At 35.4% G+C, this 72,089-nt stretch overlaps 1 protein-coding gene across 2 annotated transcripts; it reads left to right on the top strand.

The window, feature by feature from the left end:
* The first annotated feature begins 35,494 nt into the window (after positions 1-35,494).
* Positions 35,495-58,906, top strand: LOC145669617 (uncharacterized). Of its 2 annotated transcripts, none has more exons than XM_081737849.1 (2): positions 35,495-36,034; positions 57,816-58,906. In XM_081737849.1, the coding sequence occupies exons 1-2, from the start codon at positions 35,682-35,684 to the stop codon at positions 58,657-58,659; spliced, it is 1,197 nt and encodes a 398-aa protein (XP_081593975.1). In that variant the 5' UTR covers positions 35,495-35,681; the 3' UTR covers positions 58,660-58,906. The 2 variants fall into 2 exon arrangements, with proteins under 2 accessions (XP_081593975.1, XP_081593976.1); XM_081737850.1 differs by lacking the exon at positions 57,816-58,906 and adding an exon at positions 45,363-45,484.
* The last annotated feature ends 13,183 nt before the right edge of the window (positions 58,907-72,089 follow it).

Raw genomic sequence — 72,089 nt, 5'->3', positions numbered from 1 at the left:
AGTTACCTCGTTCATTAGATAGGTATCTCATTTAGAGGATGTGCCACCTAACGCTGCAACCTCAAATAGTTTCGAAATGAAAAATATAAAAAATCCAGCTGCGCATAATTGTACACATGTCAACTTTTTTTTCTTTTTTTTAAGCAAGGAATCCTGCAAACTTTGAAATTTCAAATGACAAGTCAAATGATACCTCGTTTAATACATCTTGGAAATGTAACAACGGCTATAGAAAGCATTGCGACATGGGCCACAATTTTCAGAATGGCTGCCAAAATGTATGTCATCCTAATAAATAGTGCCTAACTTTGCGATCTCAAACAGTTTCAAAATGAAAACAAATAACAAATCACGTTGGTCATAAATGTACGTTTATAAAAATATTGTGAACTGCAAGTACCCACAGGGTGCCTATCATGGGACCCCGGAGGCCAACTTGAAAATTTCAAATAGCAACATACAGTAGGTCGAGTGCTACCTTGTTCGGTAGATCATAAAACATGCAACAGCGGCTGTAGAAAACATTTGCGATATAGGATACCGTTTTCAAAGTGGCCGCAAGAATTATTCACGGGCGGTTAGGAAAACACATTGTGGCGGCCATACTGAAAATGGTGCCTCATAACCCAAATATTTCCTACAGCCGCTGTTGCATGTTCCAAGATCTATCGAAGAAAGTAGAAGTCGAGGTAGATCGTCATTTGAAATACTTAAGTTGACCGCCGGCACCCTATGATAGGCGCCCTGGGGACACTTGTTGTTCACAGATTACTTCGTACCTTGTCATGAGTACATTTCTGCTCAAGGTTTGTCAAGTTTCTTTTCAGTTTGAAAATATTTGAGGTCGCAGAGTTAGGCACGGGTTAATAGAATGACAAAATTTTGACAGAAATTTTGAAAATTGTGGCCCATATTGCAAATGTTTCCTACAGCCGTTGTTGCGTGTCCCAAGATATATTAAACGAGGAACCATTCGACTTATCTTCTCGTTTGAAATTTCCAAGTTGGGCCCCATGATGGGGTCCTGGATACCCGTGCTTTTAACAAAAAAATTCGGCTCCTCACATGGATACAATTCTGCGCAGCTGGATTTGTGATATTTTTTTTTCAGTTCGAAACTATTTGAGGTCCCAGTGTTAGGTGGGACACCCTGTCCATGCAATATACTTATCTGATTTTTTGAACGAACTAACTTCCGTAATTTTCAACGAATAGAACCAAATTTGGCACAAAAATCGACTGTATACATATCTTGGACGAGTTCATTAGACAGATAGATCGGACCAAAATTTCTAGAATGGGAGTCTTTTGCACTTTTAAAAAATCATATTTTCCACAATTTTTAACCCATTGCAACTAAAGTTTCTGAAAATATGAGTGCTAACCATACATTATTTGTGTGTGAAAATAAGAAATGTTTAAAAGAATAAAAGATGACGGCCGGTTGAACTTCTTTAAAAATTCGTAATTTCCACAATTAACAACCGATCAGAAACAAACTTACTTCAAAAATGGGTATTTATAATATCTCAGTTGTAAAATACTCCTTTTTGAACTAAATTTCTTTCTGATCGGTTACTAATAGGAGAAACTGCGATGTTTTCAAAAGTTCAACTGGACACTATTTTTACTTTTTTGATAGATCTTTCTGATTTTCACACACAACTAAAACATGATAAACACATATTTTGACCAACTTTAGTTCCGATCGGTTAAAATTGTGTAAATTGTGAATCGTTGGAAACCTCAAATGGCGGCCATTTTGAAATTTTTCATCAAATCGCTGCACCTAACGAACTCATCCAAGATATTTATACAACCAATCTTTGTGACAAATTTGGATCCAATCTGCTGAAAATTGCTTTAAAACAACGTAACATTATCGCTACCGACAATGTCGTTTATTGCTGAAACAGACTATTTCATATTTTAAGGCTACTAAATTTTCTCATATCATTACTTTTACACCTAGGTTTGCTTACACACAATCTTCTGAACAGTAAATATCGCATAGGGCTACGTGAATATCCCCAAACCTAATCTTCCATCTCCAAATACAATACAACTGTCAGTTCTCACTTTGCAACACTGCTCTCTTCCGCATTGAAAAAAATTATTGAAAATGTACAGAACTCCCACCAGCGAAGGTCGGTCTCGCTTTTCTTGTTCCTTCTGGTGGCCCAGGCTAGAAGTGGGTGATGAAATGCGAAAATGAGTTTCATTAATTGACGCCCTTCTAACATGAAATGATTTAAATATATTTCATCAACCGCTTCTCCTTACTTATTAGTATCATTGAATTTACTTCAGTGAAATGAAAGGCGTTAACACAAGTCGACTAGGGCCACTGCATCAAATTTACGAGAAGTATCGAGATAATCTAATATCCTACCTATTGTTATTCTTGTAATGGTCAACCTCTCCAGGGATCTCTTTTTACATTTCCCAGTCCAATTGTACAAGACCGCTACTTCGTCAGTAAAAACTCTTCTAAATATGTTTCTCACGATGTGGCCGAGATTTCTCAAACCAAAAGTGCCAGGGTACGTTTCCTGAAACAGAATCATAAAAATAAGAAAAGAAATTAAAACTTGCTTCACGTTGTATGTAAAGCAATCACAATATACCTCTAGTGGGTCTATGGCCTCACGTCAATTGCAATAACTAGGGGTGGATTTCTATAACACTACTTTAGCACTGAATAGGATGAGGATTGTTTAAAAGTCCAATTTTTTGTTGCAAAGACATCATTTAAGGAAAGCGACGTTTCAGCCGTCGCTTGAAAGCCCAGGTAATCTAGTTACTGTTTGGAGGTGCGTGTAGTCGGTAACTAAGATGCAATTTTTCATAATGAACTGTTTACTAATCAAATAACTCCGTATTTTTGAAAATATAAAACATTATTCACGGAGAATAACTGTTCACAGATGAACAAAGGATGATTTCGATCCCATTCTTGCGTACCGGTACAATCATATTGATGTACGGCTCGTGCATTCAATTGGAAAGCACACAGCACACGAATCGGTTGATCTCCCACGTTTAGGGTAGTTTGACACACGGGATTGCCCATTGGCAACTGCTCTAAAGCTCTAATACTTTGTGGGAACTACTTATGAACAGGGAGTGCTCAAAGAACATCTCACACACACATCGCCGTTGTACTTAAGGTCGAAGTTGTAACGTAAGAGACGACAGTGTGCTTCATGTTGAATATTTTGAACCATGAATATGTGAACGTGATAGAGTTTTGAATATGAAGGAAAAAGCCTTCTCTAGGCATTCCATCCGGTTGAATATTACCAGGGTTTGTTCTTCGTTAAGTGGACCATTGATTTATTTTTTTTAAAAAAAAAAAAGTTTCTAACCCAACTTACCGAGCAACATCTTTGTTATCTGAACGTATAATTGTTTAGAAGCAGGGCTGCCACAAATAAACTACAATAATGTGAACTACTTTGAGGGTACGAGTTTACATAACTTGGTACTTCAGTGTTTTTAAAGAAGGATGTTAAAAATTAAAATGTATTGCCTTGGGCGAAATTAGAAAGTTGACGTGTTTTTAAGACGCGTAAACAATAAATACTGGGATTCGGTAAACTTAATTCAACAATTCACGAACGTAGCACAACGAAAGGTTAAAGTCCTAGACACGTTTACACATTAAATTCATCTCTAGATATTATTTTTAATTTGCCAAATTCTCCGTTATTCTAATGGGATTTTATGTTAATAAAAGAAATTTGAGGCCCTATCCCCTTGGTTTCAAATCTTTTAGGTCCTTCCCCCCCGATTTACTTTCACTGATTCTTAAATTCATACTACTAATTAGTTAAATGAACTCCTCTTCAATATTTCAAACGTACTGAATTGACCTCTTTTCATTGGGGGGGGGGCTCCTTTCGCCGGTAGGATCCCTTGAAGAGTCTACATTCGATTTTTATTCTTTCTTTTTAATCAACTTTGGGTTAACAGGGGACAAGGACGGGTGTAAGATAAAAATGAATGGCAGTTTAGTTGCAGGTCTGTTTCTGCCTACTGCACTGTTACCTTACATGAATAGGTCTTATTACGACTTCTTCCCAATATCTAACACGCCCTTTCCTTCCCCTGTGTTCATCCACAGTTGCCTAAAATCCAAAAAATAAATTTTGACTCTGGATTCTATAAGCTCCCCTCCCAAGGAAAAACTAGAAATATCTTCCTACATAAAGAATATACGATATTCCGGAATGAATAAAGTATCTAAAATTGGCAAGATGTTCATTAAAGTAGACAGCTTGAATGATATTTAATTTGTCTCCTTAATTCAATTTTTAAATATTGATGCACGGAAACAAAATTAGCGTAAAAATGCAAATATACTATTATTTAGAACACAAGCTTACCAGGGTCGTTGCATTATCACGTACTTGAAGCCATTCTTCCAAGTTTAACACGTCTTCTACTGATGTACATGGAATTGTGCAGCTTTCCGGTAAGTTCACTTTTGCAGGCGATGTAGAATATGCCGTTTTTAATTGGTCCTTCAGTAAACAAACATCATTGCTTAAACCTATTAGCATATTTTTCATTTCTGCAAGGTGCCTTGCAACTACTGCAAAACCTAGAATGAAAACAAAGTGGGAGAAAATTAATACTCAAATTTTTGTATAATTACTCTCAAATATTATGTTCTAGTTGTGTTTAAGCATGACGTGTATGAATTTTTGGATGAAAGAAAATAGTTGTTAGAAAAGGTAGGCGTTGGGAAGGGACGGTAGGCCGAATCGCCAGAATACCATAAACACACCATTTGCCGTTTAAATTGGGAATAAGTGACCTAAGTATATCTAGGGTTGTTGTATTTTAAAATAAAAAGAAAAAATAGTAAATAAATAAAATAAACCTGAAGTACAAAAGAAATAAGTAATTTTTAATTTACTCTCACTCACATCTTGGTAAATACTTGATTTTTACTGAAACCCTTGACATTAAGTTACGTCCACAATCATGTGAATATGTTGGCTCTACGTCCAACCCCAGAAAATGTTTCCTTAAACAAAGGTACTGAGAAGTTAATAACATATATTTTAACATTGTAAATATTTAATGTAAAATAACATGTAGTACAGTATTCATATATGTTAAAATTGTACTACGTCACTTTGTACTACACGACTATTCTCTAAAAGTCGAAAGTAGTAGAAAAAAATGATAACTACGGGAAGTTTTATTTCTCCAGATATTTAAGTGATTTTTATTATCCTCCAGTGTTTATATACTTATCAAGTGTGTCTCTTTGTTTTAATTACAATATTACATTCTTGTAATACCTACCAACTAAGTGAGCCTATATTCAGATCAAGCTGAAAAGAAAACACGAAAATGCATACCTAATGTAGATACGTGTTAATTTGCTTGAACTGGCATGTACCACAACTACTTTTAACAATTAAAACTTTAGAAGGGATTTTTCGAACAGAGCTACGTCTTTCATCAGGCATGAAGCAAAAGAAACTCAGGGAAAACAAAATGAAGATTAAAGGAAACGGACTATTTACATGGAGTCACCAGCGTGTCATTGTGCCAGCCAATATAGTTGAGTTTGTATCCAGACTTCTAGAAGAGTAAATGCATCCTTATTCTGCGCATTCTTTAATATTAGACAACAAACCATAGTGGGCGGTTTCAGGGTTTCAGAATTACAAAATATCTTCTAATGCCTTTGTAATTCTTAAACCTCATATCATTCACTCATGGTTGGTTGTCTGATGTTAGATCATGTGCAGAATAAGATGGATATGCTCTTTTAGAGGCGTGGGTACAGAATTGCAATTTCATTGCCATGAATAATGGGAATGCTTTGTAATTCAGCTTCTGTTCAGGCAAAATAAAATGGTGGAGAAACGTAAGAACAAATCTGTCACTTCATGAACTGTTACTTCATTGAAGTTCTGAGGGTGGTTGGAATCAAAAGTTATTCATTCGGTCCCGCGTTGTATAACTGCGATGGTTAAAACGAACGTATAACTCCAAACTTTCATATCATGTAAGCAACACGAAAAAAATAAAATTTTGGCAAAAATGCAATATTAAAATCAATCAAAGTAACTTACTGTACGAGCATTCCGAAACTGTGGACGACTGTGGATAGGTCGAGTTCGAAATTATTCTTGATGTTCCGCCTTCTAACAGCTGATTGTCAGGTGATGTATTTCCATCTGAACTTGGTCGACCTTCTGTAACTTCTGCTGAGAAAAAAAAAGTAAATAAAAAAAAATAAACTCAAATTAAAACTTTCGCAGATTATTCAAAATATTATCATATTCACCGTCATACATTAAAAAATACGCTTTTTGGAACAAGGCCGCAAAGAACAGGTAGATTCTTTTAACATTTCAAACGACCTCTACTTTTAAAGCAGTTTGTTGAATCATGCCGATTTTCACATTCAACTCAGATATCGTAAATATCTAATTTTTTGTAGGGACTTTGGTCCCAATCAGTTCTAACAAGTACGCGTGGCAGCCATTTTTTAAAAGAATTATTCTAAATTTCAAACTCAACCAACATATTGTACTGCAACTATCAATTTTTGGGCAAAATTTGGTTCCGAAACGTTCGTAATTGCGGCACTCATGTTCTTTTAGACAATTAAATGCCAACTATTTTGGACTTTTTTTGATGGATCATTGTGGTTATCTTGGTCAACTCACATATTACAAACACCCCAGCCAAATTTGGTTCTGTTCGGGTAATAATGGTGGAAATTAGTATTTTTTTCTTTTGTTTGAATGGCCGCCATTTTGAAATTTGCCATCCGATCATTCTGGCTAATGAACTTATCCGGATTAAAAGTGTTGGACACAAAGTATGAGTATACTAATTATATTATTTTACAAACCGATTTTTGAGCCAAGTTTGGTTTTAACCCGTTTCAAAATTGTGGTAGCTATGTCGTCTACAAGCAAAGTTTTCGTGTCCAGAAGTGATCAGAAAAACTGTCTAGAAATTTTCCGGAATTTCAGACCTGAGGGTCTCTGCAATAGGTATATTCCTGAAGAAATCTGCCTATTGGCATACAATGAATAATGTTTAATTTCAGCAGCTTTAAATTTCAGTTCCACTCTGCTTTTCTATAGTTGTATCTACGTTAACGCAGTTTGAAATGACACGAAGATTCGTTTCGTCAATGTATGCATATAGGGAAACAAACTCAATTTTAACAATAATAAAGTGTGGACTCTGCACGGAACGACTCTGAGTGAACTTGTATACCACTTTGGAATATTATTCACTAAAAACAAACATATATGACGAAAGCAATTTTATTTATTTCCAAAAATACCTTACTTGACAAGATGCAATTTGTAACAAGACCTTCCTCGGACGCACTGACTTGTCACGTAAGGGTGTGCGTTTTTTAAGTAGCATTGCTTTGGTCTTTTTTTTTGTGCCAATACTCTGTATGGTGCAGATATTTATTTTAAAGAGTGAAAACTATGTGACAGGACCGGGGATAAACCCTGGTACATTTTAGATGCCCTTACAATGCACTTCCAACTGCACAAATCAGTCACGCTGCACAGGTAAAAAAGGAAAGACTTATCGTCAAAATCGAATATTTGATCACAAACGGCAGGAAACTGCACCCTGTCTGCAACTTTGCTCAACTCTAACTAGTATGAAGGTTATTCTAACAGTAGACCTCGCGATAAATCTGTAAAAATGTTATTCGGATTCATTTTTCGAGTAATCCTTTGCACCCTCCACCCCCACCCCCAACCAGCAGCGTGGAATCTCCAAAGTATGTTTGCACATTTATAAGGCTCTTATAACGAAGATCATGATTGATGTTCTGCTCGAAGGCAGGTCTTTGACCCAAAGGTCCCTGGAAGAGTCCATTAAATTAGTTTTAAATTATTTTTTCTTGCTTTTCTACATTTTTGCCCTTTAAGGGGGTTCCACCCCTCCCCTTCTTTGATTTAGCCCCCCTCCCGTCCACACAGATAGCCTGGAATCTCCAAAGTATGTGTGCACATTTATAAGATTGTTCTAACAGAAGACAGTGCACTAAATTTGTGTTTAATAAAAAAATATTGTTTTTCATACATTTTTGTCCTTTCAGACAAGGGTTTCACCCCACTGTCAGATTTACTTCCCCAACGAGCCTGACCTGTACTTCGAACAATAAACAATCTGTCAAAATTTCATTCGAATCAGTTTATGCATTCGGCAGAACACACAGACAAACAACACAATGGCCGGCACTAATTAAGAGACTATAAAGAATACACACCTGCATCACATGAAGCTGGTTCTGATGGTAATGAACGAGGCGGTGAAGGTAAACTTAGTGATGAATTCCTGCAATTCGTCCGACATTGCCCTCTTACATTGCCCTCTCACTATCATCACCATCATCACTAATTAATCTACTCGGACGTTTTTTCTTCCTCTGAGGTCGCCCTGTAATTTCGTTATCAGTGTCTAGATTCGATTCATCCTGGGCTTGTACCAGCTTTCTTCTTGCCTTGAGTAGGTCATCTGAAAAATAAATCTGAGTCACTTTATGTAAAAACACCCAAAACGGTATGAAGACGGTAATGAAATTCAGAGGTGTGAAAAACGTTTGAAATACTTTCAAGTGTTTCGTTATCAGAACAAATATAATACTACAGTGTTCATATTTTTCAAGAGCTGGGGTCCTAATTCAGGTGTCGATCGCTACCGAATTTGGATATTCGACGTCTTTAAAAGGTCTTGTGCTGATATTTATGAAAAAATCAATAACGATAAGGTGTTCTTCGCAAGAATACTTTACTCAGGAAAATAATTTAAGACAATAATATAAAAATATATTTTAAGTATAGAAAAGGAGCATAAGCGTTTTAGAAAGTTAAGATTAGACTTTTCTTAACTTCTCAATAAACACACACACCATTCTTAAAAATATCCAGAAATTATGTTAATCCTACCCCCGGGAGATTTTGAATACACGGAGGGTGAAAGTAGCAAAAATACTGGTAAACCACGATGAACATGATCAGAGATATGTTTTGGGGGAAATATTCCTTCTAAACAACCCCTGAAATCACCACTGATTTGACCAACCTCTGTTTTACTGAAAGGCTAAAGGGGGAGTTTGCGCCCAAAGCATCATCATATCTGATTGCGGCAATGTGTGAACTAGTGGCCATTAAGAGAAAGCAAACACGACAGAAGATAATACATTTGGCTTAAAAATAAAATGTTGCTATAACATTTTAGCAACACCGTGCGTGATTAATATGGTTGAGGTGTTGGCGTATACTATATCGTATGAAGAGCAAATTACCCTATTTCTACGTTTAAGACCGTATCTCTGGCAACACTAATACACTAGCTGTTAGCAAATAACAAACAAGAGATAAAATTCAGGTATAAATGAACGCTTTCTGTGTGGGAGGGGGGAAGAGGGGACGAAAAAGCAATCCCTTTGTGCACGCTTTCCTTTCACCTCACAAGTACAACTTTGCAATAACTTATCAGATAAAAAAAGTTGTTTGACCAGTTTGGCTGCAAGAAGGAATCATTGGAGAGGTGAGGGAACCGAACTGTCCATCACTACTTTTGATAATACCCGAAACTTCGATAATACTCGAAATGTCGATAATACCCGAAACTTCGATAATACTCGAAATGTCGATAATACCGGACACTTCGATAATACTCGAAATTCCGATAATACCCGAAACTTCGATAATACTCGAAATTTCGATAATTCCCGAAACTTCGATAATACTCGAAATTTCGATAATACCCGAAACTTCGATAATACTCGAAATTTCGATAATACCCGAAACTTCGATAATACTCGAAATTTCGATAATACTCGAAATTTCGATAATACTCGAAATTTCGATAATACCCGAAACTTCGATAATACTCGAAATTTCGATAATACCCGAAACTTCGATAATACTCGAAATTTCGATAATACCCGAAACTTCGATAATTTCAAATACTCGAAAGGTTTCGAGTAACCGATGACAACTCGATAAATTTTCAGTCCCGAAGTTCGATAGGTCCTCAGCCTTATCGAACACCCCTACTTTACAGATGGTATTTTTTCTTTTTTATTTAACTATATACGTGTACAACATAGGTGAGACTAATTCGTACAAATGTGGAATCTTTCCTTTTTTTCTTCTATATTACAAATGAAAAACATTCTTTTTATTTATTCTACAAAGTTGTTGTCACTTGCCCCTCAGGCGAATTTTGGGACACTGGGAACGTCTAAAATATTTGAGAAGACATAGTCCTTTTATTTAAAATGGTACAGTCCGCAGCAAAAATCCTGCAACATGAACATGTAAGTTTATTCTGAAACTACACCTAACAGCGCAGGGAATAAATATAACGTCTAAGTGGCACGAATCACTCCAGGAGAAAATTCGGCGTCTTTTCCTACACATTTATTTTGGAGCAAAAGACTTCGTCGTTTCACAATAAACTTACATGCTCATGTTGCAGGTTTTTTGCTGCGGACTGTACAATCAAACTGGTCAAGAGTAAATTTAAGAGCGACTGGTACATTTAGGGGGAAATATTGTATATTTCGAGAACAGAATTGTATTTTTGGGGAATGATAAATTTCGTAGCAGAATGACAGTCTCGTAGCGAGAAACTCATCAACCCATGTTACTAAAAATGGTTGGCCCAATATTGATTTTTATTTGACATCCCCAATTATCAACCGTTGAAACGATGGTTGGGCATGTCCGCTTTGCGTTTGTTGGGCCAACGCACCATTTCTCAATGTTGCTCCCACGAAGAAAACAACAGTTTTTCAACAATTTTCCAACCGTTGATGTCGCGTCAACCATTTGTTCAACCACGTTTCACCCGTTAATGTTTATGTCAACGTTGGGCCAACAAAAGACCAACTAGAAAAGAAAAGTTGAACTTTATTTATAACCTTTAGATATCAATGCTTACGCTGATATAGGAGGGACAAGAATGTGAGAAGGTAGCGCGGCTCTGGATTTGCACAACTCAGCATCCGGGTATTCCCTAGGTGGGACTGAGGAAACCCAGAGAAAGCCCTGCCGGAGAAAAGTTCGTGGTTACGCTCGACCTAGCCGAATGCCACTTGGCAAGCAGGCTTGCTACCCGTACACCACTGGCTGCGTCACTATTGTCTAGTCCTGCACAAGGTACAATGCCGTCATTCTCCTGTTGCGACGAAGGGAGCTACCATCCTCGGCAGTTTGTAAAAAAAAATTAAAAAAACGCCAGTCATATTTCACACATGACTGGTGAAAGGACTTCAAGGACCAGAAGAAAATCAAAGAGGTATATTTGAGCGGACAGTTTGTATTCAAAAATTTGAAGGAAAAAAAACATATACACATACACACAATGTAATTTATATATGGTGTCAAATTATCGTACAATTAGTATTTATAACATGTTAAACAAACCTTTAAAAGCTATAGTTATGCTTTGAAGGCCATTACGCTTATTCGGATAACCAATGAAAACATTTGTTTCTTTCATTGATAACCATTTACATTTTCGTTTTAGTGATAACTATACACATTTTGCTTATTACTCAGATGTCCTATAACTATAATGTTTTACGATAATTGTAAAGGAAATAACTTTACTACAAATAACGGTGTGATATTTTGTATGACATTTTACAAAATTTTAAAAGATTATACGGATATCGCAATATGGATGGTCTTATTTTTATTTTTTAAATTCTCAAATGCGAGAAAGGTTTCCTGATAAGTATTGAAACAACGTGAAAACAATTCGTGCAAACAAGGAATAAAAAGAGTCTTATTTGAAAAATAATTTTATATTACACTCAGAGAAACTACCTGTATAGATACATGAAACGTTCCACAATTATGCAAGAGGGCACAGAACTCTGCTATGGCATATCAAGAAAATATTAAATACTTTTTATTTCTTATTAAATACTGGTACGATTTAGACAAGAATGATACATCACAAAACTGAAAAAAAAATGCATTGAAGGCATTAATACTATGCCAAAAATTTCCGAAATCCGGTTTTCTAAAAAATCCGTACTTAGATGAAACAAGCAGTCTGGTTTTCAAGATTCTGATTTTTGTTTTAAGCCGCATAGTGCTCTTGAACTCACCGTCACAGCCAAATGGAAGGGGGGACCGGAGAAACCATGTTTTAGTCGGGTATTATGGCGCGGGCCATCTAGCCAATGGCATCATTGCATTCACCTTCCGGCTTCTGCTACGCAAGGCCATTCACATGAAACAAGTTACCTGACAATGTATTTCGGGACGCCCGACGCATCCGTGTATCCCATCAGTGATATATCCAACATACGGAAAGTAGAAGCAGATGCGATCGAAATACAAAATAGAAAATTTCCGCGTTTTGCTTAAATCAGCGACAGAGCTTTTGACAGTGTTGGCGGCCACTTGTTTCATGCGGGTTGCCATGAGTAGCAGAAGACGGAAGGCGTCAACAATGATGTCATTGGCCAGGTGACGCGCTCCAATATTTCCTGTTCAGTAAAATGGCTTGTCCCTATCCGACTGCGGCGGTTTAAGCTAAAGAGCAACAAGCCCACAACACGCGGATTAAAGTTGGACCAAAACTTTGAGCAGTGTTTACGAACTGAAAGTTTTTTTTTTTTTTAATATCATTTCTTATGTCTATTTATTCAATTGGTCGCGTGGGGAATTGCCGTACTTTACAAAAGCTGGTTTTCCATTGCTTTAACACAAAGACACACTCACACACATACACAAAAAAACTGGAGCTTGGTTAAACACATTAACTCGACGTGTTGACTCTTGACCGTGGGAGAAAAAAAACTCGATTATTTTCTAAACATTCGTTGTTTTTCAAAATTAAGATTTTTTCGACATTCGAAATTTTCTATTTTATTTTCCGGAATCTAGAAAGTAAAATTTCCGAAATTTCCCATCCCTAATTAATACTGTAGTACAGGCTTGGATCAAAATATGTCACCTGTATGCTTGATACGAAAGTGTCCCAAAATTCACGCAAAAAAGTAATTGTTACATTTTGACTTGAGCTGAAAATGAGCCTTATCGCCGATTACACTTTGATGGCTTTGTTAATCAACAAAATAGTTGCATTTGTAGTTCAGAAAATCGAATTTACGCCTATGGAATGCCAACAAGCGTAGTACTTCAAGGAAAATGAACGCTATATGAACGAAAGTCGGCCAGATTCATTTAAAATGGTCATGGGAAATTTCAACAGTGTGCGCATGTGGAGGCTATTTACTCGATGTGTTGTTCCATGCATAACCGTAGACTGTATAGTTTATGAATGCATGAATAAATAAATACAATCAAGTTTTAAGTATAAAAATGTATTTTATGTCAAAATCAATTCTTGCGTGAAGTTTAGGACACTCATTATTAGCGTCCTTTGTAAAACAATTCAGTGGTCTTCTCTGCTCACAATTTTTTCTCTGTTGGAATACCGTTAAAACCAGATTCTGAAAAACAGACAGCAGCTGTATAGCTCCACAACCAAATGTGTCTCATCGAGGTGAGAAGCCTTAGTCGTGATTTCGCAACGAAAACAAAAGCGCTTTTTTTAAAAAAACACAGAAAATGGCATTTCGCAACGTTATTAATTTTGGTGCTAAGAATAAAGTTCAGATCCATTTAAGAAAATTACTTGGACAAAGTTTTTCGATTACTTCACACATTCTCCGGCTGTCATAAAGAAAGTGCAGGTCTTCCACCTGAGCTTCCCTTATGAGAGTAATAGAAGATAGTTGTGGAAAACAACCGAAAAATTTTGCCCATGTAACTTTTTTAAGTGGATCTGAACGTTGGGTTAGCACCAAAATTAATGACGTTGCGAAACTAGTGTTTATGTTACTGATTTTCCCATATAGTTCTATACAGTTCTAAAAAAAATCCAGTATATTTTCAGGGTTTGCAACTCAGTACACACCAGCTATTTTTCAACTCTTCAAATGTTAACTGAATTCACTTTCGAGATCATACATCAACAGCACTTTGCAGCCACTTTATATATCAGAAAATTAGATTTTTAATTTTTAAACTTGGATGTGTATCTTTGCTCTAACTAACTTTCTCTCCTGAAATACAATAAAACCTATCTAAGGAACATTAATCAACATGCGCGGCATCGCATGCCCATGCAAGCGCACCAAGAAATGTACAGCTACTAAATCACGTTATACACGAACCAGAGTTTATCGTGAAATCGTTGATTTCGAGGTCCGATAGAAAGTAATCGATGTTAAAGACGGGAAAGTGAGCTTATGAAGTTTGGGTGATATGATAGTTATGCACAAATGTGCAAAATTGCATGTTCGTAGCATAAACCATGTCTGAGTTGTGGACCACTGAAAATCAGATTTTTTTCGCCCACTCACGTACTCATTGACTAACTGACTCTCATTGTTTAGGGTCCTCCCAGTTAGCTCGAGAGTTGACGTTTGCACAAAGGTTCTTTATAACGTCCCGAGTATTGAAAAAATTATGAAATATGAGGTAGGTCGTATCACAATTTTTAGTAAACTTTCTGCAAACATTTTTGCACTAACATGTGAAAAGTATTTTCGTGAGCTTTAACCAACTAACCGTACTACGAAGTGTATGGGGTTACATATATTACAAGGACATTACATTAAAACACGGTCAGATCCGACCAAAAACATCGGAGATACCAAAACTTCAGCTAAGTTCGTCAGGCCCAGAATATTGATAAGACGGAGGATGGATGAGCAAAGCTCCTTGGCGACAACATGTGATAGAAAATTTTGAAGTTGGCGCGAGGTCTCACACCATCGTCAACCCTAAAACTCGAATACCATCAATCTTGCCACCTCTCGGCAAATTCCTAACTTTCTCTAACAGGTTGCCAAGAAACTTTCGCAATCACAATATACCTCTAGTGGGTCTATGGCCTCACGTCAATTGCAATAACTAGGGGTGGATTTCTATAACACTACTTTAGCACTGAATAGGATGAGGATTGTTTAAAAGTCCAATTTTTTGTTGCAAAGACATCATTTAAGGAAAGCGACGTTTCAGCCGTCGCTTGAAAGCCCAGGTAATCTAGTTACTGTTTGGAGGTGCGTGTAGTCGGTAACTAAGATGCAATTTTTCATAATGAACTGTTTACTAATCAAATAACTCCGTATTTTTGAAAATATAAAACATTATTCACGGAGAATAACTGTTCACAGATGAACAAAGGATGATTTCGATCCCATTCTTGCGTACCGGTACAATCATATTGATGTACGGCTCGTGCATTCAATTTGAAAGCACACAGCACACGAATCGGTTGATCTCCCACGTTTAGGGTAGTTTGACACACGGGATTGCCCATTGGCAACTGCTCTAAAGCTCTAATACTTTGTGGGAACTACTTATGAACAGGGAGTGCTCAAAGAACATCTCACACACACATTGCCGTTGTACTTAAGGTCGAAGTTGTAACGTAAGAGACGACAGTGTGCTTCATGTTGAATATTTTGAACCATGAATATGTGAGCGTTATAGAGTTTTGAATATGAAGGAAAAAGTCTTCTCTAGGCATTCCATCCGGTTGAATATTACCAGGGTTTGTTCTTCGTTAAGTGGACCATTGATTTAGTTTTTTTTTTTAAAAAAAGTTTCTAACCCAACTTACCGAGCAACATCTTTGTTATCTGAACGTATAATTGTTTAGAAGCAGGGCTGCCACAAATAAACTACAATAATGTGAACTACTTTGAGGGTACGAGTTTACATAACTTGGTACTTCAGTGTTTTTAAAGAAGGATGTTAAAAATTAAAATGTATTGCCTTGGGCGAAATTAGAAAGTTGACGTGTTTTTAAGACGCGTAAACAATAAATACTGGGATTCGGTAAACTTAATTCAACAATTCACGAACGTAGCACAACGAAAGGTTAAAGTCCTAGACACGTTTACACATTAAATTCATCTCTAGATATTATTTTTAATTTGCCAAATTCTCCGTTATTCTAATGGGATTTTATGTTACTAAAAGAAATTTGAGGCCCTATCCCCTTGGTTTCAAATCTTTTAGGTCCTTCCCCCCGATTTACTTTCACTGATTCTTAAATTCATACTACTAATTAGTTAAATGAACTCCTCTTCAATATTTCAAACGTACTGAATTGGCCTCTTTTTTCATTGGGGGGGCTCTTTTCGCCGGTAGGATCCCTTGAAGAGTCTACATTCGATTTTTATTCTTTCTTTTTAATCAACTTTGGGTTAACAGGGGACAAAGACGGGTGTAAGATAAAAATGAATGGCAGTTTAGTTGCAGGTCTGTTTCTGCCTACTGCACTGTTACCTTACATGAATAGGTCTTATTACGACTTCTTCCCAATATCTAACACGCCCTTTCCTTCCCCTGTGTTCATCCACAGTTGCCTAAAATCCAAAAAATAAATTTTGACTCTGGATTCTATAAGCTCCCCTCCCAAGGAAAAACTAGAAATATCTTCCTACATAAAGAATATACGATATTCCGGAATGAATAAAGTATCTAAAATTGGCAAGATGTTCATTAAAGTAGACAGCTTGAATGATATTTAATTTGTCTCCTTAATTCAATTTTTAAATATTGATGCACGGAAACAAAATTAGCGTAAAAATGCAAATATACTATTATTTAGAACACAAGCTTACCAGCGTCGTTGCATTATCACGTACTTGAAGCCATTCTTCCAAGTTTAACACGTCTTCTACTGATGTACATGGAATTGTGCAGCTTTCCGGTAAGTTCACTTTTGCAGGCGATGTAGAATATGCCGTTTTTAATTGGTCCTTCAGTAAACAAACATCATTGCTTAAACCTATTAGCATATTTTTCATTTCTGCAAGGTGCCTTGCAACTACTGCAAAACCTAGAATGAAAACAAAGTGGGAGAAAATTAATACTCAACTTTTGTAATAATTACTCTCAAATATTATGTTCTTGTTGTGTTTAAGCATGACGTGTATGAATTTTTGGATGAAAGAAAATAGTTGTTAGAAAAGGTAGGCGTTGGGAAGGGACGGTAGGCCGAATCGCCAGAATACCATAAACACACCATTTGCCGTTTAAATTGGGAATAAGTGACCTAAGTATATCTAGGGTTGTTGTATTTTAAAATAAAAAGAAAAAATAGTAAATAAATAAAATAAACCTGAAGTACAAAAGAAATAAGTAATTTTTAATTTACTCTCACTCACATCTTGGTAAATACTTGATTTTTACTGAAACCCTTGACATTAAGTTACGTCCACAATCATGTGAATATGTTGGCTCTACGTCCAACCCCAGAAAATGTTTCCTTAAACAAAGGTACTGAGAAGTTAATAACATATATTTTAACATTGTAAATATTTAATGTAAAATAACATGTAGTACAGTATTCAAATATGTTAAAATTGTACTACGTCACTTTGTACTACACGACTATTCTCTAAAAGTCGAAAGTAGTAGAAAAAAATGATAACTACGGGAAGTTTTATTTCTCCAGATATTTAAGTGATTTTTATTATCCTCCAGTGTTTATATACTTATCAAGTGTGTCTCTTTGTTTTAATTACAATATTACATTCTTGTAATACCTACCAACTAAGTGAGCCTATATTCAGATCAAGCTGAAAAGAAAACACGAAAATGCATACCTAATGTAGATACGTGTTAATTTGCTTGAACTGGCATGTACCACAACTACTTTTAACAATTAAAACTTTAGAAGGGATTTTTCGAACAGAGCTACGTCTTTCATCAGGCATGAAGCAAAAGAAACTCAGGGAAAACAAAATGAAGATTAAAGGAAACGGACTATTTACATGGAGTCACCAGCGTGTCATTGTGCCAGCCAATATAGTTGAGTTTGTATCCAGACTTCTAGAAGAGTAAATGCATCCTTATTCTGCGCATTCTTTAATATTAGACAACAAACCATAGTGGGCGGTTTCAGGGTTTCAGAATTACAAAATATCTTCTAATGCCTTTGTAATTCTTAAACCTCATATCATTCACTCATGGTTGGTTGTCTGATGTTAGATCATGTGCAGAATAAGATGGATATGCTCTTTTAGAGGCGTGGGTACAGAATTGCAATTTCATTGCCATGAATAATGGGAATGCTTTGTAATTCAGCTTCTGTTCAGGCAAAATAAAATGGTGGAGAAACGTAAGAACAAATCTGTCACTTCATGAACTGTTACTTCATTGAAGTTCTGAGGGTGGTTGGAATCAAAAGTTATTCATTCGGTCCCGCGTTGTATAGCTGCGATGGTTAAAACGAACGTATAACTCCAAACTTTCATATCATGTAAGCAACACGAAAAAAATAAGATTTTGGCAAAAATGCAATATTAAAATCAATCAAAGTAACTTACTGTACGAGCATTCCGAAACTGTGGACGACTGTGGATAGGTCGAGTTCGAAATTATTCTTGATGTTCCGCCTTCTAACAGCTGATTGTCAGGTGATGTATTTCCATCTGAACTTGGTCGACCTTCTGTAACTTCTGCTGAGAAAAAAAAAGTAAATAAAAAAAAATAAACTCAAATGAAAACTTTCGCAGATTATTCAAAATATTATCATATTCACCGTCATACATTAAAAAATACGCTTTTTGGAACAAGGCCGCAAAGAACAGGTAGATTCTTTTAACATTTCAAACGACCTCTACTTTCAAAGCAGTTTGTTGAATCATGCCGATTTTCACATTCAACTCAGATATCGTAAATATCTAATTTTTTGTAGGGACTTTGGTCCCAATCAGTTCTAACAAGTACGCGTGGCAGCCATTTTTTAAAAGAATTATTCTAAATTTCAAACTCAACCAACATATTGTACTGCAACTATCAATTTTTGGGCAAAATTTGGTTCCGAAACGTTCGTAATTGCGGCACTCATGTTCTTTTAGACAATTAAATGCCAACTATTTTGGACTTTTTTTGATGGATCATTGTGGTTATCTTGGTCAACTCACATATTACAAACACCCCAGCCAAATTTGGTTCTGTTCGGGTAATAATGGTGGAAATTAGTATTTTTTTCTTTTGTTTGAATGGCCGCCATTTTGAAATTTGCCATCCGATCATTCTGGCTAATGAACTTATCCGGATTAAAAGTGTTGGACACAAAGTATGAGTATACTAATTATATTATTTTACAAACCGATTTTTGAGCCAAGTTTGGTTTTAACCCGTTTCAAAATTGTGGTAGCTATGTCGTCTACAAGCAAAGTTTTCGTGTCCAGAAGTGATCAGAAAAACTGTCTAGAAATTTTCCGGAATTTCAGACCTGAGGGTCTCTGCAATAGGTATATTCCTGAAGAAATCTGCCTATTGGCATACAATGAATAATGTTTAATTTCAGCAGCTTTAAATTTCAGTTCCACTCTGCTTTTCTATAGTTGTATCTACGTTAACGCAGTTTGAAATGACACGAAGATTCGTTTCGTCAATGTATGCATATAGGGAAACAAACTCAATTTTAACAATAATAAAGTGTGGACTCTGCACGGAACGAGTCTGAGTGAACTTGTATACCACTTTGGAATATTATTCACTAAAAACAAACATATATGACGAAAGCAATTTTATTTATTTCCAAAAATACCTTACTTGACAAGATGCAATTTGTAACAAGACCTTCCTCAGACGCACTGACTTGTCACGTAAGGGTGTGCGTTTTTTAAGTAGCATTGCTTTGGTCTTTTTTTTTGTGCCAATACTCTGTATGGTGCAGATATTTATTTTAAAGAGTGAAAACTATGTGACAGGACCGGGGATAAACCCTGGTACATTTTAGATGCCCTTACAATGCACTTCCAACTGCACAAATCAGTCACGCTGCACAGGTAAAAAAGGAAAGACTTATCGTCAAAATCGAATATTTGATCACAAACGGCAGGAAACTGCACCCTGTCTGCAACTTTGCTCAACTCTAACTAGTATGAAGGTTATTCTAACAGTAGACCTCGCGATAAATCTGTAAAAATGTTATTCGGATTCATTTTTCGAGTAATCCTTTGCACCCTCCACCCCCACCCCCAACCAGCAGCGTGGAATCTCCAAAGTATGTTTGCACATTTATAAGGCTCTTATAACGAAGATCATGATTGATGTTCTGCTCGAAGGCAGGTCTTTGACCCAAAGGTCCCTGGAAGAGTCCATTAAATTAGTTTTAAATTATTTTTTCTTGCTTTTCTACATTTTTGCCCTTTAAGGGGGTTCCACCCCTCCCCTTCTTTGATTTAGCCCCCCTCCCGTCCACACAGATAGCCTGGAATCTCCAAAGTATGTGTGCACATTTATAAGATTGTTCTAACAGAAGACAGTGCACTAAATTTGTGTTTAATAAAAAATATTGTTTTTCATACATTTTTGTCCTTTCAGACAAGGGTTTCACCCCACTGTCAGATTTACTTCCCCAACGAGCCTGACCTGTACTTCGAACAATAAACAATCTGTCAAAATTTCATTCAAATCAGTTTATGCATTCGGCAGAACACACAGACAAACAACACAATGGCCGGCACTAATTAAGAGACTATAAAGAATACACACCTGCATCACATGAAGCTGGTTCTGATGGTAATGAACGAGGCGGTGAAGGTAAACTTAGTGATGAATTCCTGCAATTCGTCCGACATTGCCCTCTTACATAAAATTCATCCTCACTATCATCACCATCATCACTAATTAATCTACTCGGACGTTTTTTCTTCCTCTGAGGTCGCCCTGTAATTTCGTTATCAGTGTCTAGATTCGATTCATCCTGGGCTTGTACCAGCTTTCTTCTTGCCTTGAGTAGGTCATCTGAAAAATAAATCTGAGTCACTTTATGTAAAAACACCCAAAACGGTATGAAGACGGTAATGAAATTCAGAGGTGTGAAAAACGTTTGAAATACTTTCAAGTGTTTCGTTATCAGAACAAATATAATACTACAGTGTTTATATTTTCAGAGCTGGGGTCTAAATTCAGGTGTCGATCGCTACCGAATTTGGATATTCGACGTCTTTAAAAGGTTAGATTAAGTTTGATAACAAGCTGGAGCTTCTCTGTATAACAATAAAGCAATTTTACGTGTGAAGAAAAAATAAAGTAAACATTGGGCACAAATTGACACCTTGAAATGGTTTTGTTGAATGTTTGAAATCAGCCAGTAGTCCGCACACCCTCTGTGGAGCACTGGCTTTTGGTTATATTTGCTGCTTTTCCCAAATGTTGGTGTCCATGACGAGTACATTAACAGTTGTCATGGGCGCAAGCTTTGAAAAACTCTCATTTGCGCTCAAGTTTACACATAACCTGCGAGCACTACAGTGCGCTTAAAGCTTAAACATGGCCGAAATGTGGCATCGGTCAAATCGCTTCATTTTTAGAAATGTTGTAGACAATGACGAGTACATTAAAAGTCTCTGGCGCAAGCTCTGAAAACTCATATGTGCTCGCTAGATCGCGCTCGAGTTTACATGTGGCTGAAGTGTAAATCACTTGATTTTCACATATGTTGTAGCGATCGACACCTGGAACCTCTGAAAACTCATATACGCGCACTAGAGGGCGCTGATGTTTGTGTAAACTTCAGTTGGAATAAGATTGTTTTCACATATGTTGTAGAGGTTGTCGAGTTTAAAAATAATTTAACAAGAAAGCCAACCTGGCCGACGAAGGCTAATAAAAAACAAGCGATTTGACCTTAACCATATTTCGGCCATATGTAAACTTGAGGCGCTGTAGCGCGCGCATATGAGTTTTCCAGAGCTTGCGCCCATATCAACTTTTGATGTACTCGTCATAGGCTACAACGTATGTGAAAATCAGACAATTTAAGCGGAAGCCACTGCTCCATAAGGGGTGTGCACTTTTGTGGAAGCACCAGAAAACCTAAAACACATTAGTTGTATACGAGACTAGTGCAGCCATCTAACATTGCGGCTGTTCCTTCACTCACATCTTGCTTTGTACTTTTCCTTTCTATCGACTATCTAGTGTCCCGTTTTAAAACAAGTCCATGAGTTTCTGCAGCCGTAGACTCTTTTTGAAAAAAAAAATCAATGTTCTTTCACAATCATCGTGTATGGGGAAAGGTTCGCCGAAGGTTGGTATCACTCAGACAGGTTAATATTGTGAGCGATACCATCCTTAAGCGAGACTTCCCCTCCCCCACATACACGGTGATTGTGAATTTAAGGCTTTGTTCATGAGGAAGAACATTGACACTTTTCAAACAGAGTTTACGGCTGCAGAAAGTCGTGGACGTTTTCAAACGGGACACCAGAAACTTCGATAGAAAGAAAAAGTAAAAAAGCAAAGAAGGCAACAATTCATATATATAACGTAAAGAAGAAACACACAGTAACGTAAGTTTCCAAGACATACAAGGAGACAACTCGACGAGACTTGTAATATTTACATTTTGTTCGCTCATCGTGACTAAACGAATTTCAATTCAAAACGATTAATTGAAACCGGTATAATTCCCTATTACATTCGACTGGGAACTAATTAGAATCGAAAAGTAGCCTACTTAATGTGACTTATAGGAATATGCTTTTACTCTAAGTATTAGCTGAGTGAATATACATTCACTTTTCCATCCAGGAAGAGATTTCAACTCCATGACACTTTAAAGAATTGTATCCGTTACGATTTTTTCTACTTTGTGGAAATCGCTTCACTTATATCTTGAATATCTGTAGTAATCACAGAGTGTTGAAAGAGTTTTATTGTTAAATGTATAGAAGGCATTCCATACGAATTCACCAGAGGCATGTTGCTCCATAGACACAGATTTGGCTGATATTTATATTACTGAAAGCTAGTGTTATATAGGTAACAGAAATGCAATATGAAATTATTCTAACATATACTGCAGAAGATACAGGGTGTTAAAAAAGTAATGAATCTTCCCAAATTGGTCGTTTCTGAAACACACCCAAGAACATGAAAAGAAGCACATCTCAAAAACTGTTTGTACAATTATAATGATTTGGGTTTTATTTGAAAGCGAATGATCTGTTTAAACCAATCCCAAAAATCCCAGAAAAATCTTCAGCATTATACAAAAAATAGTACCCTAAAATACATCCGAAGAGGGAACTTTTTTAATGGTGAATCCCACGTGGTAGAACAAAATAATTTAGCACATCACATTATAAAGACATACACAATAACATATCAAGGAATTAAAAAGGTATTATTTCTGACAATGAAATTATTATAATTTTACTGTACCCTTACGTGGTTGCAGTCTGGAGCACAAGATTTGTCCATATTTCAGCAAAGACCAATTTTTTCTCGTCTCTCTGGAACTAATATATCGAGTATACCATGAAAGGCTCGGTGCAATAAGGAGCTAACCCTCAAAAAGTTGTTTCCGAGATAATAGCTTTTGAAAGTTTGAAAAAATCCATAAATCGGAATTATTATTTTTATGTTGTGCAGTTCATTCGAAAAGCTTCACTAAAGTTTCTAGTTTATATAAAGACATACAATTATGTACAATTAAAATGAAAAGAGGTTGAATTTGTTCTTTTTGTAATTCAATATTACTCATTGTTGGTTAGCTCCTTATTGCATCAGAATTTTAGGAGTCAGTTCTGTGGGATAACAACTAACATAAATGCACAAGAATTATATTGTGAACAAAAAATATACATAATAATGAAAAATCAAACTGAAGTATGTAAGGAAAACTAAATACTTTACAAGTTTAATGAATATGTAAGTCAGTCACAATGCTCTTAGCGCTGACATGAAATAGTGGCATATTATTGCAGGTCACAAATTACATTGAATTCAACCAAGGTTGACCCTTCTTATGCATCAATCATCAAGTCCATCCAACATTTCTACACACTCTTCTCCAGCTACTTCCGTCGGAACAAGGCTACGATAAAAATTATGGTATATTGGGGGGATCCATTCCAACAGAGACATTAGATCAGAGTATTTCCGGATATCTATAGGAATTCCTTCCTGGTACTTGCATGGCAAATCGTTGAGGTTCACTGCTGGCTGTGGGCGGCCTCGTTTCTTTAGGTTGCACGTAGTCCATACAGGTGCTTCCTTCTGGTACGAATAGCTTACATGCAAAACATAGGGAGTAGCTGATTCCATCTTAAACACGGCTGCATCTGAAAACTTGAGAGGCTGTTTGGTGTCTGTGGTTATTTTCTTGGAAATTGATGACACAAGTGGTGTGAAATCCTTGAAGTCGGTTTGCTGCATGCGAGTTACATGAAATTTCTTCTTTCTGTTGGCACTGCTGATTACATGTGCCCACTCATCTGTTGTATACACAATGGGGTGATGCCTACGTGCGTACAGTTCTATGCGGCCAAAATCACGATCGCATGGCAGTTGTGTGTGGCCTACGACTGGAAAATGATGAAAAATTTTCTTAAATCGTCCACACCGAAGCAGTGCTTCATATAAGGCAATCAAGGTCCAATTCTTATTTTGCCCTTTGCAATTGTCACTAATAATATGAAGTTCTTCACTTTGCACGTTATTTCCCATAATGTATTTAAGTATGCAACTAGAAATTTCAGAGGAACCGCGTTTAGCTATATTTTCACTCCAGAGAAACATAAAGCCAATGTCCGAGCCACAATCATGAACTGCGAAATTATAACTCCAGAGTTTTCTCTTGTAGAAAGCAGGACCAACCGTTAATTTTGGAGTTGGGAGGGTCTTTTGTAAATCAACGCAGATTACATGATATTTCGTAGGATCTGAAGAAGCAAGCTGTGAGAGATAGGTGAGTTTCTCCTTAGCGGCTTCTGCCCTAGCTAGGTGTAGCGCTCTACTGGCTTCTAACTGTTTGGCTTCGTTTTCGTCATGTACAGATTTAGCATGATCCAAATTTATTTTATTCGATTCGCAAAAGGAACAAGTGTCTGACTTAGGTAATTTAAACCCTATACAAAATTCCTCACAAAAAAGCCTTCGGAATCTGTCAGAACTAATGGACGTTGTCTGCTGAGATGCACACCACGGAATATACTTTGTCTCATATAGAGAATTTATCGTGAGATCGCAGTCCAGGTACTGCTTGTTCGCGTTTTGGCTCCGGCTGTAGTGACTGGCATATTTGGTATGGATGTTATAAACTTCCTTGCAGATTCCAAACTGGCTTCTGTAAAAGCATTTGGCCGGTTGTGATGCCTACCCCTTCCATCACTTTTGGTTGTGATGTTTCCACCCTTGATTTGTTCCTGAAGTAGCTGTATTCGTTTTCTGCTGCGGTGAAGTCCATGAACTGCAAGAAAGGCCTTCTTGCACACACTAACATCTACACCATTAATTTTCAAATTATAAGAAAACGTGAATGATCTCCTCGAAGATTGTCCTTTTGTGTAGGAACGTTTCGTATTCTGAATTCTCATATTTTGCATGAGGTAGGTGTTTTGTGTTGCATAATCAGCCAAGTCCCAGAATGAATAAAAAATAAACTCTATGTCCCCTTTAATTTTTTTCCAGCAATTTTTTGGACATTTACATGGTTCACCCACTTTCCTGGCTGAAACAACATCCTTCGAATGACTGGAGGTATATTGCTCCCCTTTATTTCTTCTTCTCTTACGCTTCACTCTCTCCCAGTTATCCCTCTCACATCGTCTCTTTCTGGCTGGAGGACGTTTGATTGGAGATCCCTCTGTCGTCCTTGTGATGTGAAGGTCATTCTGAAAAGGATAAGAGTACGATTTTAATAAATACACACTAGGTTCTTTACAACAGGAAATTAGAAATACCTAATGAAAATATTCTGGCCATAGTGCTATTGAATCTACTGTATTTCTAAACCGATATGACGTCTCAACCCCACTGCTATTCTGCGTGCGCGAAATTTAGCAAAAATCCTAGTCAGTAACAAAAATTATTTCCATTTGATGAAAATTGTTTCGTAAATAACTTCAGAATGTAAGGGAAATTTGAATACATTTTTAGCAAATTGAAAAGACTGTAATTTTCTGTACATTCCAGCCACACTAGCATTATTCCCAAAATAATTTTACGAAATGGAAAGAACTTTTGTCACTGACTGTACAATCCACTCGAAAATCATAAATATTCGAAACAAATTCATTATTGAAAATGACAAAACAATTCTGATCATTTATCGTGACACAGTGTTGTCACACTTGGTGCAATTGTACCAAATTCAGCACTTTGTCATTCAACGGCCCATTTTCATCCCCTTTTGTGAAAAAGTTGGTACAATTGTACCCAATTGTACCCAATGTAACAAATACTTCTCACATTTTCAAAAATGTCAATAAGACTTTTCCTACATTTTACAGTACTCATACTGTGTGTTGGACTCTTAAAAAATGCTGTTGGACATTCATTCTTTGACGTTGCATCGCTTAACGCTAGAAACTATACCAGGAAATAAATGACGATACATTGGCGCATCCGAGCCCCGTATGAACTAGACGAGAAAGTAACAGTGTTGTGGAAATATATTCTTAAAATAATAATAATAATAATAACACACAAATACGTTGAACCAAGTGTTGAATATTCTGAAGAAAACCAGCCTATGCTCAAATAGGTCTATAATTTATGCGTCGTTGCAAAGATTTTACACCAAACGAAAATAGCACGAAAAATATATTGACATAATTCCTGCCTTACCGCGGTAAGTTGTTTCTAATTACGCCATATTGACGTATATAAAGATACCCGAACATTTCTCCGTTTTATAGATCTGTATCGACGCGTTGATTTGGACCCTTGAAAGAGGGGGGGGAGGTCTAGAAATTTACTTATTTTAGTTTCGTGTTACAGAGTCATGTATTACACTGGAATAAATTCAACCCTTTTTGTTTCAATTTGGTACTATTTTTCAGCTCCCTTCAGACCTAGGACTGTGGCAACACTGTCCTGACATGATTGCTTTATTACCTTTCTCATTTCATAGCATTTACAGCACTGTTCTTGACGCTACATTGTCAGGATTTGTCATAGTCAGAGAAAAATGTACATGTGTAATGTCGCTTTCTTTGTGGTTAATTATTTCAGCAATATGGCGCTAACCAACATTCATTATATTAGCAGCTGTTGTCATCAGAAAAAGTTCAAGATTTTTCTGTACCAACTCGCTAGAGTCCTGACGAATGCATAGGGAATTGATTTGCGTATTAAGATGCACGTAAAAACTCACACTTAAAGACCGTTTTTTACAAGCCTATATCTGAGGCAATAAGGTGTTAACCAACATTTTAACAAAATAACAAAAATAAAACTCGTTTCTTACCTCAGAGTCGGTGCTGTTGTTGCTTGACACTCCAAACACATACTCTGGGTCATCAAAGCTGTTTTCACCGAGTAGGGGGCCATCTTCTTCATCAGAAACACTAATATGTGCGGAGGTGCTCTGCATAACATTCTCGATAACTGACATTTTCCTGTGGCTTAACACCTTGTTGCACACAACTTTCCGCTTGTACGTTTCTTCTCAAGAAGGATATCACGTGATTGCGCGCGATGACGACACAGCACAAGCACCATCTGTTGATGAATGAAGCAGACCTTCATGCCTAATGTAGTACACTGTTTATCTCAATTTTGACAAAAGTGAGGGTTAGCTCCTTATTGCACCGAGCCCTTATAATCTTATATGTGGGTGGCTTGCGGCATCAACTTGACTTTTTGATGGCATTTACATACACAGGCTTGGACTACCATTACAAATCACACACACACAAAAAAAAAAAAATAAAATAAAAATAATAACTTTTCTACCTCACCATTTCCAAATTTCATTAAATTTGGATATAATAAGTACTTGATGAGAGAAGAGTATTTCCAAAATAACAGCTGCCACTAACGTGCAGTTTTCATGTTGCAGAGTTGCCAAACTTGAAATGTTAAGTAAATTTTAACATGCAAGACCGAAGAAAACCTTGCATAACTTTGGTTATAGGTACGGCACAAACAACGCGTAGGGCTTATTTTAAAGCCAAAACATTACTCTTTCATAAAAAGTAAACATAATGATATTAAACAGGATTTTGTTATTCATGCTATGTAACATAATATTTGACCTTGAATATTTCAAAAGGTACTTTTTAACTTTATAACACATACCTGGGGTGCGGACGGACCCCAGGCTTCGTTTTTGCCCTATATTTTCACGGTTTGATATACATTTTTCTTGACGGCTCATGATATCTTGTTTTAGGATTTTGTGAATTTACTCATAATATTTAACCCGTGGTTTGATTCCGCATTTAGAAAATTTAAGAACAGTTGTTAGAGAGATTATCTTTTTATTTTTTTATCTGTTATGTTTTGTGTATGTTATTGTGTATGTCTACATAATGTGATGTACTAAATTATTTTGTTCTACCACCCGGGATTCACCATTAGAAAAGGTCTCACTTCGGATGTAATTTGGGGCAATATTTTTAGTACACTGCTCAATATTTTTCTCGGATTTTTGGGATTTGACATGCGAAAACTCCATTTTTAGTTTACACAGATCATTCGCTTTCAAATATGCCGTCTCCTTTAGCCTATCCGGCATATGCATTAGGGTGGTCCTTAGGTATATGGGAAAAAATAAATTTTCGAATTTCTTCCGCCGCACCCCCTATTTCTTTTCCTTTGGTAATAGAAACATCATACACAAAATTTCAGAAAAATCCATCAACGTTAACCCGTGCCGCAAAGCAGTTGATTTCTGTAAAAAGAAATCCATTTGAATTTCAACGGCACTCGATTTACTATTTGTCAATAAAAGTATAATAATTATCACAAATGTAAATAGGACAATATAAAGCTTTCCTCTGTAATTCAGAATTGACTGAGTTTCAAATACAGTCGGTTGGTTATCAGGCAACAAGCTACAAGCATCATGATCATCGTCTGTACATATAGTACTTATGGTAATGCACAGCTTTATGAACCACTGTGGAAAAGGTATTTGGATCTGTTTCTCATGTCACTTGCTTCGTTAGTAAAATTTACATGAGTTAGAAATCAGTCAGCTAATAAATACAAGTAAAAAATTTAATGATTATGGCTGATATTCCAAAAAATGGACAAAAATATATTTGAATTGTGGATCGACTTAATGATAACTTTTACTTTTTACGCAAGGTAGCTTTTCCACATCCTGGAAACAAGTTTTTATAGTCTTTCACCACTTACAAAAGGAATTGTTTCTGTTCTTCATTTTTAGTTAGAACTGCATTGTGATTTTCCATTAATTCTATGCCTTTTCTGCTGCGTCATTTGTAACATGCAGCTTATCAACTACTTTTTTCCCGAAAAGAAATTCATCATTTGTCGACCAACAAACCGGATCAAGGTCTAGAAAACCTGTAGAAATCCGAAACCTTTCGAAGAACTTCTTCGTGTTTCCTATCAGAAAATCAGCAATTTCTTTTTCTTCAATATCATCTATCTTACTAGCGTGCAGTTCAAATCGCTTCATCGTTTCATATGAACTGTCACTATTTTATTTTTTTTTCTGCTATTTTGTGTTTTGTTCATTATCGATATTCTCGTCAAAAAATAAAAGTGCTCACACTCCTCTGAGAGTACCAAAGATGTTAGGAAAACTTCAATAAAGCCACTCTCGAGACATCAGAGTTTATGAGTTTGTACGTTTGAAGGCTCTTCAAAAATTGTAAATCTTTATGTGATGAATGAGATGCACTGGAACAAGAAAATCAAGTAAACCAAGCTTTTTAGAACAGAAAAAGTGCACACTTGACGCAGTCCTTCTTCTTCCCGCTCATTTAATTTAAACTGATTACTAAAGAGAAATATTTTTAAACATCATAAGGTTTTTCCCATCCACCTTGCCTGATGTACAGCTGCAGGGAAACGAAAAGAAATACCTCCAGGAGGCGTACTTCCCGGAAAAATTACTGTAAGCCCCAAAAGTTTTTTGTAATCTTCTCTGCATTTCCAAATTTTAAACAGCAAAAACTAGCGTATCATTCTTCACATTGCAAAGAACTGAATTAACACGTCGATCAGAAATTCATGTAACATAATTGTTGTGTTGAAATCTCGGCCACTCTTTCTGGAAACTTTTAAAAATTGGCCCCTCTGGACCGGAAGAAACTGAAACACATTCTTCAAATACACACTTTAATATCAATTCAAAAATGTGATGCCTACACAGAAGATATAAAAGATCTTTTTCCAATTTTTATTCAAGAAGGATACAAGCTCCATTGATACGTCCAGTATTAGAAGAAGTTGTGTTCCAATGCCTCTGCTGTTGCGATTAATATGCGCATGGAGCTCTATCAATCAATTTATAGCGATCAAAAGCCGCAACGAGTCGTGGAGTAATGAAACATACTTTCCCTCTTCATCTCGAAGATCCTGTCACTATCTCATCAGAATCTACTCCTTTCATTGGAATTGTATTTTCTGTGCTGTGGTGAGTATCCTTGATCGGTATTCTTGCTTTAGACCAAAACAATTCTGTTTCACGAATTGCTAACCGAGCATTCTCTCTTAAAGGTAATTTCACATTCGTATGTTATAAAAGAATGCACCAAGTACTTGTCTGTTGGACAGTAACTTACAACCCAATATCTGTTCACTCATATTACCTACGAGGTAAATACCACTACGATAACTGATTTCACTAGACACCGAACACATAATGACCACTTTGTTCATTTAATCACATGTAATGATAGAAGACCCACAATGCAACTTCAATTCCCTAAAAATAACAATCATATCAAAAGATCATAAATCGTAATCAGAAAAATGAAAATAAATGTTACAAGTAGTCTAAAATTATTTTATTTACCATAACAGTTGTAATTAAAAACAAAGGGGAGAACGATTTGGTTGCAAACGGTCGTAAAAAATAATTGTTTGATATTTATTTATTATTTTCAATTTAATTTTCTTCATAAATCTGCCCCAGATTACTTTAAAGATGGAATTAAATAGAATAATCTAAATATGTAAATGTATTGCCATCTATTGAGCAACATAGGAAACTACTGTTTTCTAAATCTTATTCCTATAAAGATTAAAATGTCTTTGCGGCAGCATTTATCGTTGTCATAACGAACTCAAATTTACAGAAAACACTTTTCTCATTAAAAGGAAAAAGATTAAGGGGTGCGGTCTCAGATATACACTACTTGAGAAATAAGGACCACCCTAATATGCATGGGACGTAAAACTGGAAGTTTTTCGCTTTCAAATAAAACCAAAATCATTATATAATTGTCCAAATATAGTTTTTGAGATGTGCTTCTGTTCCTGTTCTTCAGAAACGACCAATTTGGGAAAATTCATCACTTTTTGAACACCCTGTATTTTCTGCAGTATCTGTTAGTATAATTTCATATTGCATTTGTGTTACCTATATAACACTAGTTTTCAGTAAAATTAATATCAGCGAAATCTGTGACTATGAAGCAACATGCCTCTGGTAAATTCGTATGAAATGTCTCCTATACATTAATCAATAAAACTCTTTCGGTGATAAAGAAAATAGCAAACACGCACGAACAGAACCCGGTAATGGGCTATTACGTTTCATTCTCTACAAATTTGAATATCAACTGAACATTAAACTTCGGGCACAGGGCCGACTCGACACAAGATCAGCTAAGAAGATTATCACGTTAATATTATCTCATTAAACAAACTAACATTTTTTCAATAACATCTACATTTTGTTATTCCATATTGCTGACAAAGATAATGAAAACAAACCTGTGTGATAAAAAACCTCTTTATGGTGTGTAGAGGTCAATCTTTCGTAGGCGTACTATTCTCCGCTAAGAGTTTATTATATTTAAACATTAACGTGCGAGGTGGCCAATACGTCTCTCATTTCCTGGGAGTCACCAAAGACTCACGTACGATCCCGACAAATCCGCCACTGTCTTCTTTAAACTCAACAACATGATACGACAATTCCATTTTCCCCTGAAACAATCAAATACGGTAATGATTGTCATTATCATTCGAGTAAATTTGAAATCACTTTCGATCAATTTATGATCAGTTCGAAGGGAGAGAGTTTGGGGTAAATTAAAAGGGTAACAGGGTAAATTAATGTTAGATTTATGATTATAAAAAGTTAGTGATTCCAAACGTTATCATTGGGCTGGAATAGCACTGAATCGTAATTCAACTGTCAGTGAATTGTGACAAAAATTTAAACGAATTTATCGAGAAATAAGATAAACAGATGAAAGTGAATCACGATATAGCCGTGAATAAGTACCTAAATGGCCGAATCTTGCATATCGTGCGATATTTCAATATTAAATTTCGTGCTTACGTATGTGGGAAGAGAGACTGAGCAGTTGTACAAATCATGAAGATAAGTAGGAAATAGTGAAACAACCAGACCTTAACCTAACCTATCCTAACATAACTTTGAAAGAAGGAAATGACAAAATATGTAAAGAAAATAACACAATTGTCGTCGTAAAAACTGGTCCCCAACTTGTGCACAATGGCTGCCGCTTCCCTCATACAGTGTTACTTATGGTACAAATCAATGTTATTTTGGTTACTAATAATGATAAGATCAGAAAACCCAAAGAACAAACCTCAAAAAGGCACCTTAAAAAAGCGTGCCATATACGCGGTACCGATACTTCCAAACAGTGTTGTTTGGTTATTACTTATGTCCATAATCTTACAAAGATCAATAATTTCATTGTGGAAGGAAAGGAACGTGTTAAAAGTGCACAAACACGTCCGTCACCTTGCCGCGTCTCCGCCCTCTAAGGACCCACCCTTATAAGACACTTACTTAACCATCTTCTCTCGTTCACAGAATTGGTTGTGGTAATCAAATATATGCTGATCATTTTAGCTGGCAACTCCAATCGCTGAAAAGCCTCACGCCAGCTAGCGTTGTACAAGGGTGAGAAGAGGCTAATGTAAACTAACACCAATTAGGTAGTTACTGACGCTTGTACGGTTGTGGACATAATTAATAACCAAATAGCGTTATTTAGGATTAGCGGGACTGTGTATAGCGCGCTCGTAACATGGGGTACCTCCTCCCAGCCTTTTTGAGGTTTGTTCTTTGGGTTTTCTGTTTTCACATTTATTAGCAACTAAAATAACACTGATTTATATCATAAGCTACATATATGAGAGAAGTGGCTAATGTAAAATATTACAAGAATTGCTCCTTCCCTCATACAGCATTGCTATGGTACAAATCATCGTTATTTTGTTGCTAATAATGTCCACAATGCTAAAAAGGCGGTGAAGAGGGTGTGTGTTTGAGTACAAGGACACATAAACGTTTTTGGCAATGTGACCTTGCAGTCAAAACTCCACACACTATATCTCCTTTTTGAACTCTGGACGTTACTAGCAACGAAATAACGATAATTTGCACAATAGCTAACGCTTTCTTTTGCGCGCAAGGACACATTGCCGAAATTATGTGTGCCCTTGTACTCATATGCCCGCACACTGCATACCACCCTTTTTAGCACCATGCACATCACTGCAATGAAATAACGATGATTTGCATCATAGCCGACGATGTGCGACAGGAGCTAATCTGACCTATTATCGCATCTTTTTAGGATACCGTACTCAATAAAGCAAACCTGTTTCGAAATTACTTGGTACAATCGCGTTAATGGCGCATATCGTGCGCAGCTCACGGTTGAGTTTTGCAAGTTTTATTGACATCATGTGTGTTTATTTTACCACTTCTGAAACAAACTCACATAAATTTAACGAACCTATAAGGAAGAGGGACCAGCTAACGCAACGCTTCCCACATTGCTTTACCCGTTTTTAAATTTACGTACACCTATTATGGGCAATCATATATCAATAGAATTACCTGCCGTTTTGTTTATAATCCTAGCGAGCACAGCACTGGAATTTATGTACGCCGAAAGTTTTGATTGCGTAATGAACTACAACCACTTATTATATATAGGTTAGGCATGCTACTGAACATATCTACAACGACATATAATTATAAAAATGCATGAAAACTTACGGAAATCCAGCAAACGGAATCCACTGCTTGGCGGATGTCTGGCGGTTCACCTGATGCACTCTGGGTAGGAACGACTCCTGGCTCCTACCTTCCACAGTATGAACTAGACGTGAAAATCTGGTAATTTCAACATGAAAAATATATCTAAATTACGTAATTCTGTTTTCTTCTGTTTTAATATTTGTTTTACTTTCCATTAATATATATATATATATATATATATATATATATATATATATATATATATATATATATATATATATATATATATATATGCACCTAAAAATCAACAATGGCCCACTGTTGGAAAAAGGTTGGTTGAATTCAACTATTATTCCAATGTAAAATGATGTTGGGCCAACACTGGGACTTGGTTGGTTGCTACTAACGGCGTAAAGAATACTGGACCATCGTTGCTTTTGTCACCAAAGATCAATGCAACCATATTTTAACGTTGTCCCAGCCATTTTGGTTACATGGAATATGACCATCCGACACCAATCGAATTTAAACACCGTTTGCGGCTTTTGCTTATGGGGAAAAATATAAATGAAATCCCTCTTTCAAATGAAGTTCGTATTGCGCAAGAAGATGATGGAGATTTCTTGACATCGAAATTATTAGAAGGAATTCTACCAGATATGACACAACCCTTGGCAATGATTGAAGGCGAAACCGAAATCGAAAATATCTTTGTATGAGATGACAGAACACCTACCGAATCGCCGGCTATTGAACAACAAACAGATTGCTCAGTGGAATGGTTTCGATTTCTTGCTGGATACATCGCTCATCAAGGAAGAAAATACGACACATCAATGGGTACACTATCTAGAGATGTACTTTATTCCATACCCGGTACAGCATCTGAACGGAGCTCCTCCGTGGCTAAGCGGTTAGCGTACGCGCCTTTGGCGTGGGAGACCCGGGTTCGATTCCCCGCGGGAGCTCAGGTGGGTCGGACTCCACGTTAATCAGTAGGTCCACGTCTCATATAGCCTCGCTGCTGAACGGGACGTTAAACCCCAAATCAACAACAGCATCTGAATGTTGGATCGAGGTTCTGTCGCGTGGTCGTCTCCTCGTTCCAGGAATGGATGTCAAAATGAAAGGTTTTGAACTAATTTTCAATGACATTAATGGTACCAGCACTATGTCCGGTGATAAAAACATTGTAAAAAGAGTAACCGCGAAAATAAGTGAAAAGTATCCTGATGTGAATGAACATTTAATTAACATACATGTAAGAAAAGAAAATTTCGACTAGGCATGCCTCAGCCACAGTGAGGCCTACAACAAACAACTAAGCAGAAAAATGCACGTAGGTTTATTATTTAAAATTATTTATTATTGTATATTTCCTGTGCAAACCTTGTCTTGTGTTGCTTGTGGCAGTACGCTTCCCTTGTTTGCTCCTCTACACTTTCTCGCCATCCTGCAGTGACGTCATTTCACCAGCCAATCAGCGTCCCTTTACCGATATAACCCAACTTTATTCATTCTATTAACCTTGAATCACTTTACGAAAGAAATGCGTAACTGCAGAAGAAGAAGATTGGAAAAATAATGTTACTTTTCTGAAAGTTCTCGTAAATCATTTCATTAAAACACTGGCAAACAATATAAGGGAAGTATAAGAACAGTGTTAAATTCTTATATAATTTGAATTCACAATGGCTGGTGAGGCGTATGTTAAGTTGGAATTGATGTGTAAAGAAGAAATTGTTTATGACTTACCTCAGGAAGATCCACTCGAAGGGAAAGGGTGGACATACGAACTTATGACTGACAACAAAGAGTTAATATTATCTACAACGGAAGGAGAGCAAACAATGGACAAGGGTACAGCTTTGGATGTGAAAGTGACCGTTGATATGCTGAAATCAGAATTTGCAGAATCAGATCCTGCATTAGAAAGTAATATAGAAACGCCAAGAAAAATAGTGGTTCAGGAGACTTGCGCGTCGTACTCTAATGACTCCCAACAATTAACCACAAAAAATTTAAATTCAGTTCGGCCAGAAAGGTAATATTCGATTTTTCATATACTAATTGGTTCAGATTGATAACACGGTTACATGGGTTTCGAAAATTGGTTAAAAGAAATGCTTCACAAGAAGTATTTAGGTATGGGAGGTATCTCGAACGTAAGTTAATAAATCTACAATTGGTAAATGGCCTGGCACACATACACTTGCTGTATACCAAATAATAACAAGAAATAGATTTTTTGTCAAGATATAAAGGAATATTTTCTTTTTCAAGATATAAACTACTACTCATACAAATCTTATGTAGTTTATATCTTCATAAAAAAAAATGATTCTTTTATTATTGATTAGACATTACTCACTAATTGTTGCACATATTTAAAATATAGGTGCTCGACGATATTGTTTTATTTATATAGAGACTTTTGTAAAATAAGAAATCGCGAGAATGATATTCATCCTAAAATTTTCCAAATTAAACGTGAAATGTATTATATTGGAACAAAAACTATGAACGTTTGTAATTTTACTCAGGATTTAGCTCAAATGGGTCTAGCCTCATTTCTCCGGAGGGCTTTGAATGACATTAGCAAAATACAAAATATTGAATATTTTTACCAACAATGGATGTTCATTAATTGTAGAGGTCCATACACAAATCCATTTCATAGCTGCACTAATTTCTTTCAAGGAAGTCGACTTTTTATATGATCAGCAATCATTTCTAGGGTATTGACCTCCATTTCTCAATATAGGATCACTTTTGGGGCTTACTAAACGTACATGATTTATGAATTATTGTACAAAAAACTATAACGAGCATGCGCTAGATGGCCAGTAAATAGAAGATTGCTATGTAGATTAGGGCATTACGCAGAATGTTGGTAAACGAGGATAGCGCAAAATACTGTATTTAGGATAAACTTACATGTCTTGCGAGTTTTTTATAGGTAACATTCTGAAATGCTTTCTTTGCTTGCATATTTGTGTTCCGAAGTGCCACAATACATTAGGGACGTAATTTCTTAATTATATGGATTCCTGCATTCCCAAACATTTTTCTAGTCCCGTGTCATGATTTGACACATTGAATTTTGATACTCCATTTCGTCTACAGTGGTTACTAGATACATGGGGTTAATTTGCACATCGGTCGTTAGTTTGCACGAAATATGAAAAGAGTTTCATAGTCCTCTGTCGGTACAACCATGAAGTGTAAACAAGAAGTTTCAACTACGCTGTAAGATAGAACATGTAACTGTATTTTGGCTATAATGTTGGGGTTAGCATCAGTTCTAATTACCAGGAGGGTTTGTTGTAGTAGTATGGCAAGCAGTTACTGTAAAAACAGCCTAAGTTTAAAAGAATTTCCGTCAAAGTTAAGTGAGTTGCGTAGAATACTAGTGCGTATAATTGGACTTTGATGCAATTCTTGAAACTGAAATGTGAAACGTTTCATACGTGGGGTTCCTTTCAACAACATACAAAAAAGTATGTTGAATATACGTTACTGTGCAAGGTTTGCATTCAGTATTTAAACATTTTACACTCTACACAAAACTGCATGCATTTTATTAACGTTGATATTATAATGATGTTATCGGTATCAGTATTTACTTTGAATTATCGATATTTGTAAAGGAAATTATGTATTTTCTAGTACCTATTCTGAAACCTCATTCTAATAGTTTAAAATATGTCCCACAAAAGTGCCAACTGACGAACAGAAAAAATATTTTTTTTAAACTGATTTGATTTGGTTATTCCCTTTGTCCAAGAATATGATCCGAACACTAATCAGATTAAGATTTACAGGGTTTGTAACTTTCTGGCTGAAACCCACCCAAGATTGCATGATTTTTTTTTTTTTTTTAACAGCAAGTCTGCAGACTCAAACAGTGACTTTAATCGGTTCTTACAGGTTTAGTCACTTGCTGGAACTCTTTTCTGCGTGAGTAACTTTTCGTGCCTTTGGTGTGACGTCTTATTTCAAAGATTGGTGGTAGTTCATATTTTTTCCACTGTGTCTCTGTACACTCATATGGCAGTTTGTTACTGTGACGTCACATGTTCTGTCTGCTTGTATGTGTGTGCTGTTGCTGGTGGAATGCGGTGAGCGCGTAATTGAATTTTCGTTTCAAAGAATTTGAACTTGTCGTTTATAAATAAGTTTGTATTAGATTCGGATACTAGCTCATATCGCTATTCAGCACTGTGGTTTAATTGAGTTAGAGAAAACCTGTGATGGATGTTGGTCGAACGCTGAAGATATTCCCGACGTATGGTAAAATTGGGCGTTTATTGGTTAGTCTTGTTTGTAATAATAACAAGTTTGCTCGCTTTAATAAATCGACGTCTGTGCGCAAAGGAACATTTTTCAGTAATGTGTAGTTGAGTATTGCGCATGCGTTCCTGCCATTTTACTTTTCGGGAATCAGAAACTATGAGTTCATTACTCATGAGTGTTCTGGTGTGGCGAAACGGCGAGTGCTTTTGTTTTTTAATTGATATTATTTTTATTCTTGATTTGCTTTGCATTTGACTATTTGGCAAAGTATTTGTTTTGCTGCTGGTTGTTCCATTATCTTGGTGAAATGCAATTTATTTTTCTTTGTCATGCTTCACTGATTTATAATTAGTGATGAGTGTTTTTTTCTTAATTTTTGTCCTTCTTACGTTAGCTTTATAGTAGTGGTTTGACTAAATATTTTTTTTGGATGTTTTTATGGTACTTGAGTAGGGTGTGGGTGGGGTGGTAGTCCCCCTATAGATATCAATATTGATAGTCACCACTTCACCTCGATTGATTAAGAATGGCGTTTAGTAACATTTTGGCCCATGTCTTTATGGTATAATTCTTCACATTGCATATTATTTTGACTCGGACAGTAACTATAACAGATTCAACTGATCCGGTTCCGGGAGCAAACTGGAGCATTTTGGGAATCATTCCTAAACTGCTTCCGACATCGGATCAGATAAATCGTTTCAGTCACTGTTTGAGTCAAAGTAAAGATTTGCCTAAAAATCTATTGCTAGTGATTCCTACGTGTATAAGCTGCAAGCCCAGTCCCCAAAAGTCTAGTGATTTTTTTTAAAGCTTTTTTAAATGAAGCGCCTCTCATACTACTTTTCTGGATCTGCCACTGTTCATTATTTGTTTTCTAACAAGCAATCCGTTTCAGCATCTACCTAAATAGGAAATTTACCTAAATTTAAAACACAGGAGGCTCCAGTGGTAATAATTTCCTATCTAAGCTGTATTTTGCACTGGTGCAAATTAATCCCTAGTAAAGGCTTTAACGCCTTCTCCCAGTTTTACGTTTTTTATGACTTCCGAACGTTTCACATTTGAATTTCAACTACTGCATCAAAGTTTCATTATACATGGTAGTATTCTACGGAACTAATTTAACTTGGACGGAAATTCTTATAGATGATATCTGTTAAATTTTATCATCCTTTACAGTGACTTTGCAGCCTTTATCAGCCTTTACCTCTACTAGAACAAACTTTCCCGGTAATTTGAACTGAATTAACCGCAAACATTATAGCCGAAATACAGTTAAATGTTCTATCTTACGGTGGCAGTTGAAACTTCCTCTCTACTGTTCATGGTTTTACCGACAGAGTACTGTGAATCTCTTTTCAAATTTTGTGCAAAGTAACCCCGTCTTATGGTACTTCAAAGTAGTTTTATGCAAGACATTAGTTTTGATTAAACGGTAGGTTATATATCATTATTTGGTTTACCTTAACTTGGGAAAAGGAAGTGTTAAAGATGTTATTAACTTACTTTTTCTCTTTCCCTGTCATCACGTTAGGAGGATGGAGCTCGATTCGTATATTAATTTTTAAGAGCTAGTTAATATACACTTACAACTAACATTATGGAGTAGGGTACTATAGACTTGAAAGACCCCAAAATATTAGGAAGAGTAGAGATGAGAAAATGATCAAATAGGGCCGCTATGACTATCGAATCCATAGTCTTCTAGCGCAGTAGGTGTTTCTCATTGGTATTTATTTTGTTTAATTTTTATAATAATAGTTATTATTATAATTATGATAAGGAATTAGAAATGTACCGGAAAAGACATTAAAATCACAAGATTGTTGCTCCTCTTATTTATTCTTATCAGTTTCTTTTTCAAAATTTTTTGTATGCACATTTTTTGCCTGAAGCTAGTGCTATTTCGCCTGGCGCATGGTGAAATACAAGTTTGTACAGTACTATAATATGAATTTTTACTTAATACTACCTAATACCTAATACGGAAAAAATTCGTAATGTGTATCATTTGTTTAACATAACATAAAAAATATATAGCAAAAAATATATATTAATGATCATAACCTATTGAGTAATCGTGGACAATACATAATGATTCGAGTTATGTATAAGAATGTTTATAATAATCTTTAAAACATTCAACACACGAAATCGAAAATGATGACATCAATAATCACTACAGTTTGGGAACATGTCTCAAATAAATAAAAAAAAGTAAGAAATTGTTTGTGATTCATATCTAGGCCCATTCTTTCTGTAAGGCCCTCGAAAATTTTAGTAACTTCACTTGTCTTTTTAATGTGATTTCAAATTATAACCCCTATGGTAAAAAACAGACCGGACGCCATTAATAGTTCCAAATTCTAAACATGTTACAAATAAAATGATTGGGTATAATTGTATAGCTCTTACCTAGGATAATATTGTCCGTTCCTAGATTGTAGAAAATGATAACTTATTATTTCACTCATCGGGTAGCGATAACGTAATTTGAATTGAAACACCTCCACCTTAGTTCCTCAGAGCGCGTAAATGAGAAGTCAAAATTTAGAGTAGGTAAAAAATAGAAGAAGTGGATAATTTTAGTTTCTCTTACCTACGGACATAATTGTATGTTTTATATTGTACCATATATCAACAAATGTGTTTCTCTCAGTTATTACGGATAACACAATTTCAAATTATATCGTTTGTGTTGAGAAGCGGAAAAACTATTATTATGAACCACAAGTTTGATAATATTTCGACAATATGGATTTGAAATATTTTCCCGAGTTGTTTCGGATTTGTACCTTTTATTTGCAGCTATTCTACAACCAACTTTACGGAATAAATAATTTATTTATTTTCATTTTCAGTAGTTGACTGTAACAAATTAGGAGTTTGTGCTTTCTACAATTTAGAAATTTGTAAGAATATCTTTAGGCGGAAATTACAAAGAAAGTTGTATTTTTTGTATTGTATTGTATTGTTGAAAGTTGTATTTTTATTTACAGCAATTGGAGGTTTAATTATGCAGTTGTGCTTTGAAAGTCCTCCAGAAGGAACTGTCCAATAAATATCGTTGTAAAGCACATTTACAAAGCTAGTCCCCGAGAAATATGGTTGCATATTTAAAAATTACTACTCCGGCCAGATGTGATTTATGCTTTGTAAGCCAGAATCCTGCCAGCGCGCTAATCATTTTATATATTAAGAAGGTGTTCTAGTTTCTATTACTTTTACTTTAATGTTACTTAATTATGCATCAAGGCAGACGGTGATGACAGCAATGAATGAACGGTAGAGTGAAAAAGTGGGAGGAAACGTCAGAATACCGCGAAAACCCAGGTACACGTTTTTGTTCTTCAACTAGAAAACCCGCTTGACGTAAGCTAAACGAACCAGCATAGCTTTACAACTCAGCCACCGTGTCTCCAATAAAAATAAAATAGTACCACTTTACAGCTCTCCTACAATACATATGTTATACTGATATTAATTTATTTTGCAATTAAGAATTTAACTAAAATATGATATAATTAAGATCATGCTACTCGAAACTATTGGCATAATAGATTTTGTTTCTTTTTTCCCTCTAACTTCTGCGCTGATGACGGGTAATTAATTAATGTAACAGATTGTAATATTAATTTTAAATATTTTACGTCGGGATTCGAAGTCGGGACCACGTGCACCAATGGCACGCGTTAGGAATTCGAACAACGGCGAAGGCTTTATCCACATGCACAAACTGTCCTATGACAAGAACATGATAAGACTAGTGATGGACAAAAACCCGGGAAGATACTTTTCGGGAATATTCCCGGGAAGATTCCCAAAATTGAGATTTTTTTGGGAATTTATGAACAATCACAAATAAAATGCATTCTATTTGTATATATCAGTTCAAAGTTAAAATCGTTTTTATATCACAGTATATTATTACAGTTGTCCCCAGAGGAGTCTTTAAAATGTATATTCCGAACGATGTTATGTTATTTTATTAATATTTTATTATATTTAGAGAGTACGCATAAATGGATATTTATTTACAATATGTTCTACGAAAGAAAATGTTTCAAAAATGGTATAGTAAGTCCACATACTTTCAAACCGCTAAAAAGTTTAAATTTACATGTAAATGGATTTTCTAAACTTGACTCTACTACTGATATAAACATATTAAATTTTACATGTTATAAACAAATTAGGTTGGGTAATTGCCAGAAGACACATGTCCCACAATTTTGTCAACATTTAGGCAAAAATATGTATGTTCACTATATTTGCAAGAAAAATTCTTATCTTTAGAATTTTGCATGTAATATTGCCACACGACCTTTCTTCCTGCAAATTTCTCGAAATGCCATGCTTTAAATCACATGCAAGTGAAGTCTCAATACCTCTTCAAAAATTCAAGTCAGAGACAGGAGACAGACCGACGTCTATAACTAACAGTGTTTCAGGGTTTATTAATAGTGCTATATCTCTATTTCTACGTAATTCTACATTATTTTACAAAATGTTTCCTTTTCATCATTTGTAAATTAGTACTTTGCTATTTTGGCTAATGTTTATCTTTGGTGGGCCATCATATGCGTCTACTTTTCACGATATTCTATTCTGATACGGTTGTTTTATGGCTTCATATGCTAAATTACGTTACCAACATTAAATTCAGACGGCATTGCCTAGCGAGCTTTAGCGAGTGAAGTCGGGATAGAGCCCCGCAGGGCTCTTTGTTTTCTATCTTCGTTACCAGCAATTCATTTCCTTTTCTCACATAAACCATTTTCTCTTACACTTACGGTTTGTGCAAATTCCCTACCGCCCTAAAAAATTGTGTTCGATACTTTCTTGAGTACTTGAACATTACTATCAACTCCGTTTTGTTCCGTAAATTGTCCTACGTTTTGCTAGTTTTTGGCCCCTATACTAAACAGTTACCCTACTTTTTAGTTCAAATGGAAATGGAACTTAAGAAAATCATATTATTAGTTATATAAAGTACAGTCAAATAATTTTAGATTTTTTAACGACCTAATTCTTTAAAAACTAGAAGTAAGTCATAATATATTAAAATAAAGTAATTAGTCATATTGTTCTTATAATTTGGAAGATAAAGTAAAGAAATGGAAATAAATACCTTCCCGGGATTTTGTAGGCCAGGAAGAAAACCCTGGAATATTCAGGGTCTCAAATAAGAAATTAAGAAATTGTTTGATTCATATCTAGGCCCATTCTTTCTGTAAGGCCCTCGAAAATTTTAGTCATTTCACTTGTCTTTTAAATGGTGTGATTCCAAATTATAACCCCTATGGTGAAAAGCAGAACGCACGCCATTAATAGATCCAAATTGTGAACATGTTACAAATAAAACGATTGGGTATAATTGTATACCTCTTACCTAGTATATTATTATCCCTTCCTAGATTGTAGAAAATGATAACTAATTATTTCATTCATCGGGTAGCGATAATGTGATTTAAAGTGAAAGAACTCCAACTCAGTCCCTCAAGCGCGTAAATGAGAGGTCAAAATTTAGAGTAGGTATAAAAATAGAAGAAATGGATGATTTTAGTTTCTGTTACCTACAGACATAATTGTATGTTTTGTATTGTATCATATAGCAACAAATGGGTTTCCTTCAGTTATTACGGATAAGACGATTGCAAATTATATCCTTGGTGTTGAGAAGCGGAAAAAGTATTATTACCAACCATAAGTTCGATAATATTTCAAGAAGAAGGATTGGAAATATCTTCCTGACTTCGGATTTCCTTGTTCCGGATTTGTACCTTTTACTTTCCAGCTATTCTACAACCAACTTTACGGAATAAATAATTTATTTATTTTCAGTTTTAGTAGTTAACTAACAAATTAGGAGTGTGCTTTCTACAATTTAGAAATTTGTAAGAATATCTTTAGTTGGAAACTACAAAGAAAGTTTCAACTCGTTCTATTTCAAGCGCTCTCCAATTCGATTTTTTTTTTTTTTTTTTTTTTGCGGTGCTCTGAGCCTATCGTAGAGGTATATATTTGACATACTGCTGCTCCTAGTATAAGAGGCAAGTAACTCGTGAGTATTTTTTTTTCAAATGAAGAAGGAAGCATTAATGTCCGTACTGACAAACAATGAAAGAAATTTTGATCGTAGCATTAAACTTGTTTGAAATTTGGTGATCAGAACGGCTCCTAATTTGGGGGTGGTATAATTTGAGATTGTTTCATTTCTTTTAGGCGAGTGAAATGAATTGAGGTCTTATTCGAGAATATAGACGATTGTAAGAGTAACCCAGGAACAAACTTTGGAAAATTTACCAACCATTCTATTTGAAACATATTGCGAAATTTATCAGCTATTGCCAATTATTTTGCTTCTAATTGCAGAGAATGTAATTTAAGATCAAGATACTTCTTATTATTTGAGTGAAATAAATTTTGTTACTCTGCTTTTATATTTTAGTCAAGTGAGAATGGCCCAAGATACAAGTCCCGCAGGATTTTTATTTTTTATTTAAGAAAAGCATTGGAATAGAAGATTAAGAATAGATTTATCAATACAAAATAACTATGCAAAGTATGTTTTTTGACAGAATAGAATCTTAGTACCTTTAAAAATGTGCCCAACGTCGGCTTTTTTTTTTTTTTTTTTTTTTTTAGCTTTCCTCTAAAGGGAAGTGGTCATTATGACTACTAATCGATTTCTGAGTAACGATAGTTTCAATTTTTGTTAAGGGGCAGCAGCATTTTATCAGATAATGTTCTCGCAGTGTTTTGAGAACTGTATTTTATAATGTACTTTTTGTTCTTATATATAGAACTCCTGTAGCCTGACATCATCATTATTATTTAAATTCATTTCAGAACGATGTTAAGTCAAATTTCATTTTGCGTTAATGAGATGTACTCATAAAATGCGAGGGAAGCGTTATTTATTTATTTATTTATAGATTAGCCCTGTACAGTGCAGATTAGGAATATAATTGTAAATACGAAATTATTAAGTACATCCCGCCTTTCGAACAAAATATTTTAATAGCATAGAAAACTACACTGTCTAAGCTGAATTTCATTCTGGATTGCAGGTTTACATTAGGAAAGCACGATCATGGCTATGAATCCAAGGTTTTATGAGAGAAAGATATAAACTGCTTTAAGAAAAACTATTGTCCACTTTATTATATTTCTTACACGGGGAATATAGTCCATGATCCAATCGAAAGTGCAGGAACGTAAGAGTACAAGGAACCAAGAGTGACGAGAAGGTTATGGTGCTAATTGTTTATAGTTTACTTGTGTATCAGCTTTTTGATATATTTTGTGTTTCCACGTATATTTTCCTTTCTTTAATTTGAACCTTTTCTCAATTTTTAAAAGTTTTTTTTCACACTATTTTCGATTGAATTCCACCAAGATATGAGTTTTCTACCATTTTGTCAGTACTTGTGTGTATTGATAGCTTTTATCATACTTCATACTGCCTTTTTGGACAGTTCCATATTTTTTCACTTAAAGATGTAAACGCTGAGCTATTCCATATAAAATCAGGAAGTTTACGAGTGAAGCCTCAAAATTTAGAGTTAAATTTTACATTTCAAGTAGTATTACCAGTTGGCGAAAAAGTGGAAGGCTAAGATTTTTTCGAAGTCACTTTTGAAATTAAAGGTTCTCAAAATACTGATAATTTACCAGCAAAATATTTCACGCTTGACATTTGTTTGATTAGCACTTGCAGAGAGCTCAAAGCTCATAGGATACTAGCAAGTAGCAACATAGCACTTGCAACATAGATATTTTCTATTTTGTACGCAAGTAGTATGAGAATCGTCAAAGTAATTTAAATTATATTTTTATTACTTGTTTATGATAATGAACAATTTGTTAATCAACTAATTTATATTTTAACTGAGTGTGACGTGAAAAGTCACGAAATATCAAAACTGTATGCAAGGTGGCAATAATATCATGATAGGACAGCACATGATTTGGGTACTACTTTCGTAGTGTCATCATTAGCACAGCTGCGGAACTATTTCCAAACAAGCAAACGGAGTGAAATGATTAGAATATACCCAGTCAGAAATGTCCAGTATATACTGTATTCGCATCAATAGTAATTGTATTTAAGCGCAGAACTAAACTTTAACAAACTTGAACCCAGAAACTTAATGAAACGACATAATGATCTTACCTTCCTCCAGACACTATTATGTTTGGACCTTGAATTTACCATGAAACCATTGCCTTCAGGAGTCTTAGAAGCACACAAATCTTGAGAGATAAGGTTGGTAGCTACTCTTTACATCTCTTATACGGTACAGCCTCTATACACTATTCATACAGTATACGGTACAGCTTCTACACAATATTCATCTTAGCTTCTTCTTTCAAAAAAAAAAAAAAAAAATCGCAGCGAAATGATAGCTATTTCTAAATAAGTTACTAGGTTTGGAAACACACCTGCTCGAAACATAGGTACCATGGTGAGTCATCAAAATTGGCAGAAGGCAATTTTATATACACATCCAGGATAACAATGCTACCAACTTGTAATGTGCAAAATATAGCTACAGAACCAAATATTTAAATGTACAAATTTTTGCATGAATTCCAAATTGAAAAGTTGAATATAATATAATTCAAAGTTAGAGTAGCCCACATAGATTGATTATTTTATATCTGTGGAATCAAACTTCAGAAAAACGATCATGTGGCATTTCACTATATTTGACCCAAAAGCCATTGATTGTAGGGAGCGTAAACCCATGGCCGATAGGTTAGTTCGGCGTTTGGTCTACCATGCAGTAACATGTTAGTTATATTTGATGTTTAATCTTCTAGTATAAAAATTACAGGATCCATGAACTGTAACAATTTCCATCGTTTCTTTGTGTAATTCTCTTCTACCTTTCCTAATTTTAATAGTCGGAATGTATTATTTCAATTTTTCCTTTTATGGTTAATTTTCCCCATGTTTGGCACTTTCTTTTGATGATTGTTTCTAGGTACATTACTAATCGGAATTTTTAGAATTAATTCTTAAATATTCACCTATTTCTTTTTAATCCAATTTTTTATTACTTGTCCTAGTCAGCTAACCATTAACATTTAAGGAGGCTGGCGTTCTAAGAAATAGTAGCTCCTTCATCCAGGTGAATTGTTTCAGTGTATGTCTTATAGCTGGACACCGACCATGACACGCAAGGATATTTCTCCAATTGGAGCAAGAAAGAATTAATATTTCGGCATCACTTAGAGAAGCACTAGATAGATAGGATAAATTTATTCACGTTGAGTTCTAAGATATGAAAATTAGTGCAAACATAATGAATATAATAATGTGCATCATGCCGAGACAGAGAAAGATGGACAGAACAACAAAATTTTAACTCTTAAGCATAGACAGTCTGGATTTCTCTCCTGCTCCATCTTTCTGTTTGGGTTTTTCTCTTCCCTTACGGAATAAATCGCTTTTAAAATCAATAGCGAACATAATTTACAATGCTTAATTCATTAAAAAACAAACTGTAGGCGAATGGAACGGAGAATATTTAGAATGAGTCTCACACACAGTCCAAATAGAGGAACAATCTAAGGCGTATATTCAAAACAGCCATATAACTGCACACTGCCATATAGTTGCCCCCGGTTCCATTTCAATTTTTAATTTTATTTACTGTTTTTAGATGTCTATGGATAAACATGTGGCTTCAGAAAGAAAACCTTGGATCTGTAGATCAAGATCAGGCAAAAGGTAATCCACAATCTTCAGAACTTACTGTTGCCTCTACATATATGTAGGATTAATCGAGGACTTGCATTGAGAAAAGCTAATCTATCCAAGATAGAAGCACTTCAAATTTGGTATTGGCGCACAATGTTGCGTATAACATGGACAGAAAAAAAATAAATGAGCAAGGACTAAGGGACGCTTATGAAGGACAACAGATCATAAAAATTATAGTAAAAAAAGAAAAAGCATGCTTGGCTACCTTATTCGGCACTCCGATTTTATCACCATGCTGATAGCGGGAAATGCAATAGGAATTCCAGGAAGACGAAGACCAAGGATATAGTATGTAGACAGTTACGAAGAAGAGACGTTATGAAATTTTAAAACTTATCTTCCATGGTAGAGAAAAATTTCATAATTTCCATGTTGTCCACCTACCTATGTTTGGGGGGAACGGGAAGAAATCTATGCTTTGAAGAGGGATCTCCCAAATTTATGATATTCACACTACTTCCTTAAGGATGATTAGAAAGTTGATTCCATAAATCTACGAAACCAGTTCTACCTCTTCAAGGAGGTGTCCTCACCGATAATCCATGCGGGAATGACATTTCGTAGCTTCGTTAGGTAATGTTCGTGCAGTGTAAATAAAACTACGAAAATAATATGCGCAAGCTCTCGCAGGAATACATCGGAACTATGTCGTGTTATTTTTAAAATAACTCGAGTTCAAATATCGCCTGGTACAAGCTATATTTAATTCTCAAAACATATTGTTTTGTTATTAATAATTTGTTTTCTGCATTTCTTGTAGATATCTTAATTTTATTTACCAGTGGTTAGTTGAAGCTAGTTTTGGTCAAATATCTTTACACTTCTATTTCTTTCTTTTGACTGCATGGGTTATTCCTGTGGCCGTGAAATCGTGTTTTTTTGTCGTTGTTAGAATCTTGTAAATATAATCGTAACGCTCATATTGATTTTCACCTTTTCCCAAGTTTTCACATCTCTCTCTCTCTCTCTCTCTCTCTCTCTCTCTCTCTCTCTCTCTGTCACTTGTTTATTCCGTTTATTCCAGCTTTGCTACGGCAAATCACGATTACTTCCGTACCTACGTTTTGTCATAAACCGAAGCTGGGGAGAACGGTAGACAAAGCGTAGATATCGTAAAAATGGAAAAGTGAGCAAATGATCAAATTAAGCTCAGATATTAAAAAACTAAAATTATCTTGCGGTGCAAATCACAAAACCTGGTTAAACTGTATAGAAAATCTAATAATACTGAATGTAATTCATACAAATTAAAAGAACATCAAAAGGTTAAAAATGCACAAGTAGCTTTTACTGTATATGTTTACGGCCGTTTCGACTTCTTTATTTCCACCTTTATCTTATTTTTTTCTTTTAATACAGATGGCCGTCTGGCACAATTGATAAATTAAGATTTCACGTACTCAAAATAATCTTCGACCGGTCAACTCCTTCAGGGGCGTTGCAGTTATAACAATATCAGACGTTCCACGTCGGATAATCCCAAGGGTCCGCTGGAGTCGTTTGCTGATAGTAATAAACGATCGTCCAAGCCGGCACAATTATTCCTTTCTTTTCAATGATTTGGAGCCAGAGTTTGTCTCACAAAACTGAAATTAGAAACGAATGTTAAGGTGCTAACACATATGTACTAGTCACTTCACTACTGATTTCTGCACAATATTAGAAAAAACTATTTTACACGAATGAGTATGCAAATATCGTACAATCACTGATAATAAACTAAAAAAAATCGGCCCTCACGCATGCAAACGGCGATTTAGCTTGCGAAGCTCAATCCGTACAAGGGGAGCACTCATAAGAGTATAATGTGTGTTTACTTTAGAACAATGCACCCCACTCGCCTTCGTGTGTGCCCTTCCGAGCGACGACCAGGCGTTCGTGCAAAGCACTCAAGGTTCTTTTAGCAAACCAAAGCTTGTATATGGTCAGCCGGGAAAATCCCGATTTTCACTCCTAGCATCGGGACCGGAATTATCGTCCTATTAGCTTTTAGTTATAGCAGTGCGTAGGTGGAGGATGATTGTCCCGAAAGTCAGATATAAAGAAACAGTCACCAGAAATGCAGCACTCACGTGATCAGTGTCCTCCTCCATATACGAGGCTTCATTAACAAAGTTTAAAATTAACATATTCCAAAACTGGTGTCGAATCTGGCGTAATATCACGACTATTTTTTTCGACTATTCGGAAGTAGTTCAAATTTACTATTATATCCAATTTTATTGCTTATTTTATTAGAGGAAGAGTGCTAAAATCTATCACGTTGCAGTTGCTTGTAATCGATTCTGCATTCAAAAAGTATGTTCATTTTTTCCGTTGAAATTCAATTCCAACTGGACATGGTTAAAATTATCCGTCTCCGGTTTCAACATTTATCGCTATAAAACGAAAATAATAACAGGTATGTAGCAGCTGTGGTTTTGTAAGTGATTAGTAATCCTGTTATTGAATTTTCATAGAGAAAAACTGTATATGCTGTCGAGCAGCTCTTCTGCGATCGGGTCAGCGTCCCAACGATATTCTGTCTTCTTCCTTAGCTTTCTGTTCAGATTAGAAGTGCTTCAAATTAAAAGTTTTTTCAACATTTATCTCTATAGAAATGAAAGAGTAACGGATAACTAGTAATAGATATTTGATAGATCTAGCGCCCAAGGAGCAGATTCCTTCTTCGATCTTGCTAATATATGGGAACATATTGTTACAGATGTACTACCTCATGTTTGGATATTGAATTCGCATAATTTTTAAGTCGATTGTGAAACGATATTCACTTGTTTAATTTTGGGTATTGTACAAAATGTTTAATAAACCCCACCAGGTTGATACTTTTAGCCATGCATAAAAAAGTTGTAGCTACGTAACAGATATTTGGCAGAAGTTACGTGAATGATTAATAAAAAATGTGCCACCTTCACACTTTCTTTTTTACTGGCATGAATTTTAACCTTTATCCTGATTTGAAATATTATTTTAGTACTAGGCACTGCTGTTATTTGTTCGTTTTCGAGCCAATATTGTATGTTTTAACCAGTACAAGATTTTACCATTCCGACATTTACGTTGGTTATTTCACACGTTCCGCTAACACCGTATCAGTTATTCATAAACAGAGATATTTTACGAATTTTGTAACTTTTTGAACTTCTTCATTATAGTTACCTTATTGTAAACATAATGTTCGGCCGGTATTGTGTATGTTGGTGATTCTACCTACCTGCACAATTGTGTAGGTCAGTGCTGAAAGAGTTAAAGATGGTTATTAACAATCAGGAAAAAGATGTTAAATTTTGAATAACTTACGTAGCGTGAGATGAAGGAAAAAAAATTTTACGTGCTACATATTTAGTTAACATTTACAATAAAAAACATCACATTCTTACACAAATAGTGAAATCGATATGTCTACGATAGGCGTGTCACGTCGCTTGCGTCACTAATATGCTTGTGAACTGTAAAACTTTTGTGAAATTTTGGTGTGTCAAAAACGAAAAGATAATATTATAGGACACGATACTCTAAGAATCGGTTATAATGATCGAAGTTGGCATGGTTTAGTGTGGGATGATACCCAGTCGAGAAGTTAAATTTATGAGTTGTGGGACTTCGGGTTTGGTTAATCACTGGGTGAATGAGTTTCGTATATTCTTGAATGTATACTAAAATTTAAAGTGGAATATATATTTTACTTTTTCAGCTATTACTGCTAAAATTACACATTGAAAACTACTATGAAAACTTCAAATGAAGGTCACGTTTCTTGCAATTGAGTTACTCTTTCGGCCTTCATTCACAATTTTGCGAACGTATGTTCAGTATGTTGTACTTTCTTGTAACCAGCGAAACAAACACCCGATCACGAGGGTGCTACCTCTGCAACAAAGTGTGCAGAAAACCAATGCTTAAGTTCAACTTTGAAATTTCACAGATAGTACAGTAAATACAACCAGAACCAAGCTTATGCTTATTTTCCCTGGTTCAGGATTTGTGCAGGAACTTGATTTTAACTCTACTTTATTGAGATGCGGACTAGTTTCAGCACGCATTTATTCGAATATAACATATTTTGACTGAAATAGTATAAACAAAATGTATACTTTCTTCGAAATGCGATGGTAAAGTCGGGAAAAGATTTTCTTGAAAATTTATTTCATATGTTAATTATTATTATTTTGTTGTTTTCACGTTGTAAGTGTTTATAAATGTCCAGTGTTCGTTACAACATTAGTCATGTAGTATTACGTAATTCTGTTCCTCCAAGTGCGTGTTTAAAGAAGGTATATTATGTATGATGCCGTTAAAGGTACGTAGATATACTTAGTGAAGAGTGTCCGTAAGTGTTCTTCCCTGAATATTGTATTGTAGTAACGCGGGAATGAAACAGGAAATATTACTGTAAATTATCGAGGAAAAAATAGTGATTCTTCGATATTTTTTTCCCAAGAAGTAGATAGATATACTTCTCCATATAAGTAAATTGCTGCATAAAAGTAGAGAAGAACGTTCGGAAATGATAAAGGCGTTATTTGAATGACAAATGATGAAAATACTTTGTTTCGGAGTAATTTTTTAAAGTCGTATACAACAAGCCTTTTTGCTGTTTTTGGCGTTGCTCTTGTTAAAATATCTAAAGAAGTCCATACGTTGATTTGAAGTTTTCAGCTTAATTTCACAACATCCCCTTGAAAACGTAGTTTTTCTACATTTTTTTATGCTAGCAAAATTGTGATCACTTGAGTGCATCAGACAAAGCCTGGTTAAGTTCTGTACATTGCATACTCATTTTATATCATATGGTAAATTTATGTATTATGAAATCTGCGCAAAATTGTCCGTTTTCATCTCGTAAGTCGTAGATAGCATGCTCACTGGTATAAAGTAAAGATTTTTCATGATAAATTTCACCTCCCAAGCATAATCCACTCATCAGATAGTCTGCTTTTAGCGTAAGATTTATAGCTTTTCTTTTATTCGTAGGGTATTCATTCTGGAGTCAGTAACGTAAGAAAAGATAAAAAGTTTTCTAAATGAGATACATCATACATGTCTGGCTAATTCCAGACATGTAAAATTTAATTTCAATCGATTCAGCCATTTCTGTAGTTAATACCAGATTAGGTTGTTGTCAATTTTTTTGTACTGAGGTATAATATGCAGATTGTTCGTCTTCTCACTCTTGAATGTTGTAACTCCGAGAACGCTGCTGCTCGCGACACTTTTTTAAAAGTAAAAAAGCTATTGTGGTAGTTGTCCTTTCTCTAACAGGAGAGACCACTTAGATTATAAGAGTTGACGTACGAATTTAATCCTCTTCCCATCTTTATGATACCCATTTCAATGAACGTAACGTAATAAAATGCCACTTAAATGTAGACGCTCAACATATTAAACAGTTTAGCTGCCTGTATTTTATAATGTGATGCATAACATATTTCTTCAATTTTTCGGTATTCAGAGTGTAGCATTTATCTTCGTACGCCCTATTTATTTTTAAAGTAAAAAACAATAACGACTAGAGTATTTCACGATGCTAATAACACTCGAGAGGCATTGTTTGCAAAAACCCTGTAATAGCAAGATTCCAAACCCAATATATATATTTCGATTTGTGCGAATGACATTACACCAGGCTATGATAAATTTAAATTCTATCTTTAGAGCACAAAGATAAAAGCACTATTAATAATCTAGGAGTAACGAAGGTTTTAATGGTTGTCCACATTATCTTAACGTGGAATTCTGGAATCGTTATATCATGTATTTCAAATAAGTAGATAAAAATTACAAGAAATTAAAAACTCTATGCTTCTCAAAAGTATTTATTTAATAAGAATGTATCAGATGTAACTACGTAGCTACATATCAATATAGTCAAAATTTTAGTATCTCAAGGTATCAGACTATAAAATTGCAACTAGAAATTTGTATACTTACGGAAATCACGTATCTTGTGCAAAATTTTAAAAGTTGTTATATCGTCACTTTGTTTCTTTGTAATCATAGCGACAGTTTTTGGTTGCTGCAATTGCAAGAAGTTCTTCCGATTTTCAAATTTTCTGACACAAAAAGTAGATATATAATTAATGTTAGTGACAACGGGTCTCTATTTTCACTTATAATAATGAAATGTTTATTCCAGATAGCACAAAATAAGTATTTTGGTATGTACCAGGTTAACTCTGATAACGTATATATCGTGACGGACATAAGTCTTTGACCAGGTAATGGCAACTGCTTTCAAACAAATGCAGCTTATGAGAATTAGGTCTTTCATATCTGTATTTTCATGTGCACAAGAAACATACTTCTGGGTCATGATCGCAGTGGTTCTTGGTGAGTGGTGGGTTGTATTGTTGTATTGTGTCATGGTGGTGGTGGGTCGCAGTGGGTGATATGCTGTTGACCCACGACTGACTTACCAACCGATTCAATAAACAACTCCAACTGTGGGACTTTCCGGAATATCCGTACAGATTTGGGAAAAGTTCCAAACAATATGTAATGGTTACATTTTAGGTTAACATATTGCTAGTCTAGCGTTTCATCTTTGAATAGAATTGCGATTTGCCGTAGCTTTTTTCTACATATTTTTTCGTGAGGAAACGTTAATGAGCAATAGAAAATACAACTTTTTCGATTCGGATCGGTTTGGGTTAACAGCTTGGGAATAAAATCCTTTAATGTCCAACGATTATGCCTGACTATGATTAAAGCAAGTGAATTATGATAGACAAATTGGTGAAATGAGAAAGTGGGAGTATCCCGAGAAAACCCCCGAGCGCGATGTCACTCTCAACCTTGTTTGCCTTGAGAACGAACCACGCACCCCACACATCAGATTGTTTATTAGACTGGGTCTCACTTTCGATTCCCGATGGGAAAGCCTTTTAAATATTAAATGTCCTCGATGTATCTGTGTTCGTGTCCAGGTCGTTATAGGTTATTGGAAACACCTGTAAAACAAGAATAACACTGGACTACACTATGTTATCTTGACCAAAATCAGTGATTAATGGTTAATAAAAAAATTGGAATCGTAAATGTTTGCAATTCGCTACATAGCAACTCTTACATAAAAGAGCAATTCGCAACTCTTACTTAAATGAGCGGTCTTAGGGTAGTGGCTTGATCATTCGCTTTGGGTGTTAGGGGTCCGCGGTTCGATTGTCTTCTAGGATATTCTGAAAAAATATAATTTAGAATGTTAATATTTCTGATATATAATAAAATGAAGAATTGTTCTCTCTTGTTCTTACAAGTTAGAGTTGAAACGACTTCTTTCACAGGGAAAACTAATTACATGACGTCACAATCTCGATTCCTACTGTCTGAAACCTTCGCTTGTTTCGAAAACAATTCATGAATACAAATGGGTCATCCCTGAGCTCTATGAGTCATAAAATTGCCTGAATTGTTACTAACTGTTCTTCTACTCTTTCTAGAAACAATAATAATGTTTTCCTTCTCCATTTTCAACACGTTCCATATATTCGTTCAAGAAAAATTGATAAACACTAACTATTGTTTTTTGTATGTTTTGATGATATTTCAATATAACGCAACCATAATCCAACGTCTATTACCCAAATAAAGGGTGTTACTTCGAAAGGGTATCGTGATGAAGACTAATCCTACTTAGCTTCTGTTAAGGCATACGAAGTTTCGAATTTCATATTGTCAAGTAGCTGACACCTTTTTCCTCTCTTTGCAAAGTATCTCTTATAACTCAATTCCTCCTTATAGAGTGTCCAAAGAATTTATTTCCATTTTCGTAATTTCAGTATGCTTATTTGCGTTGTAGTAGGACGCAATATTGAGGTATCAAATATTCAGTAATAATAATAATAATATAAATAAGAAATTCCATACGAGGACACATTGTATTAAGACTGTAAAATCGCCCGTAGCGTTAGCCAGAAGTTTCAATATAGTCGGGATAAAAGAGAAGTGTCAGGACTATCAGGACATACCCTCTTTATACATCCCTACAACTAGCTAAATGGTATAACGGAAAGTTTCGAGACAAATTTCGTGTAGAAAGTAGGGATTCTGAATTCACAAGACCCGTAAGAAAATTTGTTTTTAAGTTATGGTTATGCCGGCTAAGCTACAAAAGACGTCGATGATGGGAACGAAAGAAATATTCGAGTAAAGAAAGGGAGAGGAAGCGGAACACGGAGAAAACCGAAACACACTGTGTTTGTTCAGCACAATACTCACTAGGCGGGACTTGGCTGAAACAGGTTGAACCATTAAATTTACAACACTTCAGTAATAATAATAATAATAATAATAATAATAATAATAATAATAATAATAATAATAATAATAATGGTATTAAAAGTTGTAAAGTTGCTCTAAAATTTGGCAAAACTTACTTAAACGTAGAGGTTTCGGGGAAGGGGTTCCGGACCTTCGTGAGACATTTCTGCAGCTACTCAAATTTAATGGAAAATTTTCCGCTAAAGTTTCCTGTAGAAAATATTCTATTGTACGTTTTCAGGAAAATAACTGTAATAAAAAGAACTGAATATCATTGAACACTAAGGGTTATAATAAAGTAACATGTGCAGTTTGCAGATGTAATTCTATAAGGTTTGCTACAAAAATATATACACAGACCATAATTCAGTGAGCACTGAAATACAGGGTAACAAAATAATATATAAGATTCAGTCTACAGAGCAATTGTTACCTAAAGAGTAGCATATACTCTTTCGAGAATCGAGATGAGACGAGCAATGTTTACGATACTTTTCGTCTCGTCTCGATTCTCATCTCCAAAGCGTGACGATATTGTGAGTTAGCCTTGTCCCGTCTCGAATTAAAATGTTAAGCCTCTTCCCGATTTTGTTCGGTATGTTTTAGAATCGAGATGAGAAATTCCCCTTTTAATAGGCAACATTAAACAAAACCGATTTTTTTTTGCCTAATGTCACGTTCTGCTTCTAATGATATGACCTGTGCGATAATAAGTTTTAATTATTTAAATATTTCACGAGATAATTATTATTATTACTAGTATTATTCCTGAAAATTTGATAGTTCAAGTATTAAAACAAACGAGTATTCAAATATTTGAATGTAATAAAACGTGTGCCATTGCCGATCAATCGCAATCAAAATTCCTAAAGTAGACAAAAAAAAAAGTTGCTGGACGTGTATTTGGTGGTAGAACCTCCAGATTACTGGTCAAGCTTCTAGACCACTGAACCGCGAACACTACGCTGTAAACGATTCGTCTTTAGTCTTGTTACGTTAAGTCTCTCTGCCTCAGCTTCTAAAGTTGTATGTTACTTTTTTCTTCGTTTCGAAACGTCTTTCGTTTTCCACTTATGATAATATAAGTGAATAATCTTCGGTACAGTTTATAATAATAAGTTGAGTTTTTCTTAAACCTTTGGTTCACAACTTTGTTTTTTCTTCACACGAAACTACAGATATGACAGATTTAATTTTGATATCCTCCATTTGTTTCAAAGGAGTCGCCATTACATGGTCAAAGACTTACGACCGCCACAATATAAACGATTGCTCAATTTGATATAATGAAAAAAAAATCTACAGCTTCTTATTTTGAAAGTAGAGAGATATGGAGACTTCTCAGTCGTACTCCATTTCATATTTCTACAATATTTCATGTAATAAAACAAATTGAGCGTAATTTTATCATGAAATATAGCGAATGATTACTTTTTTTGCTACTTAATCATTATCTCCAATCTCATTTCGTTGTTTGTTGAATATGTTACAGGCCCGATAAAGTATTTGCTTACCACGGAGAAGAGAATACGTTTATTATATTAAAGAAAGCCATTTCTCATTCAGATGAGGAATCTCATACTTCGACGCAGTTTGGCAAAAAATTTAATCGATCACGTTTGTCAAGACACATGCTGACACAGGAAAGTGAAAAGCGTCATACGTACCAAAACAGTGATAAACGCTTTAGTCAACGTTCAAATTTGTCAAGCGGTAAGTTAGTTCATACATGTGAGAAAACCCACATCTGCGGAGTATGTGAAAAAGAATTTCGTGTATGTTCAAGTTTGGCTAAGCACATGTTAATTCACACAGGAGAAAAACATCACACTTGCCAAGCGTGTGCTAAGGCATTTAATCACCGTTCAAGTTTGGTTAGACACATGTTAATCCACACAGGAGAAAAACATCACACTTGTCAAGAGTGTGGTAAGGCATTTAATCAACGTTCAAATTTGGCTACACACATGTTAATCCACACAGGGGAAAAGCATCACACATGCCAAGAGTGTGGTAAGTCATTCTATCGACGTTCAAATTTGGCTACACACATGTTAGTCCACACAGGAGAAAAACCGTACAGCTGCCAAGAGTGTTTTAAGGCATTTAATCAACGTTCATACTTGGCTAGACACATGCTAATCCACAGAGGAGAAAAACATTACACTTGCGAAGTGTGTGGTAAGGCTCTTAATCAACGTTCAAATTTGGCTAAACACATGTTAATCCACACAGGAGAAAAACATCACACTTGCCAAGCGTGTGGTAAGGCATTTAATCGACGTTCGCATTTGGCTAGGCACATTTTAATCCACACAGGAGAAAAAAATCATTAGATATGCCAAGAATGTGGTAAGGCCTTTACTCAACGTTCAAGTTTGGCTAAACACATGTTAATCCACACAGGAGAAAAAGCTGATGTTTGCCAAGAGTGTGGTAAGGCATTTAATCACCGTTCAAGTTTGGCTACACACATGTTACTCCACACAGGAGAAAAACATCACGCTTGCCAAGCGTGTGCTCAGGCATTTAATCACCGTTCAAGTTTGGTTAGACACATGTTAATCCACACGAGAAAAACATCACACTTGTAAAGAGTGTAGTAAGGAATTTAATCAACGTTCAAGTTTGGCTACACACATGTTAAACCACACAGGAGAAAAACATCACACTTGTCAGAAGTGTGGTAGGGCATTTATGCGACGTTCAACTTTGGCTACACACATGTTAATCCACACAGGAGAAGAACATTACACATGCCAAAAGTGTGCTAAGGCATTTAGTGTACGTTCATCTTTGGCTAGACACATTTTAATCCACACAGGGGAAAAACCTTACATATACCAAGAGTGTGGTAAGGCATTTAATCACCGTTCAAGTTTGGCTGAACACGTTAATCCACACAGGAGAAAAACATCACACTTGTCAGGAGTGTGGTAAGGCATTTATGCGACGTTTTCGTTTGGCTTGACATATGTTAATCCACACAGGAGAAAAGAATCACACTTGCGAAGAGTGTGGTAGGGCATTTAATCAACGTTCAAATTTGGTTAGACACATGCTAATCCACACAAGACAATAATCACAAAGTGCGGAGAGTGTAGGAAAGCATTTACTGGCAAATCACATTTGGCAAATGGCAATATTAAAAGACATTTCAATAACTAAACACATGCAAATGGTGGTGAGTAGGATTTAGTTTGAAATGACCTTTAGCAAGACATGTAACTAGACATAGGCTATAGAAAGGGATTTTAAGCACTCACAAGATGTTAAGTCAAGTTTTGAAAAAAATTTTAAATTCACAATAAATATCGTACAAAACAGGTCTGCAATAATATTAAATATTAATTTAAACAATAAGTCCTTCAAATGATATACCTCTTCTTTGTAAAGGAATGTGTTTTGGAATACAAGTTTTAAGTTCGTAATTTGGAGGCAGATATTACGGAAAATTGGTTCCGCATCTACGATACGAGCTGCGCTTCTGCCTTCCCCTCACAGGGATTGCAGCATACTGAAAATGGCTCACGCCGAAGAAGATTCGAGTAACGATTCTTCAAGTGAATGCTAGTAGAATTGAGGCTGGATAGATGGCCGAGTCAGCAAAAAATTATCTTGTTTTCCTAGAAATCGATGTCATTTCCTGGAATTGGGAGGCAAGTTTCGACAAGCCTTTAGTTGCTATGTTCATAGCCTTTTACGGGTAGTACAGAAGCGCGTGGGAAAATTTTGGTTTATTTGAATCCCCGTTACCCCCTACTCCTCCTGGAAAGCCAAAGAGCATAAGCGATTTAGCCCCTTGATCCTATTCCCACGAGATGACTGTAGAATATGAATTGATAACATGATATTCAAATGATCGAAGCTTCTCAGCAGATTGTATGAAATTGGTCTTAGTTGCTAAGGTAAATATTATATGTCATGATTTTTTTTTTAAAAGCGTGAGATGAGACACACTATATGAGTCTCATAACGAAACACATACTCATGCAAAATCGTGTTGATTAGCCCCTTGGCCCTATTCCCACAAAGTGTCTGTAGAAGACGTGATAGTCAAATGATCAAAGCCTCTCACGAAATTGGCTTAGTTGCTAAGGTAAATATTGTATTTCACAATTTTTTTAAAGACGTGAGACATGAAACCAGATATAAGTCTCATAACGAAACACATACCTATACACTCCTTTCCCCAGACCTCCTGCGAATGGATTCCATTGATTGAGCAAATTCTAATAATGGAAACTTCTCATAGCATATCATATTGTTTAAAACGTAGGGTGTGAAGTATGTTATATGAATATTCACATGACGATGTCTGCTATGATAAGTAAATCGATATCACTTCCTGTTTAGTTGTTATGTTCATAGCCTTTGAGAACATCATGTTGCTAGAAACAAGATGAAACATGCCTTTTAGGGTTACCATCAGCTATAGATTCATGAAAAAACATGCCTTTTCTAGTCGTCTTGTATTGGTTAGCTAATTTGAATTCCCAAGCCCCGCCCCTCCCGTAAAGACTCTTGAACGTCTACCGGATCTTCATCAGAGTCCTTTCAGTTACCACGATTGAAACCTGCCAATTGATTGTGTTTTCAGCTTAAACTGTAGTGAGTGTTTTGTGCTTTAAGTTCTTACGAATAAATCCTATCAATTGATTGTGTTTTCAACCTAAAACTGAAGTGTATGTGTGTTTTGTGATACCGCTCGTTCTTATTAAAATAGGTAAGTAAAATATATATATATATATGTTCTTTCTTCATTTAGTTATAAAGGCAGTTGAAAGAACAAGTGTATTTATTCAAAGTTCCGTTCATGTTCTAACATTTAAAAAAAAAACACAGACACATATGTGAATGTCTGTTTTGTTAGTCTCTTTCTTCCTCTGTTTTGTTAGTACATTGAACTACATCTTAAAATGGTTTAGTTTCAAGAGCAACAGATAAGATGCTATTCTCAAATGTTTTGATGATACGTACTACAACGAGATAACAAGACTGCCCTAGTTAAAAACAGATAAGTGAACTTCTATGAGGCTTCTAAGAAAAATGATAAGATGGAATTCTTGAATGTTTTCTGGTTCGCATTGCAATTGACGCAAGAAGTGTCTGTAGACTTGGTATTTTAATTTTGATAATATGATGTATACGTCTGTCTTTCTGTCTGTAAATGAAATCTTTTAAACAATGAAGAGTTTTACGTCCAACAATAAAGCCAACAAGGTCTGTCTGTCTTTCTATGTCGGCTATGCTAATGGAGGCGATGGTAATGAGTTGAGTTGATTTTAGTTCAGCGTCCCTTTCAGCAGCGAGGCTATATGAGACGTGGACCTACTGATTAACGTGGAATCTGAACCACTAAGTTTTACGTCTTACAGTTATGTCGGCTATGCTAATGCAGGCGGTGATGATGAGTTGTTGAGTTGAGTTGATTTTAGTTTAGCGTCCCTTTCAGCAGTGAGGCTAAATGAGACGTTGACCTAATGATTAACGTGGAATCAGAATCACATGAGCTCCAGCCGGGACGATGGTAATGAGAAATGAATGAATGAAATGTTGCATTAAATTCACGTACACGGTGTTTGTCCACCGAGTTTTACGTCCTACGGTTACGTCTACTAGGCTAATGAAGGAGAGGTGATAATGAAAAAATGAATGAAATGATGTAATGAAGAAAGTGGAAGGAAACTGGTGAACTCCGAAGGGAAATCCACGCATACGATGTTTGTCCACCACAAAGTTCATAGGGCACGAACTGGGATCGAATCATGGACCCAAGCACTTGAGGTGAACGCTCTACCACTGAGCCCACCGTGCCCTCTGGAACGTAAAAATGAAATGATAAGGACGGTTTTCCGGGGACAGTCAATAGCATCTTTTCGTTAAGTTGTAAAGGAAGCAGGGGATTTGTGGTCACTAAAATTAATGACAAGTATATAGAAAAAAGACATGTGATTTGAACACGGGACCTCATGCACCAGAGGTAAACACTCTACCACTGAGGCACTCAAGTTAATTTCATAATTTTCTAATGTTAATAAGAGTGAAATCTAACGATAAATACACATACATAAGTCAACGAACTGAGAGAGAGTTTCTGTATTGAACACGAGACCTCATGCACCAGCGGTGAACACTCTACCACTGAGGCACTGAAGTTAATTTCATAATTTTCTAATGTTAATAAGAGTAAAACCTAACGTTAAATACACATACATAAGTCAACGAACTGAGAGAGAGTTTCTGTATCTGCAATGTCTACTTGCAAAGAGCAGAAAAATAAGATAACAGAACATGTTTTGTATTTCAATGTTATTCTCCAGCTGTCGCGTCAACATTATCTTAGGTCATGGTTTCAGACAACACGAAGCGAAGATATGTATGTGTGTGTGTGTGTGTGTGTGTGTGTGTGTGTTTTAGGTAATATTAAAACAGTGTTTGAGATCTAATACTTGACAAAACTAGTGTTGCTTATACATCTCGGATGTCGTTACCTATGTACACATGATGTTGATTGATTTTTGAGTTTAACGTTCCGTTCAGCAGCGAGGCTATATGCACCACAAAGTTCACACGGCAAGAGTTAGGATCGAACCAGGGACCCCAATCACAGAAGGTAACAGTATTAGTTTCGATTCCATAGTTTTCGAAGATGTTGTATTCAATAAAGACACTTTGAAAACAGTAACGTGACATCTAAGGGGTAAAAAGTGTTGAGCTCCCCCGGGGGTGATATTCATACACGTAAAATAAACAACATTAGTATCGATTCTATAGTTTTCGAAGGTGTTGTATTCAATAAAGACACTTTGAAATCAGTAACATGACATCTAAGGGGTAAAAAGTTGTGGGCTCCCGGGGGTGGTATTCTTACACGTAAAAATAATATAAAATAAACAATATTAGTATCGATTCCATAGTTTTCCTAGTGTTGATTCCATATCGTGACAGGATTCCAATCTGTGACTTCCCGTGCACTAAAGATGAACGCTGTATCACGTAAGAAAAAGAGATGAAATCTTTTAGTTTAAAATGTCTTCCCTCCCTCATTCACATGTTAAGGGGAGCATATGAATAAGACACATGTAGGAACGGTTTTCCGGGGAAAGTCAATAGCATCTTTTCGTTAAGTTGTAAAGAAGATAGCATTGAATTTGTGGTCGCTAAAATTAATGACAGTATAAAAGAAAGACGTGTAGAGAGGAGGAGGAGGAAATACGGATTTCGCGTTCACTAAAATTAACGATAAAATTCTAAAACAGAATAAGTATAAAAGGCCGTGTAATCTACATATCTTCATTAGTCAATACATTTGAAAGAGATTGTGAGCATACATTTGTTTCACTCCTCATCCCATGGAATAGGAAGAAAAGTTAAAAATATTTAAAAGGTATGATGAGAGATTATTTCATTGACATCATAAAGTTCTGTCTTATATAGTATATATTTATATATCTAATATATATTGATTTATAAGTAACAAAATTCATTTCTTTTTTATTTTAGGTTGCATACAAATAAAGATAAGTGTAATCCTTTTTCCTATTCCCGTTGATATTATTATTATTATTCCTTTTTAATTACTTATATATTACATTTTACTTATTCGTATATTCTTTTAAACACTTATATATCCTTTCAAAATATTTATATACATATATATATATATTCCATTTAAATAAGATTTATATATCCTATTATATATCATATTCATATACCGTTTACACATATTGCATTACGTATATACATCTGAGGAAGAAAAATGGCAAAAGAGAGTACGCAAGATTTACTGAAGGAGATTACGGTCTTCATTAATGACATTGAAGAAGAAGAAGAAGAGGTAGTGGGCGTAAATAACGAAACGCAAGTTCTTTTAAGTGAAATAAATGCCATAATCGGGATAGAAGAAGAAGAAGAAGAAGAAGAAATGCAAGAAGAAGAAGAAGAAGAAGAAGAAGACGCAAAAGAAGAAATGGAAATAGATCATCATGAAAAAATGCAAGAAGAAGAAGACGGAGAAGAACAAATGAAAATAGAAGAAAGAATAGAAGAAGCAGCAACAGCAACAGCATCAGCAACAGAAGAAGAAGAAGAAGAAAGAGAAAGAGAAACTAATGAAATTCAAATTCCAGTAGAAAAAGAAGAAGAATATGATGAAGAAGAACTATTACAAATATTGAACAGTACTAGCAATAGAACGATAACAGAAGAAGCATCAGGCCGTATTAAAGAAATTATAAAGTGGTTACAAGAAGGAACAGAAGAAGACGTCGAAGAAAGGAGAAATGAAGAAGAGCTGCTAAATCTCACGTTTTCCCAAATAATAGGAGAGGATTACAATAAGGAAGAGATGAAGATAGAAGAAGAAGATGATAAGTTTTACACGAATGAACTAGAAAATTGGATTAACAATTTGTTTCCCGATCCCAGAAAAGAAGAAGAAGAAGTAATATATCCCTCAATTATGGAAATATTGGCAGAGGCTAGTGCAGAACAGGAAGAAATGGAAGTCGATTTAGACGATATAGAAAAAAGAATGGACGAATTGCTAGCCGTATTTCAAGCACAACGAAATTCAAATATACAAGTAGGATTCGGAAATAACAACCGTAATGATGGACACAATAGATTTCATATAATAGAAGAACGAAGAAGACAATACAGAAGATACAATATGGAGGGTAGAATGCTACGATTCCGTCTAGCCCCCGTGCGTGCAGATGAAAACCCTTTTACGGCAATTGAAGCAAGTCTACGGGCACTAATAGATTATTTACTACGTAATGTGGACCAGCATGATTACGTAGGAATAACAATCACAAACGAGAGAGAAGGACATCGACCATTTTGGTTGTCATTCAGAGAAGCAAGAAATCTTTCAGCAGAAGTTCTATGGATAAGTTATGAGAAAGTACTGCAAAGTAATGCGGCTTTTCTTATAAATGAAGATTGCATCGTGAATTTTCATCATGTACGTATGCCAAGAGGACAAGGTGGATTAAAACAACATATTTTGAATGCTGAAGAATATGTAAAGGCAAAACGTGGTATTATCACAATTAAGAATAAAGGCACAAGATGTTTAGCACATGCAATCGTCGTTGCCATAGGACTGAAAAAATACAAGGGAAGAAATCAAACTGAATATAATAGATATGTAAAAAATCAAAGTAAATATATAATAGAAAAAGAAGCAGAAGAACTGTGTGAAGCTGCCGATGTAGATCTTAGTCATGGTGGTGGAATTCCTGAAATTCGTAAATTTCAGGAATATTTAAAGGATTATAAAATTACTGTGTATAGGGGCTTTTCAGGAAGTGATGTCATGTTTGAAGCACCACCAAGTGATAATGAAAGAACACCTTTAAACTTAATCTTTGTAGATAACCATTACAACGTCATTGAAAGCTTGACATCATGTTTTAGCTGTAGTTATTATTGCGAAAGCTGTCATAAGAAATATGAAAACAAGCATGCACATTTGAAACATTGTACAGCTGTATGTTTTCGTTGTCATCAGAAGCCACCATGTGATTTTAAAGAAACCCATATTACATGCAATGATTGTAATCGAGAATTTTATGGACAGTCATGCTATGACTATCACAAGTCAGCTCCATATCAAAATGGAAAGCCTTTATGTTCCATTGTGAAATGTTGTGCCCAGTGTTTGAAAATTTATGTAGTAAAAGAGAAAGGTTCTCACGTGTGTGGAGAAACTTATTGCAACATTTGCTATGCTATAGTACCACCCAATCATGAGTGTTACATGAAAGTGAATGAAAGAAGAAAATCGAAAAAAGTCAATGAAAAAATCATCATGGAGAAGAAAGCTATGATTCTGTTTTATGATATTGAATGCAAGATACGAAAATAGAAGATGAGGACGCAAACATATATGAACACATACCTAATGTCTTGGTTAGTCAACATGTATGTTACCAGTGTTATGAAGATAACAACATCAAGAATGGTTGTGTCATTTGTGGAAAGCGAGAAAATATTTTTGACGGAGAAAATGTAATAGAAGATTTTCTAAAACATCTTCAACAACGTCGACCAAACATTAAATCAGTAATCTGTGTTGCCCATAACTCAAAGGGATATGACGCACATTTCATCATTAAGACCATGGTTGAGAAGATGAATTGGACTCCAGAAGTAATCATGAATGGAGCAAAAATTCTCTCTCTTAAAATAGGAAACGTAACCTTCATCGATTCACTAAGCTTTCTTCCTATGCCCTTAAGTAAATTAAGTGGTGCATTTGGGCTTCAATCGTGCAAAGGATATTTCCCACACTTCTTTAATCGACGTGAGAACCAAACCTATGAAGGGCCGCTTCCAGACATTAAATATTATGGAGCAGATACTATGAAAGTAGACGAAAGACGCAAGTTTCTCCAATGGTATACCGAACATCAAAACGACACATTTAAAATGAAAGAAGAACTCATCAAGTATTGTGTACAGGATGTCGAGGTATTACGTCAAGCCTGTATTTCATTTATGAATACATTTGAATCTGAAACTAATGTCAATCCCTTACTTGAATGTATTACAATTGCCAGTGCATGTAATTTGGTATATCGTAGAAATTTCTTAAAGGAAAATACAATTGGTATCATACCAAAGAACGGATATCGATGGAGAGATGTACAATCAGTTGAAGCAGTACAATGGATAGCTTGGGAAGAAAAAAACAGAAACATCCAAATTACCAATGCTGCACGTAGTAAGGAAAAACGAATAGCATCAATGAAAGTAGATGGTGTATGGACAGATCCCAACACAGGAAGAATACACGTCTGGGAGTATGAAGGCGATTTCACACATGGTTGTATCTACTGCTACCCTAACGACAGAGATAAACCCATCTATAACAATGCTACAGATACCATGGAATTTCGATATGAAGCAACAAAGAAGAAAATCCAAAAATTAAAAGATTTTGGCTGTGAAGTGCATGAAATATGGGGTTGTGAATTTAAAAAACAATTGGCAGGAAATGAAGAGATGAAGAAGTATGTTAGTAATCATCCGTATACAAAGAAAACACCACTAAAACCTCGTGACGCTTTTTATGGAGGACGTGTGAATGCCATACGTCTGTATCATAAAGCACAAGAATCTGAAGGAGAGACCATAAAATACAAAGATGTTATTTCATTGTACCCATTTATCTCTAAGACTAAGAAGTTTCCAATTCGTCATCCTACTATCTACCTGCCTGGAGATTCAAATATTCCCACCATTGAAGAAGTAGAAGGATTAGTTAAGCTCAGTATTTTGCCTCCAAAACAACTGTTTCATCCTGTCCTCCCTTATAAATCAAATGATAGATTGATGTTTCCACTCTGCCGTACATGTTGTGATGAATTAATCCAAGCACCTTGTAATCACAACGATGAAGACCGAGTGCTACATGGAACATGGGTAGCAGATGAAGTAAGAAAGGCATTAGAAAAAGGATATAAAATAATAGATATTCACGAAATATGGGCATATGACGTTGTTCAATATGATGAAAAAACAAAAAGTGGTGGCTTATTTGCAGAATACATAAACACCTTCCTGAAAGCAAAAACAGAAGCTAGTGGATGGCCATCATGGTGTGAAACAGATGAATTAAAGAAGAAGTACATTCAGCAATTTTATGAAAAGGAAGGAATACGTCTCGATGAGAACAAAATTAAACATAATCCAGCACTTAGAAGTTTAGCTAAATTAATGCTAAATTCATTTTGGGGAAAATTTGGTCAACGTGAGAACATGGGTCATGTCAGCATTATTAATGAACCCAAGGAATTATATGAAAAATTAACATCTCATGATATAGATGTTCATCAAATATTTCCAGTAAATGATGACATGTTATATGTATATTGGCAATACACCGATGACGTTCCTGTTTCACTACCAACAGTAAATGTTGTCATAGCCGCATACACAACAGCACAAGCAAGATTAGAATTGTACAAATATTTAGATCAACTACAAGAAAGAGTATTATATTTTGATACTGATTCCGTCATTTATACGCAAAAACCTGGTGAAAGTACAATTCCAACTGGTGACTTTTTAGGCGATTTAACAAATGAAGTCCTCGAATATGGTAAAGAAGCCTATATTTCAGAATATGTATCGGCGGGCCCGAAGAATTACAGCTTACGTATTTTTGATCCCAGCACGAAGAAGGAGTTTCAAGTATGCAAGATACGGGGCTTTTCATTAAACTATGAATCTTCAAAACACCTAAATTTTGATGTAATGAAGAAAATGATAGTAGATAGTGAAGAGGATGCAGAAGAAGAGGAAGAATCTCGTCCCACGGAAGTCAAAATTACCAATGAGAAAAAAATTTGCCGCAGGAAAGACCATACGATCGTCAGCATGCCCGAAACAAAAATTTATAAGATAAATTATATTAAACGACGTAGAATACCAAATTCATATGATACTCTTCCATATGGCTACACTACTTCCAACAAAAGAAGAAGAGAAATGTAATAAGGCCCTTTATAAATAAACGTATAAGGAAAGAATGATCATACTCTTTAACATGGACACGACGTGGAAACATCCCTTTTCATGTATTGTTGCCGGACCAAGTGGATGTGGAAAAACTTCCTTTGTAATACGTTTCCTGTCCAATTTATCACGTGTGGTTAATACATCGTTTCGTCATATTTATTGGTACTATGCAGAATGGCAAAATGCATACAGAGAAATTTCGACAAAAGTACAATTTATTGAAGGATTACCTCGAACAAAAGACTTTTTACCTGAAACTGGACCACATCTTATTATTATTGATGATCAAATGTGTGAAGTGAACCGCAATATAGTTGATTTCTTTACAAAGGGTTCTCATCATAGAAATCTTAGTGTACTATTTATTACACAAAACATATTTCATCAGGGAAAAGGAAGCAGAGATATGAGCTTGAATTGTTCTTATCTCGTATTATTTAAAAATCCAAGAGATAAATCACAAATTAAACATTTGAGTTATCAATTAACTCCTGAGAATCCAAAATTTCTTCAAGAAAGTTTCAACGACGCAACAAAGTTACCATATGGATATTTCTTTATTGATTTAAAACAGGATACGCCAGATGAACTTCGTTTTCAAACAAATATCTTTCCTGATGATATTTATCATTACGTTTATGTTCCATCGAAATAGAAGAAGAAGATGTGTTTATAATGATTGTTTTAAACTGTGTTTCTTCATTCTGACAATATGTCTCCAAGAGTAAAACACGGAGATCTTCTTCGTACGCTGAGCAAAGCAAATCCTAAATTACGTAAAGCTATACTGGCCAATGCAGACTCTTCAGTGATTCGAAGTATTTGTGAATGTTGTTATAATGTATTAAAAGGGAATGTACCTCTTACAAAGACACAGAAAGCAAGATTAAAGCGATACAAGAGGACGCTTCGATATCTTGTGAAGAAAGGAAACTCCATCCAAAAGAAGAAGAAGCATTTATTAGTACAGCAGCAGGGTGGATTCCTACCGGCATTATTAGCTCCTATTTTAACTGGTGCATTATCAAGTTTACTATTCCGTTAGTACAATGGAACACGCAAAGAAGATGATTTTAGTTCCACCTGAAGTTCTGAATCGTATACAAACACCAGCATCATCATCATCATCAGCCCTGGAGAAACGTGAATCTAGTTTGGACCAAGAAATGCAAGAGATTTTACAGTTATCAGCGCTTAGTGATGAAGAAAAGTGGAATCAGTATAACAATATTCTTCAAAAATATTTACATTTAATACGAAAACAAGAAGAACCTGTGACACTTTCAATTACGTCAACTAAATCAGAGAAGCCTGAAGTAGAAGAAGAAATATTATTATCTATACCCAAAATGTTTCGTAAAAGAGCTGAATTACTACTACATAGAATGAAACATGATGATAATATCACGTGGGATAATAAAGGAACTGTTTACATCAGAGGTGATAAACTAGAAGGATCTCACATTGTAGATTTAATTTCTGATGTGTCGCGACCCCGGAAACACACAAATCCACCGGGATGGGAGAAATTTTGTAATTATTTATCTTCTAATAACACACCTCAAGAACTTATTGGAAATCCAAAACGTTTGTCATATATTTTACGACGAACTAAAGCATCACCAACAGCATCATCGTCAAGGGAAAAAGTACCTCTGAAATCGTTTCCAGAAGACGACGAAGAAGCAGAAGAAGAAGAAGAAGAAAAGGAAAAAGTAATATCTCCTATAAGGAAAAGGAAACGTGCCTGTAAACGTCCAGTATGGTCAAGGTGGAAACCGTAAACAAACAGTTAAGCAAGATTTACTACAACCCTTCACATCCTGCCTCGTTTTCAACTGATAAAAAATTGTGGATAGCTACAAAGAAGAAAATTCCTATACATTGTATAAGAAGATGGTTACTGCAACAAACAACATATACGTTACACAAACCTGTACGTCGTCGTTTTAAAAGAGATTTCTATGTAGTGAATAACATTGATGATGAGTGGGAAAGTGATATTAATGATCTTCAATCTCTTCATAAATTTAATGATGGATATCGTTATATTCTTACAGTGATAGATGTGTTCAGTCGATATGCATGGGCTGTGCCATTAAAATCTAAAAGTACAAATGATGTCTTAAAAGCATTGAAGCTTGTGTTCAAAGACAGAAAACCAATTACATTTCGAACAGATAAAGGAAGTGAGTTTACTAATAAAACAATACAGAAGTACTTAGAGGACAACAAAATAAAACATATTACAACTAAAAATCCTGATATAAAAGCTAGTATTGTAGAACGTTTTAACAGAACTCTAAAAGAAAAAATGTGGAAGTATTTTACAAAGTATCAAACGTATAATTATTTAAATGTATTACCTCTTCTTGTGAAATCATACAATGAAGGTTATCATTCAAGCATAAAGATGTCACCTGCAAATGTTTCTCAAAATAACCTATTACAAGTATGGCATAATCAATATGATAATAAAATAAAGAAGAAGAAGAAAAAGAATCCAAATTTCTCAAATCATCTTAAGATTGGTGATACAGTACGAATTAGTAAAACTAAACGTACATTTGATAAAGGATATATGCAAAATTGGACTTGGGAAATATTTAAAGTGAAGAAGATAATACCAAGAGATCCACCTGTTTATGAAATTGAAGATTTAAACAAGGAACCACTGGATGGATTATTTTACAGAGAGGAATTACAACCTGTGACGTTATCAAAGACATTTTACATAGATAAAATCATACGTACAAGAAGAAAAGGCAGCAGAAAAGAATATCTTGTTCATTGGAAAGGATATCCTTCTTCTTTCGATTCCTGGATACCTGCATCATCCGTAAAGAAGATCGAGAAGTACAATGGAACCTGATGGAGATTTTTACGTTACGCTTCCCAGTAATAGTTCTATGGAATATTTTCCTGACAACACCTTAACATCATACACTACGAAACTTCATCAAAGAATGGAATTCCATGAAAAGTGGGAAGTGGCTATTGTTGAAATTCATTATCCTCATTCAATATTAAATATTAATGACGAAAATAATAAAATTTTTTACAAACCTGCAAAAAGTGATGAATGGAAATTTATAACTATTCCTGTACGTTATTACACTGACATATCAGAACTGATAAAGATAATAAATACGTACAACAGATTCACAAATTTACATATTTCTTATACTCGTGAGAGTAATACCTGTTTTATACGACGTCTTCATAAAGACAT

Source organism: Thermobia domestica, chromosome 14 (genome assembly GCF_964235325.1).
Source record: "Thermobia domestica chromosome 14, izTheDome1.hap1.1, whole genome shotgun sequence".
Taxonomy (NCBI): domain Eukaryota; kingdom Metazoa; phylum Arthropoda; class Insecta; order Zygentoma; family Lepismatidae; genus Thermobia; species Thermobia domestica.
Note: the sequence above shows the minus strand (reverse complement) of the source record. Positions and strands in the feature narration are given on the sequence as shown.

What these genes read in the sequence shown, in the direction of transcription:
- LOC145669617 (XM_081737849.1), top strand. Translation starts at nt 35,682, where the DNA reads ATGGCTGGTGAGGCGTATGTTAAGTTGGAATTGATGTGTAAAGAAGAA. An exon ending in AATTCAGTTCGGCCAGAAAG is followed by an intron (nt 36,035 to 57,815) that starts GTAATATTCGAT and finishes AATATGTTACAG; the next exon opens with GCCCGATAAAGTATTTGCTT.